The following is a 69,425-nucleotide window of genomic DNA, read 5'->3' as shown; positions in this document are numbered from 1 at the left end:
GCGGCTGATGGAGTTGGTGATGCGGGGCTTGCAGTGGGAGCAATGCCTGATTTACCTGGATGATGTGATCGTGTTCAGTAGATCTCTGTCTGAGCACTGGTCCAGGTTACGGGAGGTGTTCCAGCGACTGCGAGCGGCTCATCTCAAGCTCAAGCCGCGTAAGTGTTACATCGCACAGCGCGAGGTGGGGTACATCGGACATCGCGTCAGCGAGGCGGGGGTGCGCACCGATCCGGACAAGGTACGCGCCATAGTGGATTGGCCACAGCCAAGAAACCTGACGGCGATAAGATCATTTTTGGGGCTCGCCACCTATTATCGTCGATTTGTAAAGGGATTCAGCGAGATTGCACGCCCCCTCACCCAACTCACTTCCCCCAAGAACCCCTATCAGTGGACGGAGGCCTGCCAGATGGCCTTCACCACCCTCAAAGACCACCTCACACACACCCCCACATTGGCTTTCCCCGATTTTACCACCGACTTTATTTTGGACACCGACGCCTGCAGCAGCGGGCTGGGTGCGGTGTTGTCGCAGGTGCAGGAAGGAATGGAACGGGTGATTGCGTACGCCAGCCGGACCCTGAGCGGGGCCGAGCTGAACTACTGTGTGACCCGTCAGGAATTGTACACGGTGATCTTCGTGTGTAAACAGTTTCGGCCGTATTTGTACGGCAGGAAATGTCGGGTGCGCACGGACCATTTTGCTCTGCAGTTCCTCCTCACCTTCAAGGAACCGCGGGGGCAGATGGCCCGATGGCTGGCGCAGCTGCAGGAGTACAACCTGCAAATCGAGTACCGGGCGGGGCGGACGCATGCAAACGCGGACGCATTATCACGGCGACCCGCGGTGTGTGCTGAGACGAGGGCGGAGGAGGCCTGCCCGTGCTTCACGGGGGGACGTTGCCGACAGGCAACGGACCCCCGGGAACCCGCTGAACCTAACCCTCCCCCGGCGAGAGAGAGTGCGGTATGCGCCACAGAGACCCCCACAGGTGGAGGCGCGGACCCAGTCGACCGCCCGGCGAGCGCAGGGCCCACGACTCGGGACCCAGCGGACCACCCCGCCCCGATCGGACGGATCCAGGAGGACGTCGGCTGCGCCTTTCCGGGCCTGAACGACGAGCAGCTGAGGCAGACCCAGCAGCGGGATCCGGAGCTGGCGGCGGTGGAAGCGGCCCTGCGGGAGGGGAAAAGCACCCTACCAGGGCCCTGGAGCGGTTTGTATGCCCGGTTGTGTGTGCAGAACGGGGTGGTACGGGAGTTAACCGAGGCCGGCCAGCCGGGGTGCATCTGTGTTCCCGCCCAGGTGCGACCCAAGCTGCTACAGCTGGTACACGACCACCCGCTCGGGGGCCATGACGGGGAACGGCGCACTCGGGAGACTCTGCGTCGCCAGTATCTCTGGCCCAAATTGACGCAAGATGTGGCCGCCTGGGTACAGGGCTGCCGCGCTTGTCAGCAGTGCGGACCGAAACCGGCACGATACCAGGTACCCCTAAGGCCGTTCCGCGTCAGTCGGACGAACCAGCTGGTCGGCATTGATCTCCAGAGGCCGTTCCCACGATCCCACCGGGGCAACCGCTATATCCTCGTAGCGGTGGAATACTTCACCCGCTACCCCGTGGCGGTGGCCATCCCCGATAAAACGGCCCTGGTAGTGGCCCGGGCGTTCGTGGAGCACTATGTACTTAAGCACGGGATCCCGGAGCGAGTCCTTACCGACCAGGGTAGCGAGTTCGAGGCCGAGTTGTTTCAGGCGCTGTGCTGGGAGTTCGGAATCCAGAAAGACCGAACCACGGCGTACCACCCCCAGGCGAACGGTATGGTTGAGCGTATGAATCAGACTCTGGCCGGAAAGCTCAAGCGTATGGCGGCCGCAAACCAACGGATTGGGACGAACACCTCCCCTACGCCCTGTTCGCCTACGCCACCACGGTGCACACATCGACGGGACAAACCCCGTTCCTAATGATGTTTGGTCGTGAGTCTCGTCTACCCGCAGACTTGCTGTTCGGCATTCCTCCACCCCAAACGGAGGAAGGGAGTCGCCCCGTGGAGCATCTGATGGAGACCCTACGAGGGGTCCAGGACCGGGCCTACCCGCAAGGGGAGGCCGCGCATCGGCGACAGGAGCAGCACCCGATCCCGCGTGGAGCCCCCCCTTTTCTTGACAGGCACCAAGGTGTGGCTATACATCCCTCGTGTCGGGGCCGGACAGGTGGGGAAGCTGACCACCTACTGGCGGGGACCCTGGACCGTGGTACGGCAGATCTCTCCCTGGACGGTATTAATCCAGGGTGGAGAGAGGGGCCGAGAAACGGTGGTTAACGTCCGCCGCTTAAAACCATGGAGGGCAGCCCCGGCGGGGGAGAACCTCGCCGCCCGAGTACCGCGAAATCCCGGTGCCCCTGCGCCACCCGTGCTCGGGGGCCTCGCGCACTACATGGGCCTCGCCGGGCCCCCAGCCCCGAGGCGTCCCGGCCCCGCCAGAGGACGGCGGGGACGCCGCCCCTTAAACCCCGCTGCCGCGTAGTTTGTCCCCCAGCCCCCAGGTGCCGAGGGACAGAAGGAGCCACTGGAGTGGAGAAGGAGACCGCCGCAGGAAACCCTGAGGACGGAGCCACCTCCCCCGAGGCCAGCCACGAGGTCCGGGCAGATCCCCCGGACCCCGCGGTGCTACCTCGTGGGCGCGGCCCAGGCGAGGTGCTCCAGTCAACCCGGGACGGGGACTGGCACCTCGGGGGGCTATGTGATGCCGCCGCCACGGAGCCGATCGGCGGGTGGCCCACCTGCGATCTCGCGCCCCGAGCGACGAGGCCGACATTGCTCCACCCCACCACCTCCCCACCCCCCCCACCGGAACACACAAGCACGCACTCCCCCCCCCCCCACCATTAGAGCGCGTGGGGAGACACCCTGGCCGACAGGTTTTCACCCAGAAGCTCTCGTAAAGGGATAATCTTCACGGTTTCCTGCTGCCAGGGAATTGGACGGTCTCCTCCGACGCTAACACACACCGTGGCGCCGTGACTTGAGTAGAAATGACATGTTCACGGCGGGGCTGCCCCGCCACCGCGGTTAGTACGCACCTCACGCACACGGGTCGGCAGGGCAGGTAGGGAGGAGGGCAGAGCCACGAGCGGCGGGAAAGCAGGGTCGCCCTCTGGCTGGATGGCCGCTGAGCAGGTAAATTTAGATGCGGACGTCGCTGAAAGCAACGGCCTGGGGGATGCTGGGATACAGATGGGCCTACCGATTGGCGGGTGATCCCAGCGAGCTGATTGGCCCGCGAGTCGGCACCAGGTAGCCCTTTTGATGTAGAAAGAATAAAGCAAGTGAGGGCGAAGGAAAAAGGGTCTCTGGCTACTCGAGTCAACCCCAGGCCCGCCAACTCCCGAGTCCAGCCGCGCGAACGTCCGTGGGACGTATCGACGCGCCGCGAGGACCAGCCGGCAGTGACGACGAACCGTGAGTAAGGGAGGGAGAGAAAGAGGGAGTTGGGACTTAGCTTAAAAAGAAAACCGGAGAGGGTAAAGGGGAGAAGGACAGGTAGAGTATAGTGCCGACTATCGAGAGATAGATTGGTCCTGCCCCGCCGATCCCGACTGACTCGGTTAAATAAGGGCTCGCCGACCCGGTGGAATAAATCGTCGGCGATTACATAACGGACTGGTGTGGTTTTTGCGAGGGTGTGGAAAGAGAGTGTAAGCGTGGGTGCGCTCGCTGTTCGCGGTGGTCGCCGCGTGTGTGGAGCGGCGCCGCGTGGGGTGTGGGCGCTACAAACCGTCGGCGGCGGACTCCCCCGTTGCGAGCGGATACCCAGCTCGCACGCATGCCCATCGCATAGCCCTTTAAACCCGTTTAACCCACTCCCCCCAATCGCCGGAGTGGGTACGAACGACGTCGCTTACCCTCCGACCTCTAACCCCCGGTTACCCGCGTGTGATTGGTGCGTGGGACTGCGCGGGCGGGGAGCGTCGCGTTCGGGTGCCGGTGAAGCGCTAACGGGCCCCAGGGCGGTCGAGGGCGATGCCTCACCGGCAGGAAACCCGGACTCGGAGGGGGACAGCACAGGGGGGGGAACAGGAGCGCGGTGACCTTTCCCCGCCCGGTGAGGAGTGCAGCGGCGGCAGGTCCCACACTAGTGGGGAGTCTGGGAGCGTCGGTCCTTCGCAGAGAGGGTCGCAGGCGGGAGAGATCCCGGGGGCCGGCGACCCTAACAGTTGGAGACGAAGCTTGGAACAAAGACGAAGTAGTTAGTGGTGGAGAGAGCGTAGCGATAGCGAAGCTGAACAAAGAAGAAGTAGTTAGCGGTAGAGAGAGTGTATCGATAGCGGAGCTGAACAAAGACGAAGTAGTTAGCGGTGGAGAGAGCGTAGTGATACCGAAGCTGAACAAAGATGAAGTAGTTAGCGGTGGAGAGAATGGAGCGATAGCGGAGCTGAAGACGAGAATAGCCCGCGGTGGAGACAGCGTAGCGATAGTGGAGCTGAGACGAGAATAGCCAGCAGTGGAGAGAGCATAGCGATAGCGGAGCTGAAGACGAGAACAGCCAGCAGTGGAGTGAGCATAGTGACGGTGATAGCGCTGAACAGGGATGAAGTAGTAGCAGTGGAGTGAGCATGGTGACTGTGATAGCGGTGGAGAGAACATAGCGACGGTGATAGCGGAGAGCGGAGACGAAGAAGTTAGCGGCGGAGTAAGCGAAGTAATCGTGGGAAGTAAGTGAAGTTATCGTGGGGTGTGGAGAGACAAAGGTGGCGAGCGAGTCGAGTGAAGCACGGCGGGCGAGCCGTGGCGACCAGGATACTGTGGAATGTGGAGGACATGCTGAGAGTTGTAAATAAAGCGGTGTTCGGAGAAAGACAGAAGTTGTCCGAGTTAAATCGAACATTACATATGTATAAATTACATTTGACTTAAGAAAAGTGAGTTAAACAGAAGAAAACATCGTAGTAAATGTATTGCTCTTGTTACAAAATTATATTTAATATAAACGATCATGCAATTTAGGCATAATATGCAGTTTCTGATTTGAAGTTGAAACAACACGTTTCCGTTTCTCTGCCATTACATAGCTTAGAAAATTTAAACTCAAGCTGGTTTCTGCCGGGGATGTCGTAGCTGTAACAGCCGCTGTTCCTTGGAGTGACGTTGGACAGGAGCCTGACGTAGTGTTCTCGCCTAGATAAGACTTGCTAAGTTACCCTCGTCAAACTGCTGGCCTGGCTGGCTCAACGTGCGGTGCCGGTGCCCGGTCACTACAAATGGCGGGCCTGTCTCTAGTGGAATACTGTGCACCCGTATGGACTCGATTAGCTCACCCTAAATTGGTGGACATTAAGATAAATGTCACCGTGAGAACCATCTCAGGAGCAATGAGGACAACCCCACGACCATGGCTGCCTGTGCTGTGCAACATTCACCCCGACAAAAATTCGCGGCCAAGATGCTAGACAAACTACACGTGGCACTAGCATTATCCCTTCACGTCGACATTTTCAAGCGACCAACCGTGTGCATGAAGTCCCGACACCCAGTGTCGGCAATACCACAGTCCGAAGTGTGGAGTATGTGGGATACCCGCACTGTCTGGAGTGACGAATGGAGAGCCGTGAAAGTGCCGAACAAAAACCTCAAGTGGTCCATCCGTCCAGATGCCTGGTTTCGACCTCTTACGGCAGCAATGGGTGGAGTTAAACCGCTTGCGGTGTGACCAGGGTGTTTGTGCCGCTTCCGAAATTCGATGGGGCCAACGTGACAGGTCACCGTGTGAATGCGGGGAGCAGGACACCATGGCGCACATTATTTTCGGCTGTGAAGTGCGTCAGTGCAGAGTGGTTGCCCCACACGTGCTAGAGGAGGCGGAGGCTGCAGAGTGGCTTTGTGGCAATGTGGGCTGACGTCCACTCAATATAATGAGAGCAAGAGGCACCAGAAAAAGTTAGGTACAGATGTAAGTAAAGTTTATTTTCATCTCAGTGCCAAACACACACGTGAATCGAATAAAGACTGTAAACATGCGGGAGCAAGATGCGCCAGACAACTGTTAGGTTCAAGTGCAAGGGTAGTGACATCGGGGATGTCACTGTAAGGCACGTGGCGTGCGATGTCCCTACATCGTGGACATCACCGGGTCGGTTGCTGTGTGAGGCCGGCTCTCGCACAGCACGGCGTGCGATGCACTGTCATCACGTACACCCCTTATGCGGGTGTAGTACCAGGCATAGCGGGGCTTGGTGAGCGCTGGGATAGCGCAGACACCACGCATAGCGTGTAGTGTGGGCTCCCACAAGGGGGAGTGGGAGAGTGTCAGCCCAGGGGCAGGGTTGCCCCGGGCCATGGCACTCTGGTTGACCCCGTGGATACATGATCCGAAGTGTCCACAGAGAGGGCCCCAGGTGGGGGGACTAGGCGGTGATCACGTGTCAGGGGAGAGCTCTCGAGAGGGATCGGGAGGGAGCTAGAAAGCTCGAGAAGGCGGGCGGGGCCAAGGGCAGAGCGGCCCCGACCCGGGAGGATATAAGGTGGGTCCCTGAGAGGGAAAAGGGTCACTGCATTCTTCAAGCTGGAGCTCCACGTCTACAAGCTGGAAGCTCTACCTCCTACGAGGCATAAACACGCGGTCGGGAACCTGAATGGGGGTCTGACCCTTCATCGCTGTAACTCCTACGTATAGAGTAGTTCGCTGGGTGGTCAGCAGCCTAGGCTGTATCTGATGAAGGGGCAGTTACCCCTTTGTGTTAACGGGTTGATGTTACAATAAAAGTGTTGCCTCTAAAGAACAACGTCTGCGAATCAGTTGGGCTCACCACAAAAGTAAGCCCTGTATTTTAGTTTAATAGGAAGATAAAGAGGGAGATTGAAGGAATAAGTGGCAAGGATATTCCAGTAAAGTAAAAAAACTATTTACCAAACAAAATTTTAGCAAATGCAATGTTAAGTAAGAATAAAGAGGGCAGTTCTAGGGCTATGGATGGGAGTCGGAGGAAGGGAGTGTTACTTTCCGAAACTGGTGGATTTGCTTGAGAGGACATTCAAGATGAAGACTGCCCAGTGATGGTCTCTCTAGATATTAAGGGAGGACAGATTTAAGTTAATGTACAGAGTTATATGGTAGGCGGTGTATGATGTCACAATAATGAAATTTGGGCAGGATTGTTGCTACAACTAGAAATTAAGGCGATGCCGAGGTGTAATACAGCGTCTGTTTCGGTTTAAGAAAACATTATTTTGTTATTATCTTGTTGGCCATGCGGTCCATGTGTGTCCTAAAAGACAGTCTTAAGTGACGAATAATGCCGAGATATAAAAGTTGTTAACCTCCTCTATAACTTGTCAGTCCAGAAGAACAATATGCATAGGTGGCGAGACAAGTTTGGGGCAGCCGGAGAATTACGTAATTTTTTGGCATTAACTCCTGCTGTAGATGCTGCTTTAACTCCTCCATGGAATTGTCTGGGGCCATCAAGGGCTTTAGAGTATTTAGCCAATTCCAGTAATATGTGCTGGAAACATGGGAGGAAACTTTCGTACTCTGAGAAAACCCAAAAAACGAGAGGACATTGATGAGGACTCCAAAAATATAGATTCAACCAAAAGGCAGTCCTAATAAATGAAAAACTGTTTATATGAGCTGAGTCCATTGCTAGACCCAACGCAGAAGAAACCGCACAACATATAGTGACGTAATGCCCGATCCACAAATACAATGGATACGTCACAGCGTTACACTCCGCTATTCTTGACGCCGTTAACTGGCTTGATCACCTGAATGTGAGATTGTAGTTGTTGCTCTGCATGTTCATCAGCCACATGAAAGAAGAAGATTGCTGTTTTGCTATATCCCAACTACTCGGCAATCTGTGGCCTGATGCACTGACGGTCAATCATCCAAACACAAACCAAGTTCAGCCCTGCCGAGCTGGCAAGATGCGGCAAGATTGGACACATGTAAATACGTTTAATCATCTGTTTGATGGAGTATAATCATTCACGCATACAATTTCAACACATTCATTAAAAGTAATAAAAGTGATTAAACAACGCATATTATTATAATCTAATCAAATAACCTAATTACTATGACCTTGCAGGCTGTTCTCATCCACCTCAATACAAGCTATTGTACGCTCCTTCATTGACGAGAAATGCGTGCATACTAGACTCATGTAATTGCATTGCAATCGAAACACAATAAGTGGCTCGAAAGTTAATTGAACAGCGTGCCACTGCGACCAATCAGAGGGAACGCTTAGCGATTATAAATGGCTGACCAAGACACCCTCTCAGGTTATCTCGCGTGAGCATTAAGATGGCGGTTTTTCTTCGTTGGGTCGTGGTGCTCTGTGCTGTGGGTGTTTTGTCTGCGGATTCTGGGTTCGTGGGTGAGGATTTCGCACTGTGCTCACTGCATAGTCCCTCACTTGGAAAAAAAAATCGTTGAGGGTTCGACAGAACTCCATGGGGAAACGCGTTTGCAGTGCAGGATTGAATTGTTTTTGTTTTTAACTGGTCATTACGTTTTTTGGTGTAGTCACAAAAGCATCATTGGGAATCGCGTCTCCTTTTGCGCATTGACTGGCAAGCTTCACACTAGGATGGATTTCATGTGTGATCCCATTTGAGTAAAATTAAACGTCACTAATCGCAAATTTAACCACTTGTGAGTTTTCCGACGTATCCCCCTGCTATCTGCAGGGTTTTGGTGGACCTTTCTAGCATTAGAATGTTTGACCAATACCGATTGTATGTTAAGCTGAGTAATTACGAGCTTGGTGTGCTGTAAGGTAGGGGTAAGCAACTCTCATTGCATCTGTATTCCTTTGAACTACCATCTGACTGTAGCGTGAACTGACGTGTTTTTATTTTAATTCTAAAGCTTTCAGTTACGTTTCTTGGTTAGCAAAATGGGAAAGGTTTGGTCTTGACCTAGTGTGCCTAACCATGGTCAAACAAGCTTCATGACTAAATGGAAGATACGCTGTTGCACAAGTATACGGGATGTTGTACTCGTATTTTGATGCAACATTAACTCCACCTTTGTTCTGTCGATTTTCTCAAGGACATCGAGCTGCCAATCGTGGCTTGAGGGCGATCGATGATGAGGAATTGCCCCCATCTACGGTCCCAGCAGGTATAAGCAATGCTTTACACGTTAACATGACTGCCACTAGGGTCATCACACTTCCGATGCCTTGGACTATATCTGCGCCATAGGGTTTGTTGCGGCGTTTATTGTGTTCAATTGTGCAACTGCTGAAGTTTTCCAAAGGTGGTGACGAAATTATGTGCTTGGAGGTGCAGGTGACGAGCAGGTGTGTATATTGGTAATATTACTGGTAGGAAATGTAGTGGACTGGAAGACCAACCGGGATTATTGCACAGGAGGCAGGAGATTAATTGTGGATGTCTGTCCACGTGGGGTGGGGAGGGGTGGGGAGGGGTGGGGCTGGGAGCGATGGGGCTGGGTAGGGAGGTGCTGGTCACCCCGTGGTGCCCTTGTATGGACTGGAAGCACAACTAGGATTAATTCACAGGAGGCAGGGGATTAATTGTGGATGTCTGTCCACGTGAATCTGGGTGTATATAAAAACATCGCCACCTATCGCCCATTTGTACTGGTGGCACTGGTACGAAGCGTAGTGAACTGGAAGCGCAACCGGGATTAATTCTTGTGGATGTCTGTCCACGTTTATCCGGACATTCGAATATATAAAAATGGGAGGAGAGGGACTAGGTGTAGAGGGGAGAGGCTTGGTGGGGAGGGGATAGTCACCCCGTGGTGCCCTTATAAAAGTCAACGTGTAACCTACTCACGCCGGCTTGTGTCTGCCCTCAGTTGGGCATATTTGCGGAATGCTCCACGCCGCCGTTGACCCTGGCCGCTGACCGAGCAACCAACGTTCCTACCAGCCCCTTCCGCAGGAATATGTTCATTGCAGTAACTACTTCAGGGCGCGGTCATGAAAGAATGTGCTGCTCTAATGTAGATATAGCTATATTCTTAGCTCTTTCAGTAAAGTCACGTTGAATGGAAACATTAAAATAATATATATAAAACCATAGATATAGCTGTAGGTGGTTGAACCTATGATATGTTTATCGGGTGCAGTATTTCGTGTACGGAACCTGCTCTGCTTAATGTCGTGCACCAACTCAGGAATGGACTAGTCCTTGAAACCGCAGCACCAACCAGTTGGGAAAAAAATAACCAATTTTCAATGCACTAGCATTGGCTCTAATTATTTTGGCCTGCGCTATTGTTTGAGTCTCATTTCAGAAACATGTTAAAATGCTCTGCTTTGTTCTTCCTAATGAGTATTTTGCGATCTATTAGACCCACTTTATATCCATGTGCTGCGAAATTCTGTGAAGATGTCCTGGGTCTCCTAATGGACTGGTGTACAGGTGTCACCTACGAGGTGCAGTGCGTCAATGAGAGGATGTCTGCCAAGATCGCGAAAAGCGTCCTGCTGGGCTACGGCGCTTCTGATCTCGTCATGAACTCTGCAACTCCTGCATGCAAACTGTCGGAAACTGGACCGTACATTACGTTCAACATCTCGCTCGGAGAATGCGGCACCTTCTTTGAGGTCTCTAATATCAAACTTTTTCCCAAGTGCTTTATCTTAAGAGCCTGCTTTTGTAAAACAAATCTAATGTGCCATGTATCTTCCCCCCTACAGGAAACGAGCACAGACCTCGTCTTCTCTCAAACGATTTCTCTGCCCAGCACCACGTTTGGCATCATCACCTACGACTTCGTGTACATCATGGTCAATGCAATGTATGTAACCAAAAGCCATGCTTGACACGTACGGTCTCGCAGTCTTCTAAACTGCGTTCTTGCCATTCCACGTAATGGCGTGACCAAGCCTGCCGTGACGACCCTTCCGTTCATTTCATGGATATTGTCCTGATTGGCATGCCTCCAAATTAAAGATCTAATCCAAAAGCTAAATTTGTCATTCGTTTCACAACTTGCTGCCGAACTGAAAAACATTATTATTGGTACTTATTCACGTAATCCATTTGGTCACGTGAACAAGTACTTGATGTGCCATAATTTGAACTGAAATCTACTATTGTAATGATAGGATTTAATGTGTTCAGACCTAAACACTGATGCTCTTCCCTTTATCCCCTTTTTATAATAGCTGCAAGATTCCGAGGACGAAGCTCTTGTCTTCTTCGGCACTCCAGCCCAATAGCACAAAGGTTGTGCTCAACCAGACCGTCTATGCTGAACTGGAACTTAAGATGGATTTCTACAAAAGCTTTACGTTCCTGGCGCCATTCCTGCCCACCGACTACCCCCTAGTGGTGCAGCTGCGTCAAACCCTCTATCTCCAGATGTCCCTCAAGACCGGCCTCGGCCTTACCCTGTTCACCATCGACCTCTATGCAACTCCCACCAGTGACCCCCTTGATCCGCGGAAATACTATCTCGTGAAAGAGGGGTGCGTAGCTTTTCTGTTTTCTAGTGCTTGACTATGGCTTGAATGTACTCGAGCCTACCACCTGTTTAATCTGTGGCCCTTCTCTCTCCAGCTGTCTGCGTGACAGCACCGTGAACGTCACCATCACCGCCACTGCCCGCCGCTTCACCTTCCCAGCCTTCGCCTTCACTGCTCAAGATACTAAATACGTGAGCTCGACGTCCCACCATGCTAAAAGCGATCACGAGTTTTGGGTGGCAGGGTCTAGCCTTGGCGACACTTAGCCTTGCAACTTGCTCGCATTTGCGCCAAATTTAGGACTTGTGTTCTGGAATGGGTTTTTCCTCTTTAATCTACAATTGTATTAACGTCCACTGGCCAAACGGGTCCTCTTGGTGAAACATTGCTTACTGATGATTGAATTGCCCATGGTTAAACCTGGCAGGAATCTTTGTCTCTGGGGCATTCCCATCCCCTTCAATTGCAAATGCCTTTTTTAAAAAACCTCCCTATTTTCATTATGCTCTGCAGGTGTACGTCCACGCTGCAATGATAGCTTGCAAGGCTTCTTTGACTGCCTCGCGCTGCCAGCAAGGATGTCTCGCCAGGAAGAGGAGGAGCAGCTTGGAAACCGTGGATACCCCGGTCTACATCTTCACCAGAGGACCCTTTGTCTACAGCGAGGATGCCGCCCTATCCCGATGTGCGTTGTCCTATCATTAGCGTCGTGCTGGTTTGCAAAGCAACATGATGATAATTTGCTTTTGATTTTGGCCAGGTCTATTTCAATACTCTAGGCCCTCTAGCGGTGGAGTCAATCCAGCAAGCTACAATTGAGTACTTCCATATTTCTTAAATGATTTCCCAGTTTTAAGTGCATCCTGGTGTGTTCTAATTGTTAAGTGTATTTCTATGACGTCCAATTAACCCACTTTCCCCGTCTATTCCCCCTTTTACAGCGGAGATCCTAAACTACCCTGGTGTCGTGGCCGTTGCAGTGGTTGCTTCCATCATCCTCTTGGGCTTGGGTTTTGCTTCGAAGAGAATGCTGGCTAAGAAGTGATGCAAATGATTAACATGTACCCACGTCATGGAATAAAGCAAGGATTCAAACGTTTTTTGGCTTGATTGCTTATTGCATAACGTCTACACCTCGTTGCCTTGCCTGCTTATCTCCTGGGTAGAAACTAAAATAAACATTGCCTTGAAAGATCCAGTTTGGGTTGATCTTAATGCAAGCAGCTCCAATATAAGCTGACGTGTTAATCTTTAAAATGTAGCTGCCACAACCACGAGGTGTCTCCCCTGGAGAAAGAAAGCATTGCAATTGACAACATTTTGCTTCTAATGGATCGAGCGAGCATATCTTGGTACAAGTCTCTCCAAATATAACGCAACATTAGGACTGGAAAGGTCAATTGGAATAAACTGATACCCTGAATCATAAAGAACATTGGCAATAAATGCTGTGACGTCTATTTTCTCAAACCCACGTGATCGCCACAGCTGACCCTTATCTGCCCCACGCCTAACGTGTTCCCGGTCCCCAACTCCAGTTTCCCATCAATATACTAATTGTGTATTCCACGCCTTTGCCACCACCATTTTACATCCTATCCACTCTTCTCGTTTCCTCTTGCTTACCCATCTTGTGCCATATGGGGCCTTAAGATGTGTAAGATATGATCAAAAGTATGCCACTGAATCTTTGTAAAACCTCAGTCCTATATACAGATACTTTCCATTCTTGGCACGAATGACCGATAACCAAAACATGGATTTTGTGGATCCATTCCAAAAACAACTAATACGGGTGTAATGGCGATTGGACATGCATCTTAGGAAGGCACTTTATTGAGGACCCGTTCACGGTACCCGACTGCAATGGCCCTAATTCTTGCTTGTAACTCAACCATTCCATTCACAACTGATACTCCTGTCATTACCTCCAGTGGCCACTAGTGTACTTTGTGCATATAGCTCTATTGCCATTACATATGTGGAGTAGAAAGGTGCATATTGCGTGGAAACAGACAGTGCGGGTCATGTTGGGTCGGCCTGTAACGAAGGCAAATACAATGCGGGTTTATGTTTGGGCAATTAAGCTGGGAGAGCCAAGGACAGCTGTGATTGGTTGGTACTATTGCCGGGGCCGGAGAGGCGTCGGGAAGTCTGGAGAGAAGCAGGTGTGTGATCACGCGGAGTGCCGTTGAGACGTGGACTGATTAATTGGGGCGTAATGAGAGCAGGGATAAATTGGGGGGTCGGCAATTGGAGCGGGAAGTTGGAGTTTGGAGACAACAGGGGGAATTGAAGTGTGGAGCGTTTGGGAGACAGAGTTTGGAAGACAGTGGAAGGGAGATGGAGTTGTGATGCCGCCGCCACGGAGCCAATCGGCGGGTGGCCCACCTGCGATCTCGCGCCCCGAGCGACGAGGCCGACATTGCTCCACCCCACCACCTCCCCACCCCCCCCACCGGAACACACAAGCACGCACTCCCCCCACCATTAGAGCGCGTGGGGAGACACCCTGGCCGACAGGTTTTCACCCAGAAGCTCTCGTAAAGGGATAATCTTCACGGTTTCCTGCGGCCAGGGAATTGGACGGTCTCCTCCGACGCTAACACACACCGTGGCGCCGTGACTTGAGTAGAAATGACATGTTCACGGCGGGGCTGCCCCGCCACCGCGGTTAGTACGCACCTCACGCAAACTGGTCGGCAGGGCAGGTAGGGAGGAGGGCAGAGCCACGAGCGGCGGGAAAGCAGGGTCGCCCTCTGGCTGGATGGCCGCTGAGCAGGTAAATTTAGATGCGGACGTCGCTGAAAGCAACGGCCCGGGGGATGCTGGGATACAGATGGGCCTACCGATTGGCGGGTGATCCCAGCGAGCTGATTGGCCCGCGAGTCGGCACCAGGTAGCCCTTTTGATGTTGAAAGAATAAAGCGAGTGAGGGCGAAGGAAAAAGGGTCTCTGGCTACTCGAGTCAACCCCAGGCCCGCCAACTCCCGAGTCCAGCCGCGCGAACGTCCGTGGGACGTATCGAGGCGCCGCGAGGACCAGCCGGCAGTGACGACGAACCGTGAGTAAGGGAGGGAGAGAAAGAGGGAGTTGGGACTTAGCTTAAAAAGAAAACCGGAGAGGGTAAAGGGGAGAAGGACAGGTAGAGTATAGTGCCGACTATCGAGAGATAGATTGGTCCTGCCCCGCCGATCCCGACTGACTCGGTTAAATAAGGGCTCGCCGACCCGGTGGAATAAATCGTCGGCGATTACATAACGGACTGGTGTGGTTTTTGCGAGGGTGTGGAAAGAGAGTGGAAGCGTGGGTGCGCTCGCTATTCGCGGTGGTCGCCGCGTGTGTGGAGCGGCGCCGCGTGGGGTGTGGGTGCTACAAACCGTCGGCGGCGGACTCCCCCGTTGTGAGCGGATACCCAGCTCGCACGCATGCCCATCGCATAGCCCTTTAAACCCGTTTAACCCAATCCCCCAAATCGCCGGAGTGGGTACGAACGACGTCGCTTACCCTCCGACCTCTAACCCCCGGTTACCCGCGTGTGATTGGTGCGTGGGACTGCGCGGGCGGGGAGCGTCGCGTTCGGGTGCCGGCGAAGCACTAGCGGGCCCCAGGGCGGTCGAGGGCGATGCTTCACCGGCAGGAAACCCAGACTCGGGGGGGGGCAGCACAGGGGGGGGAACAGGAGTGCGGTGACCTTTCCCCGCCCGGTGAGGAGTGCAGCGGCGGCAGCTCCCACACTAGTGGGGAGTCTGGGAGCGTCGGTCCTTCGCGGACAGGGTCGCAGGCGGGAGAGATCCCGGGGGCCGGCGACCCTTACAATTTGGCGTCAGAAGCGGTACGAACCCCCGCGTTACCCCACGCGAAAATAAGGCATATATTCACTGGCCGGGGTACACCTTCGTGGAAAGCATTTGCCCGCAACGTCCTAGGGGCTAAGGAAATTAATGGGTGGACGGACACGCAGACGCTACGTCAACTTAATATGAATCTGGATGGACGCGCAGCCGATTTTGTGGAAGCCCTACTTGCAAGCGCACAGACACAGCTAGAGGAGCTGATGCGCCGACTTGATCTGCGCTTCGGTACGCGCGATGAGGAGGAGGCAAAAGCGGCCTTAGAGGCACGCCGTCGCCAACCCGGCGAGGACCTGCGCGATTATGCCGAGGATGTGCGTGAGCTAACAAAGATCGCACGCCCGAGGTACACCACGGAAGCGATTGAGGAGCTGGCCGCAGAGAAAATCCAGCGATACTTAGCGCGCACGGCGTGGTGGCAGCCAGACGTGAACTGTACGCGCCTCCCCTTTGATGCCCTTGTCGAGCGCGCGCGCAAATGTGAAATAATTTCTAGCGAACGCGCACAGCTCCGAGGACTGGGACGGGAGCGCACCATCGCAAGTCTGTCCACCGAGGAGGAAGAGGAGGAACAGGAGCTCGCCAGGACGGTAGGGGGTCGGGAAAGGGGGCCTCCGGTATCCCGCGAGACCACCCCAGGATGGGTAGCGGAGATACAGGCGGGCATCGGGGGGATCGACAACAAGGTAACCCAAGTGGGTGAGAGAGTAACCCAAGTGGACAACAAGGTAACCCAAGTACGGGCACATATGACTACGCTGCAGACTACGGTGGAGACGGTTCAGACCGAGTTGGGAGGGCTGGCCGGGAGGGTAGCCCGACTAGAGGCGGAGTCTGGGCAACGGCGTACGGGAGGGGAAAGAGGGAGCGGGCGGGGAGGCTCCTACGGGGCCGCCGCCCTTCCCCGAGCATGCTACCTGTGCGACCAGCGAGGGCACCTGGTGAGGGACTGTCCCCAGATCGCCCGCGCTAGAAAGGCGCCGGGGTTAAAACGCCAACGCCCCCTAGAGGGTGGACCACCTAGGGGTGCAATCAACGAGGTCCCGAAACAAAACGACGATAATAATAATGGTAAGCGAGTGACACCCACACAGGTCACGGCCACAACACCCAAGGACGCGGTGAGGACGGGCGACTGGCTACGGGAGCTGGTGGCAGGAATCACGGGGGCCACGTCACTGGTGGAAGGACAGGTGAACGGGCAGCGCACCCGGATCCTACTGGACACGGGGGCCGTAGCCTCACTCGTGAGCGCCGCGCACTGCAGCGTGCTCGGGGTTGACGTGAGCCACCTGCAGGCCCCGGATTGCGCGCTGCACACCGCGAGCGCAGCCGGGATGGGGTTGCTGGGAAGGATCTCCCTCGAGGTCCGTCTCGGAAACCAGGTGTGCACTCAGGAGTTCTACGTCTCGAGTGTGCTGTGCCACGAGTGTATCGCAGGTACCGACCTCCTGGAAAAGCTGGGGCTCAACGTGCAGCCCCGACAGCGGTGCGCCACCGTGGAAGGCAGCGGGGAACGGATTCCATTCCTGGGACAGGAGCCAAATCGCCCCCGCTTCACACCTGTGGCCGCTACCCTGACGACGGCCGTCACCATCGGGCCGCTCGCCGAGATGCTGGTGCCTGTGGCGACACCCTCGACCGACCCCGCACACCGACCATCGGGGGAGGTAATGCTAACTCCTCACCCGGAGTTGGCAAAACGATACGGGGTTGTGGTGTGGGGTCAGCCACGTTGGTAAACGCCGATGGGGGCCGATTGTTTATGCGTGTGTTTAACCCCCACGGCACCCCAGCAATACTACGACGGCACACCACAGTAGCCACCGTGCATCCCCTACACGCGCGCCACTCCAGCGACTCGGTATTTGCACTCTGGGCGGAGGACCCCGGTCGCCCCGAGGACCACCAGGACCTGGCCTGGCGAGTCGGCCCGACTCCCCACGCCCAGGTCATCCCCCTTCTTGATGCGGTACACGTACCTTGGGCAGATTTCCCCAAGAGAGAGGCCGATCAGCTACGCGGGTTACTGCGGGAGTACGCCGACGTGTTCAGTGAACACGATTCAGACGTGGGTCGCACAGATCTCGTTAAGCACCAAATCGACACCGGGGCCGCCCGACCCATAAAGCTCCCCGCGTACCGCGTGGGCGCACCCGAACGCGCCCAGATCAAAGAGGCGGTCAGGGACATGCTCCGCGATAACATAATTCATCCCTCGGCGAGCCCCTGGTCTGCCCCGGTGGTACTAGTAACGAAAAAGGACGGGTCAACCCGTTTTTGCGTCGATTACCGCAAACTAAACGCAGTCACCCTCGGCGACGCCTTTCCCATACCGCGTATCGACGACACCTTTGACAGCCTCGCCAGAGCGCGGTATTTTTCCACCCTCGATCTCGCGTCCGGGTACTGGCAGGTGGAGATGACGGAGGAGGATCGGCCAAAAACCGCATTCACCACCCCGATGGGACTATTCGAGTTTCGAGTACTCCCGTTCGGGCTCACCAACGCGCCCGCGACGTTCCAGCGGCTGATGGAGTTGGTGATGCGGGGCTTGCAGTGGGAGCAATGCCTGATTTACCTGGATGATGTGATCGTGTTCAGTAGATCTCTGTCTGAGCACTGGTCCAGGTTATGGGAGGTGTTCCAGCGACTGCGAGCGACTCATCTCAAGCTCAAGCCGCGTAAGTGTTACATCGCACAGCGCGAGGTGGGGTACCTCGGACACCGCGTCAGCGAGGCGGGGGTGCGCACTGATCCGGACAAGGTACGCGCCGTAGTGGATTGGCCACAGCCAAGAAACCTGACGGCGATAAGATCATTTTTGGGGCTCGCCACCTATTATCGTCGATTTGTAAAGGGATTCAGCGAGATTGCACGCCCCCTCACCCAACTCACTTCCCCCAAGAACCCCTATCAGTGGACGGAGGCCTGCCAGACGGCCTTCACCACCCTCAAAGACCACCTCACACACACCCCCACACTGGCTTTCCCCGATTTTACCACCGACTTTATTTTGGACACCGACGCCTGCAGCAGCGGGCTGGGTGCGGTGTTGTCGCAGGTGCAGGAAGGAATGGAGCGGGTGATTGCGTACGCCAGCTGGACCCTGAGCGGGGCCGAGCTGAACTACTGTGTGACCCGTCAGGAATTGTACACGGTGATCTTCGCGTGTAAACAGTTTCGGCCGTATTTGTACGGCAGGAAATGTCGGGTGCGCACGGACCATTATGCTCTGCAGTTCCTCCTCACCTTCAAGGAACCGCGGGGGCAGATGGCCCGATGGCTGGCGCAGCTGCAGGAGTACAACCTGCAAATCGAGTACCGGGCGGGGCGGACGCATGCAAACGCGGACGCATTATCACGGCGACCCGCGGTGTGTGCTGAGACGAGGGCGGAGGAGGCCTGCCCGTGCTTCACGGGGGGACGTTGCCGACAGGCAACGGACCTCCGGGAACCCGCTGAACCTAACCCCCCCCCCGGCGAGAGAGAGTGCGGTATGCACCACAGAGACCCCCACAGGTGGAGGTGCGGAACCAGTCGACCGCCCGGCGAGCGCAGGGCCCACAACTCGGGACCCAGCGGACCACCCCACCCCGATCGGACGGATCCAGGAGGACGTCGGCTGCGCCTTTCCGGGCCTGAACGACGAGCAGCTGAGGCAGACCCAGCAGCGGGATCCGGAGCTGGCGGCGGTGGAAGCGGCCCTGCGGGAGGGGAAAAGCACCCTACCAGGGCCCTGGAGCGGTTTGTATGCCCGGTTATGTGTGCAGAACGGGTTGGTACGGGAGTTAACCGAGGCCGGCCAGCCGGGGTGCATCTGTGTTGCCGCCCAGGTGCGACCCAAGCTGCTACAGCTGGTACACGACCACCCGCTCGGGGGCCATGACGGGGAACGGCGCACTCGGGAGACTCTGCGTCGCCAGTATCTCTGGCCCAAATTGACGCAAGATGTGGCCGCCTGGGTACAGGGCTGCCGCGCTTGTCAGCAGTGCGGACCGAAACCGGCACGATACCAGGTACCCCTAAGGCCGTTCCGCGTCAGTCGGAAGAACCAGCTGGTCGGCATTGATCTCCAGAGGCCGTTCCCACGATCCCACCGGGGCAACCGCTATATCCTCGTAGCGGTGGAATACTTCACCCGCTACCCCGTGGCGGTGGCCATCCCCGATAAAACGGCCCTGGTAGTGGCCCGGGCGTTCGTGGAGCACTATGTACTTAAGCACGGGATCCCGGAGCGAGTCCTTACCGACCAGGGTAGCGAGTTCGAGGCCGAGTTGTTTCAGGCGCTGTGCTGGGAGTTCGGAATCCAGAAAGACCGAACCACGGCGTACCACCCCCAGGCGAACGGTATGGTTGAGCGTATGAATCAGACTCTGGCCGGAAAGCTCAAGCGTATGGCGGCCGCAAACCAACGGGATTGGGACGAACACCTCCCCTACGCCCTGTTCGCCTACGCCACCACGGTGCACACATCGACGGGACAAACCCCGTTCCTAATGATGTTTGGTCGTGAGTCTCGTCTACCCGCAGACTTGCTGTTCGGCATTCCTCCACCCCAAACGGAGGAAGGGAGTCGCCCCGTGGAGCATCTGATGGAGACCCTACGAGGGGTCCAGGACCGGGCCTACCCGCAAGAGGAGGCCGCGCATCGGCGACAGGAGCAGAGCACCCGATCCCGCGTGGAGCCCCCCCTTTTCTTGACAGGCACCAAGGTGTGGCTATACATCCCTCGTGTCGGGGCCGGACAGGTGGGGAAGCTGACCACCTACTGGCGGGGACCCTGGACCGTGGTACGGCAGATCTCTCCCTGGACGGTATTAATCCAGGGTGGAGAGAGGGGCCGAGAAACGGTGGTTAACGTCCGCCGCTTAAAACCATGGAGGGCAGCCCCGGCGGGGGAGAACCTCGCCGCCCGAGTACCGCGAAATCCCGGTGCCCCTGCGCCACCCGTGCTCGGGGGCCTCGCGCACTACATGGGCCCCGCCGGGCCCCCAGCCCCGAGGCGTCCCGGCCCCGCCAGAGGACGGCGGGGACGCCGCCCCTTAAACCCCGCTGCCGCGTAGTTTGTCCCCCAGCCCCCAGGTGCCGAGGGACAGAAGGAGCCACTGGAGTGGAGAAGGAGACCGCCGCAGGAAACCCCGAGGACGGAGCCACCTCCCCCGAGGCCAGCCACGAGGTCCGGGCGGATCCCCCAGACCCCGCGGTGCTACCTCGTGGGCGCGGCCCAGGCGAGGTGCTCCAGTCAACCCGGGACGGGGACTGGCACCTCGGGGGGCTATGTGATGCCGCCGCCACGGAGCCGATCGGCGGGCGGCCCACCTGCGATCTCGCGCCCCGAGCGACGAGGCCGACATTGCTCCACCCCACCACCTCCCCACCCCCCCCACCGGAACACACATGCACGCACTCCCCCCACCATTAGAGCGCGTGGGGAGACACCCTGGCCGACAGGTTTTCACCCAGAAGCTCTCGTAAAGGGATAATCTTCACGGTTTCCTGCGGCCAGGGAATTGGACGGTCTCCTCCGACGCTAACACACACCGTGGCGCTGTGACTTGAGTAGAAATGACATGTTCACGGCGGGGCTGCCCCGCCACCGCGGTTAGTATGCACCTCACGCACACGGGTCGGCAGGGCAGGTAGGGAGGAGGGCAGAGCCACGAGCGGCGGGAAAGCAGGGTCGCCCTCTGGCTGGATGGCCGCTGAGCAGATAAATTTAGATGCGGACGTCGCTGAAAGCAACGGCCTGGGGGATGCTGGGATACAGATGGGCCTACCGATTGGCGGGTGATCCCAGCGAGCTGATTGGCCCGCGAGTCGGCACCAGGTAGCCCTTTTGATGTAGAAAGAATAAAGCGAGTGAGGGCGAAGGAAAAAGGGTCTCTGGCTACTCGAGTCAACCCCAGGCCCGCCAACTCCCGAGTCCAGCCGCGTGAACGTCCGTGGGACGTATCGACGCGCCGCGAGGACCAGCCGGCAGTGACGACGAACCGTGAGTAAGGGAGGGAGAGAAAGAGGGAGTTGGGACTTAGCTTGAAAAGAAAACCGGAGAGGGTAAAGGGGAGAAGGACAGGTAGAGTATAGTGCCGACTATCGAGAGATAGATTGGTCCTGCCCCGCCGATCCCGACTGACTCGGTTAAATAAGGGCTCGCCGACCCGGTGGAATAAATCGTCGGCGATTACATAACAGACTGGTGTGGTTTTTGCGAGGGTGTGGAAAGAGAGTGGAAGCGTGGGTGCGCTCGCTGTTCGCGGTGGTCGCCGCGTGTGTGGAGCGGCGCCGCGTGGGTGTGGGCGCTACAAACCGTCGGCGGCGGACTCCCCCGTTGCGAGCGGATACCCAGCTCGCACGCATGCCCATCGCATAGCCCTTTAAAACCGTTTAACCCACTCCCCCCAATCGCCGGAGTGGGTACGAACGACGTCGCTTACCCTCCGACCTCTAACCCCCGGTTACCCGCGTGTGATTGGTGCGTGGGACTGTGCGGGCGGGGAGCGTCGCGTTCGGGTGCCGGTGAAGCGCTAGCGGGCCCCAGGGCAGTCGAGGGCGATGCCTCACCGGCAGGAAACCCAGACTCGGAGGGGGACAGCACAGGGGGGGGAACAGGAGCGCGGTGACCTTTCCCCGCCCGGTGAGGAGTGCAGCGGCGGCAGGTCCCACACTAGTGGGGAGTCTGGGAGCGTCGGTCCTTCGCGGACAGGGTCGCAGGCGGGAGAGATCCCGGGGGCCGGCGACCCTAACAGTTGGAGACGAAGCTTGGAACAAAGACGAAGTAGTTAGTGGTGGAGAGAGCGTAGCGATAGCGAAGCTGAACAAAGAAGAAGTAGTTAGCGGTAGAGAGAGTGTAGCGATAGCGGAGCTGAACAAAGACGAAGTAGTTAGCGGTGGAGAGAGCGTAGTGATACCGAAGCTGAACAAAGATGAAGTAGTTAGCGGTGGAGAGAATGGAGCGATAGCGGAGCTGAAGACGAGAATAGCCCGCGGTGGAGACAGCGTAGCGATAGTGGAGCTGAGACGAGAATAGCCAGCAGTGGAGAGAGCGTAGCGATAGCGGAGCTGAAGACGAGAACAGCCAGCAGTGGAGTGAGCATAGTGACGGTGATAGCGCTGAACAGGGATGAAGTAGTAGCAGTGGAGTGAGCATGGTGACTGTGATAGCGCTGGAGAGAACATAGCGACGGTGATAGCGGAGAGCGGAGACGAAGAAGTTAGCGGCAGAGTAAGCGAAGTAATCGTGGGAAGTAAGTGAAGTTATCGTGTGGTGTAGAGAGACAAAGGTGGCGAGCGAGTCGACTGAAGCACGGCGGGCGAGCCGTGGCGACCAGGATACTGTGGAATGTGGAGGACATGCTGAGAGTTGTAAATAAAGCGGTGTTCGGAGAAAGACAGAAGTTGTCCGAGTTAAATCGAACATTACATATGTATAAATTACGTTTGACTTAAGAAAAGTGAGTTAAACAGAAGAAAACATCGTAGTAAATGTATTGCTCTTGTTACAAAATTATATTTAATATAAACGATCATGCAATTTAGGCATAATATGCAGTTTCTGATTTGAAGTTGAAACAACACGTTTCCGTTTCTCTGCCATTACATAGCTTAGAAAATTTAAACTCAAGCTGGTTTCTGCCGGGGCTGTCGTAGCTGTAACAGCCGCTGTTCCTTGGAGTGACGTTGGACAGGAGCCTGACGTAGTGTTCTCACCTAGATAAGACTTGCTAAGTTACCCTCGTCAAACTGCTGGCCTGGCTGGCTCAACGTGCGGTGCCGGTGCCCGGTCACTACAAATGGCGGGCCTGTCTCTAGTGGAATACTGTGCACCCGTATGGACTCGATTAGCTCACCCTAAATTGGTGGACATTAAGATAAATGTCACCGTGAGAACCATCTCAGGAGCAATGAGGACAACCCCACGACCATGGCTGCCTGTGCTGTGCAACATTCACCCCGACAAAAATTCGCGGCCAAGATGCTAGACAAACTACACATGGCACTAGCATTATCCCTTCACGTCGACATTTTCAAGCGACCAACCGTGTGCATGAAGTCCCGACACCCAGTATCGGCAATACCACAGTCCGAAGTGTGGAGTATGTGGGATACCCGCACTGTCTGGAGTGACGAATGGAGAGCCGTGAAAGTGCCGAACAAAAACCTCAAGTGGTCCATCCGTCCAGATGCCTGGTTTCGACCTCTTACGGCACCAATGGGTGGAGTTAAACCGCTTGCGGTGTGACCAGGGTGTTTGTGCCGCTTCCGAAATTCGATGGGGCCAACGTGACAGGTCACCGTGTGAATGCGGGGAGCAGGACACCATGGTGCACATTATTTTCGGCTGTGAAGTGCGTCAGTGCAGAGTGGTTGCCCCACACGTGCTAGAGGAGGCGGAGGCGGAGGCTGCAGAGTGGCTTTGTGGCAATGTGGGCTGACGTCCACTCAATATAATGAGAGCAAGAGGCACCAGAAAAAGTTAGGTACAGATGTAAGTAAAGTTTATTTTCATCTCAGTGCCAAACACACACGTGAATCGAATAAAGACTGTAAACATGCGGGAGCAAGATGCGCCAGACAACTGTTAGGTTCAAGTGCAAGGGTAGTGACATCGGGGATGTCACTGTAAGGCACGTGGCGTGCGATGTCCCTACATCGTGGACATCACCGGGTCGGTTGCTGTGTGAGGCCGGCTCTCGCACAGCACGGCGTGCGATGCACTGTCATTACGTACACCCCTTATGCGGGTGTAGTACCAGGCATAGCGGGGCTTGGTGAGCGCTGGGATAGCGCAGACACCACGCATAGCGTGTAGTGTGGGCTCCCACAAGGGGGAGTGGGAGAGTGTCAGCCCAGGGGCAGGGTTGCCCCGGGCCATGGCACTCTGGTTGACCCCGTGGATACATGATCCGAAGTGTCCACAGAGAGGGCCCCAGGTGGGGGGACCAGGCGGTGATCACGTGTCAGGGGAGAGCTCTCGAGAGGGATCGGGAGGGAGCTAGAAAGCTCGAGAAGGCGGGCGGGGCCAAGGGCAGAGCGGCCCCGACCCGGGAGGATATAAGGTGGGTCCCTGAGAGGGAAAAGGGTCACTGCATTCTTCAAGCTGGAGCTCCACGTCTACAAGCTGGAAGCTCTACCTCCTACGAGGCATAAACACGCGGTCGGGAACCTGAGTGGGGGTCTGACCCTTCATCGCTGTAACTCCTACGTATAGAGTAGTTCGCTGGGTGGTCAGCAGCCTAGGCTGTATCTGATGAAGGGGCAGTTACCCCTTTGTGTTAACGGGTTGATGTTACAATAAAAGTGTTGCCTCTAAAGAACAACGTCTGCGAATCAGTTGGGCTCACCACAAAAGTAAGCCCTGTATTTTAGTTTAATAGGAAGATAAAGAGGGAGATTGAAGGAAGGAAACCAAGCTACACATAAGTGGCAAGGATATTCCAGTAAAGTGAAAAAACTATTTACCAAACAAAATTTTAGCAAATGCAATGTTAAGTAAGAATAAAGAGGGCAGTTCTAGGGCTATGGGTGGGAGTCGGAGGAAGGGAGTGTTACTTTCCGAAACTGGTGGATTTGCTTGAGAGGACATTTAAGATGAAGACTGCCCAGTGATGGTCTCTCTAGATATTAAGGGAGGACAGATTTAAGTTAATGTACAGAGTTATATGGTAGGCGGTGTATGATGTCACAATAATGAAATTTGGGCAGGATTGTTGCTACAACTAGAAATTAAGGAGATGTCGAGGTGTAATACAGCGTCTGTTTCGGTATAAGTAAACATTATTTTGTTATTATCTTGTTGGCCATGCGGTCCATGTGTGTCCTAAAAGACAGTCTTAAGTGACGAATAATGCCGAGATATAAAGTTGTTAACCTCCTCTATAACTTGTCAGTCCAGAAGAACAATATGCATAGGTGGCGAGACAAGTTTGGGGCAGCCGGAGAATTACGTAATTTTTTGGCATTAACTCCTGCTGTAGATGCTGCTTTAACTCCTCCATGGAATTGTCTGGGGCCATCAAGGGCTTTAGAGTATTTAGCCAATTCCAGTAATATGTGCTGGAAACATGGGAGGAAACTTTCGTACTCTGAGAAAACCCAAAAAACGAGAGGACATTGATGAGGACTCCAAAAATATAGATTCAACCCAAAAGGCAGTTCTACTAAATGAAAAACTGTTGATATGAGCTGAGTCCATTGCTAGACCCAACGCAGAAGAAACCGCACAGCATATATCGATGTAATGCCCGATCCACAAATACGATGGATACGTCACAGCGTTACACTCCGCTATTCTTGACGCCGTTAACTGGCTTGATTACCTGAATGTGAAATTGTAGTTGTTGCTCTGCATGTACATCAGCCACACGAAAGAAGAAGATTGCTGTTTTGCTATATCCCAGCTACTCCGCAATCTGTGGCCTGATGCACTGACGGTCAATCATCCAAACACAAACCAAGTTCAGCCCTGCCGAGCTTGCAAGATGCGTCAAGATTGGACACATAAATACGTTTAATTATATGTTTGGTGGAGTATAATCATTCACGCATACAATTTCAACACATTCATTAAAAGTAATAAGAGTGATTCCACAGCGCATATTATTATAATCTAATCAAATAACCTAATTACTATGACCTTGCAGGCTGTTCTCATCCACCTCAATACAAGCTATTGTACGCTCCTTCATTGACGAGAAATGCGTGCATACTAGACTCATGTAATTGCATTGCAATCGAAACACAATAAGTGGCTCGAAAGTTAATTGAACAGCGTGCCACTGCGACCAATCAGAGGGAACGCTTAGCGATTATAAATGGCCGAACAAGACACCCATTGAGGTTATCTCGCGTGAGCATTAAGATGGCGGTTTTTCTTCGTTGGGTCGTGGTGCTCTGTGCTGTGGGTGTTTTGTCTGCGGATTCTGGGTTCGTGGGTGAGGATTTCGCACTGTGCTCACTGCAGAGTCTCTCACTTGGAAAAAAAATCGTTGAAGGTTCCACAGAACTCCGTGGGGTAACTTGTATGCATTGCCGGATTGAATTGTTTTTGTTTTTACTGGTCATTACGCTTTTTGTTTAGTCACAAGCATCATTGAGAATCGCGTCACATTTTTGCGTATTGACTGGCAATCTTCACACTAGGATGGATTTCGTGTGTGAACGCATTTGAGTAAAATTAAACGTCACCCATCGTAAATTTAACCATTTGTGAGTTTTCCGACGTAACCTCCTGCTATCGGCAGTTTTTTGGTGGACCTTTTTAGCGTTAGAATGTTTAACCAATACCGATTTGTATGTTGAGCAGAACAATTTCGAGCTTGGTGTGCTGTAAGGTAGGGGTAAGCAACTCTCATTCCCTCTGTATTCCTTTGAACTTCCATCTGACTTTAGAATTAACTTAGTTTTTTTATTTAAATTAAATAACTTTCAGTTACATTTCTTGGTTAGCAAAATGGGAGAAGTTTGGTCGTGACCTAGTGTGTCAAGCAAGCGTAATGACTAAACCGAAGATGCGCTGTTGCACGAGTGTACGAGCTGTTTCTAATCTTATTTTGACGTGACATTAACTTCCCTTTGTGTCGTTCTTCTCTTAAAGGACATCGAGCTGCCAATCGTGGCATGAGGGCGATCGATGATGAGGAATTGCCCCCATCTACGGTCCCAGCAGGTATATTCAATGCTTTGCACGTAAACATGACTGCCACTAGAGTCATCACACTTCTGATGCCTTGGACCATATCTGCACCGTAGGGTTTGTTGCGTCGTTTATTGCGTTCAGTTGTGCAACTGCTGAAGTTTTCCAAAGGTGGTGTTGAAATGATGTGCTTGGAGGGTGCAGGCGACAAGCAGGTGTGTGTATTGGTAATATTCATTGCAGTCTAATTAACCACTTCAGGGCGCGGTCATAAAAATATTGGCTGCGCTAATGTAGTTAAAGCTGTAGGTGGTTGAACCCATGCAATGTTTATCGGGTGCAGTATTTCGTGTACGAGACCTGCTCTGCTTAATGTAATGCACCAGCTCAAGAACGGACTAGTCCTTGAAACCACAGCACCAACCAGTTGGAAAAAATAACCAACATTCAATGCACTGGCATTGGCTCGAATTATTTCGGCCTGCGCTAATGGTTATGGGTCTCATTTCAGAAATGTTTAAATGCCGCGCTTTGTTCTTCCTAATGAGTATTTTGCGATCTATTAGACCCACTTTGTATGTCCATATGTGCTGCGAACTTTTGTGAAGCTGATGTCCTGAGTTTCCTAATGGACTGATGTACAGGTGTCACCTATGAGGTGCAGTGCGTCAATGAGAGGATGTCTGCCAAGATCGCGAAAAGCGTCCTGCTGGGCTACGGCGCTTCTGATCTCGTCATGAACTCTGCAACTCCTGCATGCAAATTGTCGGAAACTGGACCGTACATCACGTTCAACATCTCGCTCGGAGAATGTGGCACCTTCTTTGAGGTCTCTAATATCAAACTTTTTCCTAAGTGCTTTTTCTTAACTGCCTGCTTTTTAAAAACAAATCTAATGTGCCTTAAATTTCGATTTAAAGCTTTCGTGACTGCAATGATTCATCTTCTTTGGTTCTTTCGGTAAAGTCACGCAGAATGAGAATAAAATAATAAATTGATAAAATAAAATAACACAATAATATTCTCACGACGTTTCGGCCACAACACAAGCGGCCTTCATCAGGTGAAGGGGACGAGACTGTCTGGTAGGACAGCGCTGGAGTGAGAGAGCTAAATTCTATGCTAATTCCTTTTAACAATGGGTGCCTCTGCGGATGTGTATGCTTTAACTTTTAACATAGCTATTTCTGTGACCAGTCACAAGCTAATCATTCAGCCATTTCAATGCTAAATTTTATGCTAATTCCTTTGTCAAGGCTCTTTGTTCCTCTCACACAGCTTAAAAGCCGTGATCTGAACGTGGCTCTCTCACTCCAGCGCTGTTCTACCAGACAGTCTCGCCCCCTTCACCTGATGAAGGCCGCTTGTGTTGTGGCCGAAACGTCGTGAGAATATTATTGTGTTATTTTATTTTATCAATTTATTATTTTATTCTCATTCTACGTGACTTTACCGAAAGAACCAAAGAAGACTAATGTGCCTTGTATCTTACCCCCCCTACAGGAAACGAGCACAGACCTCGTCTTCTCTCAAACGATTTCTCTGCCCAGCACCACGTTTGGCATCATCACCTACGACTTCGTGTACATCATGGTCAATGCAATGTATGTAACCAAAAGCCATGCTTGACACGTACGGTCTCGCAGTCTTCTAAACTGCGTTCTTGCCATTCCACGTAATGGCGTGACCAAGCCTGCCGTGACGACCCTTCCGTTCATTTCCTGGATATTGTCCTGATTGGCATGCCTTCAAATTAAAGATCTAATCCAAAAGCTAAATTTGTCATTCGTTTCACAACTTGCTGCCGAACTGAAAAACATTATTATTGGTACTTATTCACTTAATCCATTTGGTCACGTGAACAAGTACTTGATGTGCCATAATTTGAACTGAAATCTACTATTGTAATGATAGGATTTAATGTCTTCAGACCTAAACACTGATGCTCTTCCCTTTATCCCCTTTTTATAATAGCTGCAAGATTCCGAGGACGAAGCTCTTGTCGTCTTCGGCACTCCAGCCCAACAGCACAAAGGTTGTGCTCAACCAGACCGTCTATGCTGAACTGGAACTGAAGATGGATTTCTACAAAAGCTTTACGTTCCTGGCGCCATTCCTGCCCACCGACTACCCCCTAGTGGTGCAGCTGCGTCAAACCCTCTATCTCCAGATGTCCCTCAAGACTGGCCTCGGCCTTACCCTGTTCACCATCGACCTCTATGCAACTCCCACCAGTGACCCCCTTGATCCGCGGAAATACTATCTCGTGAAAGAGGGGTGCGTAGCTTTTCTGTTCTCTAGTGCCTGACTCTGGCTTGAATGTACTCGAGCCTACCACCTGTTTAATCTGTGGCCCTTCTCTCTCCAGCTGTCTGCGTGACAGCACCGTGAACGTCACCGTCACCGCCACTGCCCGCCGCTTCACCTTCCCAGCCTTTGCCTTCACTGCTCAAGATACTAAATACGTGAGCTCAACGTCCCACCATGCTCAAAGCGATCACGAGTTTTGCGTGGCAGGGTCTAGCCTTGGCGACACTTAGCCTTGCAACTTGCTCGCATTTGCGCCAAATTTAGGACTTGTGTTCTGGAATGGGTTTTTCCTCTTTAATCTACAATTGTATTAACGTTCACTGGCCAAACGGGTCCTCGTGGTGAAACATTGCTTACTGATGATTGAATTGCCCATGGTTAAACCTGGCAGGAATCTTTGTCTCTGGGGCATTCCCATCCCCTTCAATTGCAAATGCCTTTTTTTTTTTTAAAACCTCCCTATTTTCATTATGCTCTGCAGGTGTACGTCCACGCTGCAATGATAGCTTGCAAGGCTTCTTTGACTGCCTCGCGCTGCCAGCAAGGATGTCTGGCCAGGAAGAGGAGGAGCAGCTTGGAAACCGTGGATACCCCGGTCTACATCTTCACCAGAGGACCCTTTGTCTACAGCGAGGATGCCGCCCTATCCCGCTGTGCGTTGTCCTATCATTAGCGTTGTGCTGGTTTGCAAAGCAACATGATGATAATTTACTTTTGATTTTGGCCAGGTCTCTATTTCAATACTCTAGGCCATTTTTAGCGGTGGCGTCAATCCGTCAAGCTACAATTGAGTACTTGCATATTTCTTAAATGATTTCCCAGTTTTAAGTGCATCCTGGTGTGTTCTAATTGTTAAGTGTATCTATGACGTCCAATTAACCCACTTTCCCCGTCTTTTCTCCCTTTTACAGCGGAGATCCTAAACTACCCTGGTGTCGTGGCCGTTGCAGTGGTTGCTTCCATCATCCTCTTGGGCTTGGGTTTTGCTTCGAAGAGAATGCTGGCTAAGAAGTGATGCAGATGATTAACATGTACCCACGGCATGGAATAAAGCAAGGATTCAAACGTATCTCCTGGTTAGGAACTAAAATAAACTGCCTTGAAAGATACAGTTTTGGTTCATCTTAATGCAAGCAGCTCCAATAAAAGCTGACGTGTTAATCTTTAAAATGTAGCTGCCACAACCACGAGGTGTCTCCCCTGGAGAAAGAAAGCATTGCAATTGACAACATTTTGCTTCTAATGGATCGAGCGCGCATATCTTGGTACAAGACTCTCAAAATATAAAGCAACATTAGGACTGGAAAGGTCAATTGGAATAAACTGATCCCCTGAATCAAAGAACATTGGCAATAAATGCTGCCTGACATCTGTGCTTTCTCCGAAAACCCACTTGATCGCCACAGCTGACCCTTATCTGCCCCACGCCTAACGTGTTCCCGGTCCCCAACTCCAGTTTCCCATCAATATACTCATTTAATCGTGTATTCCACGCCTTTGCCACCACAATTTTACATCCTATCCACTCTTCTTGTTTCCTCTAGCTTACCCATCTTATGCCATATGGGGCCTTAAGATGTGTAAGATATGACCAAAAGTATGCCACTGAATCTTTGTAAAACCTCGGTCCTATATACAGATACTTTCCATTCTTGGCACGAATGACGGTTAACCAAAACATGGCTTTTGTGGATCCATTCCAAAAACAACTAATACGGGTGTAATGGCGATTGGACATGCATCTTAGGAAGGCACTTTATTGAGGACCCGTTCACGGTACCCGACTGCAATGGCCCTAATTCTTGCTTGTAACTCAACCAGTCCATTCACAACTGATACTCCTGTCATTACCTCCAGTGGCCACTAGTGCACTTTGTGCATATAGCTCTATTGCCATTACATATGTGGAGTAGAAAGGTGCATATTGCGTGGAAACAGACAGTGCGGTTCATGTTGGGTCGGCCTGTAACGAAGGCAAATACAATGCGGGTTATGTTTGGGCAATTAAGCTGGGAGAGCCAAGGACGGCTGTAATTGGTTGGTACTATTGCCGGGCCGGAGAGGCGTCAGGAAGTCTGGCAAGAAGCAGGTGTGCGATCACGCGGAGTGCCGTTGAGACGGACTGATTAATTGGGGCGTAATGAGAGCAGGGATAAATTGGGGGGTCGGCAATTGGAGTGGGAAGTTGGAGTTTGGAGACGACAGGGGGAATTGAAGTGTGGAGCGTTTGGGAGACAGAGTTTGGAAGACAGTGTAAGGGAGATGGAGTTGGAGACGGAGCTTGGAACAAAGACGAAGTAGTTAGTGGTGGAGAGAGCGTAGTGATAGCGAAGCTGAACAAAGATGAAGTAGTAGCGGTGGAGAGAATGGAGCGATAGCGGAGCTGAAGACGAGATTAGCCCACGGTGGAGACAGCGTAGCGATAGTGGAGCTGAGACGAGACTAGCCAGCAGTGGAAAGAGCGTAGCGATAGCGGAGCTGAAGACGTGAACAGCCAGCAGTGGAGTGAGCATAGTGACGGTGATAGTGCTGAACAGGGATGAAGTAGTAGCAGTGGAGTGAGCATGGTGACGGTGAAAGCAGTGGAGAGAACATAGCGACGGTGATAGCGGAGAGCGGAGACGAAGAAGTTAGCGGCGGAGTAAGTGAAGTAATCGTGGGAAGTAAGTGAAGTTATCATGGGGAGTGGAAAGACAAAGGTGGAGAGCGAGTCGAGTGAAGCACGGCGGGCGAGCCGTGGCGACCAGGATACTGTGGAATGTGGAGGACATGCTGAGAGTTGTAAATAAAGCGGTGTTCGGAGAAAGACAGAAGTTGTCCGAGTTAAATCGAACATTACATATGTATAAATGACGTTTGACTTAAGAAAAGTGAGTTAAACAGAAGAAAACATCGTAGTAAATGTATTGCTCTTGTTACAAAATTATATTTAATATAAACGATTATGCAATTTAGGCATAATATGCAGTTTCTGATTTGAAGTTGAAACAACACATTTCCGTTTCTCTGCCATTACATAGCTTAGAAAATTTAAACTCAAGCTGGTTTCTGCCGGGGCTGTCGTAGCTGTAACAGCCGCTGTTCCTTGGAGTGAGGTTGGACAGGAGCCTGACGTAGTGTTCTCGCCTAGATAAGACTTGCTAAGTTACCCTAGTCAAACTGCTGGCCTGGCTGGCTGGCTAAACGTGCGGTGCCGGTGCCCGGTCACTACAAATGGCAGGCCTGTCTCTAGTGGAATACTGTGCACCCGTATGGACTCGATTAGCTCACCCCAAATTGGTGGACATTAAGATAAATGTCACGGTGAGAACTATCTCAAGAGCAATGGGGACTGTAAGAGCCATACGACAGAAATTGAGTGTATCATTTCTGTATACAGATTTGAAGTACATTTGTTGATGGACTGGTTATAAATTGATTTGGAATATCCCAACTGTGTAGAAACCCCCCTGTGGTTAGACGCTCCGTTGGTTGAACCCATGACATCACTTCCGGTTTTAACAGTATAAACGGGGAGCTACGAGAAGAGCTAATGGGGAGCGAGTGGATAGACTTTTGACCGTGCGACAGGGTCACACAGTACGTGCGACAGGGTGACATAGTACGTTCGACAGGGTGACACAGTACATGCGACAGGGTGATGCAGTATGTGAACAGGTGTAGATATAACTTTAGAAAACGCTCGTTTTTGTGCAACTAAGAAATAAAGAAACAGTTTGATTTAAGACAACTCAAACACGCGTCAGACTTATTGCTCCCACAGCTTAAGGGCGTAGCTTATTTTCTGGTACAAGAAAGCTGTGCCTATTAGGACAACCCTACGACCATGGCTGCCTGTGCTGTGCAACATCCCCCCCTGCCAAAAATTCGCGGCCAAGATGCTAGACAAACTACACGTGGCACTAGCGTTACACTTTCACGTCGACATTTTCAAGCGACCAACCGTGTGCATGAAGTCCCGACACCCAGTGTCGGCAATACCACAGTCCGAAGAGTGGAGTATGTGCGATACCCACACTGTCTGGAGTGACCAATGGAGAGCCGTGAAAGTGCCGAACAAAAACCTTAAGTGTTCCATCCGTCCAGATGCCTGGTTTCGACCTCTCAAGGCACCAATGGGTGGAGTTAAACCGCTTGTGGTGTGACCTGGGAGTATGTGCCGCTTCCGATATTCGATGGGGCCTACGTGACAGGTCACCGTGTGAATGCTGGGAGCAGGACACCGTTGCGCACATTATTTTCGGCTGTGAAGTGGGTCAGTGCAGAGTGGTTGCCCCACACGTGCTGGAGGAGGAGGAGGCTGCAGATTGGCTTTGTGGCAATGTGGGCTGACGTCCACTCAATATAATGAGAGCAAGAGGCATTAGAAAAAGTTAGGTACATATGTAAGTCAAGTTTATTTTCATCTCCGTGCCAAACACATGTGAATTGAAAAAGTCTGTAAACATGTGGGAGCAAGATGCGCCAGACAACTGTTAGGTTCAGGTGCAAGTGTAGTGGCATCAGGGATGTCACTGTATGGTGCCGGCCCAAGAGGGCCGTGGCATGCAAAGTCCCTACATCGCTGACATCACCTGGTGGGTTGGTGTGTGATGCCGGCTCTAGCACAGCACGGCGTGCGATGCACTGTCATCGCGTACACCCCACATGTGGGTGTAGTACCAGGCATAGCGGGGCTTGGTGAGCGCTGGGATAGTGCAGACACCACGCATAGCGTGTAGTGTGGGCTCCCACAAGAGGGAATGGGGGATAGTCAGCCCAGGGGCAGGGTTGCCTCAGGCCATGGCATTCTGGTTGACCCCGTAAATCTGTGATCCGGAGTGTCCACAGAGAGGACCCCAGGTGGGGGGGCTAGAGGGTGATCACGTGTCCGGGGAGAGCTCTCGAGAGGGAACGGGAGGGAGCTAGAATGTGCGAGAAGTCGGGCGGGGCCAAGGGCAGATTGGCCCCGACCCGGGAGGATATAAGGTGGGTCCCTGCGAGGGACCAGGGTCGCTGCATTCTTCAAGCTGGAGCTCCACGTCTACAAGCTGGAAGCTCTACGTCCTACGAGGCATCAACACGCGGTCGGGGACCTGAGTGAGGGTCTGACCCTTCATCGCTGTAACTCCTACGTATAGAGTAGTTAGCTGGGTGGTCACCAGCCTAGGCTGCATCTGATGAAGGGGCAGTTACCCCTTTGTGTTAAGGGGTTGATGTTACAAGAAAAGTGTTTCCTCTAAAGAACAACGTCTGCGACTCAGTTGGACTCACCACACAAGTAAGCCATGTGTTTTAGTTTAATAGGAAAATAAAGAGGGAGATTGAAGGAAGGAAACCAAGCTACAGATAAGTGGCAAGGATATTCCAGTAAAATGAAAAAACGATTTACCAAACAAAATTTTAGCAAATGCAATGTTAAGTAGGAATAAAGAGGGCAGTTCTAAGGCTATGGGTGGGAGTCGGAGGAACGAAGTGTTACTTTCCGAAACTGGTGGATTTGTTTGAGAGGACGTTTAAGATGAAGACTGCCCAGTGATGGTCTCTCTGGATATTAAGGGAGGATAGATTTGAATTAATGTACAGAGTTCTATGGTAGGCGGTAGATGATGTCACAAAAATGAAATGTGGGCAGGATTGTGGCTACAACTAGAAATTAAGGCGATGTCGAGGTGTAATACAGCGTCTGTTTAGGTATAAGTAAACATTATTTTGTTATTATCTTGTTGGCCATGCGGTCCATGTGTGTCCTAAAAGACAGTCTTAAGTGACGAATAATGCCGAGATATATAAAGCTGTTAACCTTCTCAATAACTTGTCAGTGCAGAAGAACAATATGCATAGGTGGCGAGACAAGTTTGGGGCAGCCGGAGAATTACGTAATTTTTTGGCATTAACTCCTGCTGTAGATGCTGCTTCAACTCCTCCATGGAATTGTCTGGGGCCATCAAGGGCTGCAGAGTATTTAGCCAATTCCAGTAATATGTGCTGGAAACATGGGAGGAAACTTTCATACTCTGAGAAAACGCAAAAAACGAGAGGACATTGATGAGGGCTCCAAAAAAATAGATTCAACCCAAAGGCAGTCCTAATAAATGAAAAACTGTTGATATGAGCTGAGTCCATTGCTAGACCCAACGCAGAACAAACCGCACAGCATATATCGACGTAATGCCCGATCTACAAATACGATGGATACGTCACAGCGTTACACTCCGCTATTCCTGACGCCGTTAACTGGCTTGATCACCTGAATGTGAAATTGTAGTTGTTGCTCTGCATGTACATCAGCCACACGAAAGAAGAAGATTGCTGTTCTGCTATATCCCAGCTGCTCTGCAATCTGTGGCCTGATCCACTGACGGTCAATCATCCAAACACAAACCAAGTTCAGCCCTGCCGAGCTTGCAAGATGCGGCAAGATTGGACACATGTAAATACGTTTAATTATCTGTTTGATGGAGTATAATCATTCACGCATACAATTTCAACACATTCATTAAAAGTAATAAAAGTGATTCCACAGCTCATTATTGTAATCTAATCAAATAACCTAATCACTATGACCTTGCAGGCTGTTCTCATCCACCTCAATACAAGCTCTTGTACGCTCCTTCATTGACGAGAAATGCGTGCATACTAGACTCATGTAATTGCATTGCAATCGAAACACAATAAGTGGCTCGAAAGTTAATTGAACAGCGTGCCACTGCGACCAATCAGAGGGAACGCTTAGCGATTATAAATGGCCGAACAAGACACCCATTGAGGTTATCTCGCGTGAGCATTAAGATGGCGGTTTTTCTTCGTTGGGTCGTGGTGCTCTGTGCTGTGGGTGTTTTGTCTGCGGATTCTGGGTTCGTGGGTGAGGATTTCGCACTGTGCTCACTGCATAGTCTCTCACTTGGAAAAAAAAATCGTTGAAGGTTCCACAGAACTCCATGGGGAAACTTGTATGCAGTGCCGGATTGAATTGTTTTTGTTTTTAACTGGTAATTATGATTTTAGTCACAAAAGCATCATTGAGAATCGCGTCGCCTTTTTGCGTATTGACTGGCAATCTTCACACTAGGATGGATTTCGTGTGTGAACCCATTTGAGTAAAATTAAACGTCACCCATCGTAAATTTAACCATTTGTGAGTTTTCCGACGTAACCTCCTGCTATCGGCAGTTTTTTGGTGGACCTTTTTAGCGTTAGAATGTTTAACCAATACCGATTTGTATGTTGAGCAGAACAATTTCGAGCTTGGTGTGCTGTAAGGTAGGGGGTAAGCAACTCTCATTCCCTCTGTATTCCTTTGAACTTCCATCTGACTTTAGAATGAACTTAGTCTTTTATTTAAATTAAATAACTTTCAGTTACATTTCTTGGTTAGCAAAATGGGAGAAGATTGGTCTTGACCTAGTGTGTCAAGCAAGCGTCATGACTAAACCGAAGATGTGCTGTTGATGAGTGTACGAGCTGTTTTTAATCCTATTTTGATGGGAAATTAACTTCCCTTTGTGTCGTTCTTCTCTTAAAGGACATCGAGCTGCTAATCGTGGCATGAGGGCGATCGATGATGAGGAATTGCCCCCATCTACGATCCCAGCTGGTATATTCAATGCTTTGCACGTAAACATGACTGCCACTAGAGTCATCACGCTTCTGATGTCTTTGACCATATCTGCACCGTAGGGTTTGTTGCGTCGTTTATTGCGTTCAATTGTGCAACTGCTGAAGTTTTCCAAAGGTGGTGTTGAAATGATGTGCTTGGAGGGTGCAGGCGACAAGCAGGTGTGTGTGTATATTGGTAATATTCATTGCAGTCTAATTAACCACTTCAGGGCGCGGTCATAAAAGTATTGGCTGCTCTAATGTAGTTAAAGCTGAAGGTGGTTGAACCCATGCAATGTTTATCGGGTGCAGTATTTCGTGTACGAGACCTGCTCTGCTTAATGTAATGCACCAGCTCAAGAACGGACTAGTCCTTGAAACCACAGCACCAACCAGTTGGAAAAAATAACCAACATTCAATGCACTGGCATTGAATCTAATTATTTTGGCCTGCGCTAATGGTTATGGGTCTCATTTCAGAAATGTTTAAATGCCGCGCTTTGTTCTTCCTAATGAGTATTTTGCGATCTATTAGACCCACTTTATATCCATATGTGCTGAGAACTTTTGTGAAGATGATGTACTGGGTCTCCTAATGGACTGGTGTACAGGTGTCACCTATGAGGTGCAGTGCGTCAATGAGAGGATGTCTGCCAAGATCGCGAAAAGCGTCCTGCTGGGCTACGGCGCTTCTGATCTCGTCATGAACTCTGCAACGCCTGCATGCAAATTGGCGGAAACTGGACCGTACATCACGTTCAACATCTCGCTCGGAGAATGCGGCACCTTCTTTGAGGTCTCTAATATCAAACTTTTTCCTAAGTGCTTTTTCTTAACTGCCTGCTTTTTAAAAACAAATCTAATGTGCTTTGTATCTTCCCCCTACAGGAAACGAGCACAGACCTCGTCTTCTCTCAAACGATTTCTCTGCCCAGTACCACGTTTGGCATCATCACCTACGACTTCGTGTACATCATGGTCAATGCAATGTATGTAACCAAAAGCCATGCTTGACACGTACGTTCTCGCCGTCTTCTATACTGCGTTTTTGCCATTCCACGTAATGGCGTGACCAAGCCTGCCGTGACGACCCTTCCGTTCATTTCCTGGATATTGTCCTGATTGGCATGCCTTCAAATTAAAGATCTAATCCAAAAGCTAAATTTGTCATTCGTTTCACAACTTGCTGCCGAACTGAAAAACATTGTTATTGGTACTTGTTCACGTGACCAAATGGATTACGTGAATAAGTACTTGATGTGCCATAGTTTGAACTGAAATCTACTATTGTAATGATAGGATTTAATGTCTTCAGACCTAAACACTGATGCTCTTCCCTTTATCCCCTTTTTATAATAGCTGCAAGATTCCGAGGACGAAGCTCTTGTCTTCTTTGGCACTCCAGCCCAACAGCACAAAGGTTGTGCTCAACCAAACCGTGTATGCTGAACTGGAACTGAAGATGGATTTCTACAAAAGCTTTACGTTCCTGGCGCCATACCTGCCCACCGACTACCCCCTAGTGGTGCAGCTGCGTCAAACCCTCTATCTCCAGATGTCCCTCAAGACTGGCCTCGGCCTTACCCTGTTCACCATCGACCTCTATGCAACTCCCACCAGTGACCCCCTTGATCCGCGGAAATACTATCTCGTGAAAGAGGGGTGCGTAGCTTTTCTGTCCTCTGGTGCTTGACTCTGCCTTAAATGTACTCGAGCCTACCACCTGCTTAATCTGTGGCCCTTCTCTCTCTAGCTGTCTGCGTGACAGCACCGTGAACGTCACCGTCACCGCCACTGCCCGCCGCTTCACCTTCCCAGCCTTCGCCTTCACTGCTCAAGATACTAAATACGTGAGCTCAACGTCCCACCATGCTAAAAGCGATCACGAGTTTTGGGTGGCAGGGTCTAGCCTTGGCGACACTTAGCCTTGCAACTTGCTCGCATTTGCGCCAAATTTAGGACTTGTGTTCTGGAATGGGTTTTTCCTCTTTAATCTAGAATTGTATTAACGTCCACTGGCCAAACGGGTCCTCTTGGTGAAACATTGCTTACTGATGATTGAATTGCCCATGGTTAAACCTGGCAGGAATCTTTGTCTCTGGGGCATTCACATCCCCTTCAATTGCAAATGCCTTTTTTTAAAAACCTCCCTATTTTCATTATGCTCTGCAGGTGTACGTCCACGCTGCAATGATAGCTTGCAAGGCTTCTTTGACTGCCTCTCGCTGCCAGCAAGGATGTCTGGCCAGGAAGAGGAGGAGCAGCTTGGAAACCGTGGATACCCCGGTCTACATCTTCACCAGAGGACCCTTTGTCTACAGCGAGGATGCCGCCTTATCCCGCTGTGCGTTGTCCTATCATTAGCGTCGTGCTGGTTTGCAAAGCAACATGATGATAATTTGCTTTTGATTTTGGCCATGTCTCTATTTCAATACTCTAGGCCCTTTTTAGCGGTGGAGTCAATCCAGCAAGCTACAATTGAGTACTTGCATATTTCTTAAATGATTTCCCAGTTTTAAGTGCATCTTGATGTGTTCTAATTGTTAAGTGTTTCTATGACGTCCAATTAACCCACTTTCCCCGTCTATTCCCCCTTTTTTACAGCGGAGATCCTAAACTACCCTGGTGTCGTGGCCGTTGCAGTGGTTGCTTCCATCATCCTCTTGGGCTTGGGTTTTGCTTCGAAGAGAATGCTGGCTAAGAAGTGATGCAGATGATTAACATGCACCCACGGCATGGAATAAAGCAAGGATGCAAACGTTTTTTTGGCTTGATTTGTGCTTATTGCATAACGTCTACACCTCGTTGCCTTGCCTGCTTATCTCCTGGGTAGAAACTAAAATAAACATTGCCTTGAAAGATCCAGTTTGGGTTGATCTTAATGCAAGCAGCTCCAATATAAGCTGACGTGTTAATCTTTAAAATGTAGCTGCCACAACCACGGTGTCTCCCCTGGAGAAGGAAAGCAATGCAATTGACAACATTTTGCTTCTAATGGATCGAGCGAGCATATCTTGGTACAAGACTCTCAAAATATAACGCAACATTAGGACTGGAAAGGTCAATTGGAATAAACTGATCCCCTGAATCAAAGAACATTGGCAATAAATGCTGTGACGTCTGTCTCCGAAAACCCACGTGATCGCCACAGCTGACCCTTATCTGCCCCACGCCTAACGTGTTCCCGGTCCCCAACTCCAGTTTCCCATCAATACACTAATTTAATCGTGTATTCCATGCCTTTGCCACCACAATTTTACATCCTATCACATCCTATCCACTCTTCTTGTTTCCTCTTGCTTACCCATCTTGTGCCATATGGGGCTTTAAGATGTGTAAGATATGATCAAAAGTATGCCACTGAATCTTTGTAAAACCTCAGTCCTATATACAGATACTTTCCATTCTTGGCACGAATGACAGTTAACCAAAACATGGATTTTGTGGATCCATTCCAAAAACAACTAATACGGGTGTAATGGCGATTGGACATGTATCTTATGAAGGCACTTTATTGAGGACCCGTTCACGGTACCCGACTGCAATGGCCCTAATTCTTGCTTGTAACTCAACCATTCCATTCACAACTGATACTCCTGTCATTACCTCCAGTGGCCACTAGTGCACTTTGTGCATATAGCTCCATTGCCATTACATATGTGGAGTACAAAGGTGCATATTGCGTGGAAACAGACAGTACGGGTCATGTTGGGTCGGCCTGTAACGAAGGCAAATACAATGCGGGTTTATGTTTGGGCAATTAAGCTGGGAGAGCCAAGGACGGCTGTGATTGGTTGGTACTATTGCCGGGGCCGGAGAGGCGTCGGGAAGTCTGGAGAGAAGCAGGTGTGTGATCACGCGGAGTGCCGTTGAGACGTGGACTGATTAATTGGGGCGTAATGAGAGCAGGGATAAATTGGGGGGTCGGCAATTGGAGCGGGAAGTTGGAGTTTGGAGACAACAGGGGGAATTGAAGTGTGGAGCGTTTGGGAGACAGAGTTTGGAAGACAGTGGAAGGGAGATGGAGTTGTGTGATGCCGCCGCCACGGAGCCGATCGGCGGGTGGCCCACCTGCGATCTCGCGCCCCGAGCGACGAGGCCGACATTGCTCCACCCCACCACCTCCCCACCCCCCCCACCGGAACACACACGCACGCACTCCCCCCACCATTAGAGCGCGTGGGGAGACACCCTGGCCGACAGGTTTTCACCCAGAAGCTCTCGTAAAGGGATAATCTTCACGGTTTCCTGCGGCCAGGGAATTGGACGGTCTCCTCCGACGCTAACACACACCGTGGCGCCGTGACTTGAGTAGAAATGACATGTTCACGGCGGGGCTGCCCCGCCACCGCGGTTAGTACGCACCTCACGCACACGGGTCGTCAGGGCAGGTAGGGAGGAGGGCAGAGCCACGAGCGGCGGGAAAGCAGGGTCGCCCTCTGGCTGGATGGCCGCTGAGCAGGTAAATTTAGATGCGGACGTCGCTGAAAGCAACGGCCCGGGGGATGCTGGGATACAGATGGGCCTACCGATTGGCGGGTGATCCCAGCGAGCTGATTGGCCCGCGAGTCGGCACCAGGTAGCCCTTTTGATGTTGAAAGAATAAAGCGAGTGAGGGCGAAGGAAAAAGGGTCTCTGGCTACTCGAGTCAACCCCAGGCCCGCCAACTCCCGAGTCCAGCCGCGCGAACGTCCGTGGGACGTATCGAGGCGCCGCGAAGACCAGCCGGCAGTGACGACGAACCGTGAGTAAGGGAGGGAGAGAAAGAGGGAGTTGGGACTTAGCTTAAAAAGAAAACCGGAGAGGGTAAAGGGGAGAAGGACAGGTAGAGTATAGTGCCGACTATCGAGAGATAGATTGGTCCTGCCCCGCCGATCCCGACTGACTCGGTTAAATAAGGGCTCGCCGACCCGGTGGAATAAATCGTCGGCGATTACATAACGCACTGGTGTGGTTTTTGCGAGGGTGTGGAAAGAGAGTGGAAGCGTGGGTGCGCTCGCTATTCGCGGTGGTCGCCGCGTGTGTGGAGCGGCGCCGCGTGGGGTGTGGGCGCTACAAACCGTCGGCGGCGGACTCCCCCGTTGTGAGCGGATACCCAGCTCGCACGCATGCCCATCGCATAGCCCTTTAAACCCGTTTAACCCAATCCCCCAAATCGCCGGAGTGGGTACGAACGACGTCGCTTACCCTCCGACCTCTAACCCCCGGTTACCCGCGTGTGATTGGTGCGTGGGACTGCGCGGGCGGGGAGCGTCGCGTTCGGGTGCCGGCGAAGCACTAGCGGGCCCCAGGGCGGTCGAGGGCGATGCTTCACCGGCAGGAAACCCAGACTCGGGGGGGGACAGCACAGGGGGGGAACAGGAGTGCGGTGACCTTTCCCCGCCCGGTGAGGAGTGCAGCGGCGGCAGCTCCCACACTAGTGGGGAGTCTGGGAGCGTCGGTCCTTCGCGGACAGGGTCGCAGGCGGGAGAGATCCCGGGGGCCGGCGACCCTTACAATTTGGCGTCAGAAGCGGTACGAACCCCCGCGTTACCCCACGCGAAAATAAGGCATATATTCACTGGCCGGGGTACACCTTCGTGGAAAGCATTTGCCCGCAACGTCCTAGGGGCTAAGGAAATTAATGGGTGGACGGACACGCAGACGCTACGTCAACTTAATATGAATCTGGATGGGCGGGCAGCCGATTTTGTGGAAGCCCTACTTGCAAGCGCGCAGACACAGCTAGAGGAGCTGATGCGCCGACTTGATCTGCGCTTCGGTACGCGCGATGAGGAGGAGGCAAAAGCGGCCTTAGAGGCACGCCGTCGCCAACTCGGCGAGGACCTGCGCGATTATGCCGAGGATGTGCGTGAGCTAACAAAGATCGCACGCCCGAGGTACACCACGGAAGCGATTGAGGAGCTGGCCGCAGAGAAAATCCAGCGATACTTAGCGCGCACGGCGTGGTGGCAGCCAGACGTGAACTGTACGCGCCTCCCCTTTGATGCCCTTGTCGAGCGCGCGCGCAAATGTGAAATAATTTCTAGCGAACGCGCACAGCTCCGAGGACTGGGACGGGAGCGCACCATCGCAAGTCTGTCCACCGAGGAGGAAGAGGAGGAACAGGAGCTCGCCAGGACGGTAGGGGGTCGGGAAAGGGGGCCTCCGGTATCCCGCGAGACCACCCCAGGATGGGTAGCGGAGATACAGGCGGGCATCGGGGGGATCGACAACAAGGTAACCCAAGTGGGTGAGAGAGTAACCCAAGTGGACAACAAGGTAACCCAAGCACGGGCACATATGACTACGCTGCAGACTACGGTGGAGACGGTTCAGACCGAGTTGGGAGGGCTGGCCGGGAGGGTAGCCCGACTAGAGGCGGAGTCTGGGCAACGGCGTACGGGAGGGGAAAGAGGGAGCGGGCGGGGAGGCTCCTACGGGGCCGCCGCCCTTCCCCGAGCATGCTACCTGTGCGACCAGCGAGGGCACCTGGTGAGGGACTGTCCCCAGATCGCCCGCGCTAGAAAGGCGCCGGGGTTAAAACGCCAACGCCCCCTAGAGGGTGGACCACCTAGGGGTGCAATCAACGAGGTCCCGAAACAAAACGACGATAATAATAATGGTAAGCGAGTGACACCCACACAGGTCACGGCCACAACACCCAAGGACGCGGTGAGGACGGGCGACTGGCTACGGGAGCTGGTGGCAGGAATCACGGGGGCCACGTCACTGGTGGAAGGACAGGTGAACGGGCAGCGCACCCGGATCCTACTGGACACGGGGGCCGTAGCCTCACTTGTGAGCGCCGCGCACTGCAGCGTGCTCGGAGTTGACGTGAGCCACCTGCAGGCCCCGGATTGCGCGCTGCACACCGCGAGCGCAGCCGGGATGGGGTTGCTGGGAAGGATCTCCCTCGAGGTCCGTCTCGGAAACCAGGTGTGCACTCAGGAGTTCTACGTCTCGAGTGTGCTGTGCCACGAGTGTATCGCAGGTACCGACCTCCTGGAAAAGCTGGGGCTCAACGTGCAGCCCCGACAGCGGTGCGCCACCGTGGAAGGCAGCGGGGAACGGATTCCATTCCTGGGACGGGAGCCAAATCGCCCCCGCTTCACACCTGTGGCCGCTACCCTGACGACGGCCGTCACCATCGGGCCGCTCGCCGAGATGCTGGTGCCTGTGGCGACACCCTCGACCGACCCCGCGCACCGACCATCGGGGGAGGTAATGCTAACTCCTCACCCGGAGTTGGAAAAACGATACGGGGTTGTGGGGTCAGCCACGTTGGTAAACGCCGATGGGGGCCGATTGTTTATGCGTGTGTTTAACCCCCACGGCACCCCAGCAATACTACGACGGCGCACCACAGTAGCCACCGTGCACCCCCTACACGCGCGCCACTCCAGCGACTCGGTATTCGCACTCTGGGCGGAGGACCCCGGTCGCCCCGAGGACCACCAGGACCTGGCCTGGCGAGTCGGCCCGACTCCCCACGCCGAGGTCGTCCCCCTTCTTGACGCGGTACACGTACCTTGGGCAGATTTCCCCAAGGGAGAGGCCGATCAGCTACGCGGGTTACTGCGGGAGTACGCCGACGTGTTCAGCGAACACGATTCAGACGTGGGTCGCACAGATCTCGTTAAGCACCAAATCGACACCGGGGCCGCCCGACCCATAAAGCTCCCCGCGTACCGCGTGGGCGCACCCGAACGCGCCCAGATCAAAGAGGCGGTCAGGGACATGCTCCGCGATAACATAATTCAGCCCTCGGCGAGCCCCTGGTCTGCCCCGGTGGTACTAGTAACGAAAAAGGACAGGTCAACCCGTTTTTGCGTCGATTACCGCAAACTAAACGCAGTCACCCTCGGCGACGCCTTTCCCATACCGCGTATCGACGACACCTTTGACAGCCTCGCCGGAGCGCGGTATTTTTCCACCCTCGATCTCGCGTCCGGGTACTGGCAGGTGGAGATGACGGAGGAGGATCGGCCAAAAACCGCATTCACCACCCCGATGGGACTATTCGAGTTTCGAGTACTCCCGTTCGGGCTCACCAACGCGCCCGCGACGTTCCAGCGGCTGATGGAGTTGGTGATGCGGGGCTTGCAGTGGGAGCAATGCCTGATTTACCTGGATGATGTGATCGTGTTCAGTAGATCTCTGTATGAGCACTGGTCCAGGTTACGGGAGGTGTTCCAGCGACTGCGAGCGGCTCATCTCAAGCTCAAGCCGCGTAAGTGTTACATCGCACAGCGCGAGGTGGGGTACATCGGACATCGCGTCAGCGAGGCGGGGGTGCGCACCGATCCGGACAAGGTACGCGCCATAGTGGATTGGCCACAGCCAAGAAACCTGACGGCGATAAGATCATTTTTTGGGCTCGCCACCTATTATCGTCGATTTGTAAAGGGATTCAGCGAGATTGCACGCCCCCTCACCCAACTCACTTCCCCCAAGAACCCCTATCAGTGGACGGAGGCCTGCCAGACGGCCTTCACCACCCTCAAAGACCACCTCACACACACCCCCACACTGGCTTTCCCCGATTTTACCACCGACTTTATTTTGGACACCGACGCCTGCAGCAGCGGGCTGGGTGCGGTGTTGTCGCAGGTGCAGGAAGGAATGGAACGGGTGATTGCGTACGCCAGCCGGACCCTGAGCGGGGCCGAGCTGAACTACTGTGTGACCCGTCAGGAATTGTACACGGTGATCTTCGCGTGTAAACAGTTTCGGCTGTATTTGTACGGCAGGAAATGTCGGGTGCGCACGGACCATTATGCTCTGCAGTTCCTCCTCACCTTCAAGGAACCGCGGGGGCAGATGGCCCGATGGCTGGCGCAGCTGCAGGAGTACAACCTGCAAATCGAGTACCGGGCGGGGCGGACGCATGCAAACGCGGACGCATTATCACGGCGACCCGCGGTGTGTGCTGAGACGAGGGCGGAGGAGGCCTGCCCGTGCTTCACGGGGGGACGTTGCCGACAGGCAACGGACCCCCGGGAACCCGCTGAACCAAACCCCCCCCCTGCGAGAGAGAGTGCGGTATGCGCCACAGAGACCCCCACAGGTGGAGGCGCGGACCCAGTCGACCGCCCGGCGAGCGCAGGGCCCACGACTCGGGACCCAGCGGACCACCCCGCCCCGATCGGACGGATCCAGGAGGACGTCGGCTGCGCCTTTCCGGGCCTGAACGACGAGCAGCTGAGGCAGACCCAGCAGCGGGATCCGGAGCTGGCGGCGGTGGAAGCGGCCCTGCGGGAGGGGAAAAGCACCCTACCAGGGCCCTGGAGCGGTTTGTATGCCCGGTTGTGTGTGCAGAACGGGGTGGTACGGGAGTTAACCGAGGCCGGCCAGCCGGGGTGCATCTGTGTTCCCGCCCAGGTGCGACCCAAGCTGCTACAGCTGGTACACGACCACCCGCTCGGGGGCCATGACGGGGAACGGCGCACTCGGGAGACTCTGCGTCGCCAGTATCTCTGGCCCAAATTGACGCAAGATGTGGCCGCCTGGGTACAGGGCTGCCGCGCTTGTCAGCAGTGCGGACCGAAACCGGCACGATACCAGGTACCCCTAAGGCCGTTCCGCGTCAGTCGGACGAACCAGCTGGTCGGCATTGATCTCCAGAGGCCGTTCCCACGATCCCACCGGGGCAACCCTATATCCTCGTAGCGGTGGAATACTTCACCCGCTACCCCGTGGCGGTGGCCATCCCCGATAAAACGGCCCTGGTAGTGGCCCGGGCGTTCGTGGAGCACTATGTACTTAAGCACGGGATCCCGGAGCGAGTCCTTACCGACCAGGGTAGCGAGTTCGAGGCCGAGTTGTTTCAGGCGCTGTGCTGGGAGTTCGGAATCCAGAAAGACCGAACCACGGCGTACCACCCCCAGGCGAACGGTATGGTTGAGCGTATGAATCAGACTCTGGCCGGAAAGCTCAAGCGTATGGCGGCCGCAAACCAACGGGATTGGGACGAACACCTCCCCTACGCCCTGTTCGCCTACGCCACCACGGTGCACACATCGACGGGACAAACCCCGTTCCTAATGATGTTTGGTCGTGAGTCTCGTCTACCCGCAGACTTGCTGTTCGGCATTCCTCCACCCCAAACGGAGGAAGGGAGTCGCCCCGTGGAGCATCTGATGGAGACCCTACGAGGGGTCCAGGACCGGGCCTACCCGCAAGGGGAGGCCGCGCATCGGCGAGAGGAGCAGAGCACCCGATCCCGCGTGGAGCCCCCCCTTTTCTTGACAGGCACCAAGGTGTGGCTACACATCCCTCGTGTCGGGGCCGGACAGGAGGGGAAGCTGACCACCTACTGGCGGGGACCCTGGACCGTGGTACGGCAGATCTCTCCCTGGACGGTATTAATCCAGGGTGGAGAGAGGGGCCGAGAAACGGTGGTTAACGTCCGCCGCTTAAAACCATGGAGGGCAGCCCCGGCGGGGGAGAACCTCGCCGCCCGAGTACCGCGAAATCCCGGTGCCCCTGCGCCACCCGTGCTCGGGGGCCTCGCGCACTACATGGGCCCCGCCGGGCCCCCAGCCCCGAGGCGTCCCGGCCCCGCCAGAGGACGGCGGGGACGCCGCCCCTTAAACCCCGCTGCCGCGTAGTTTGTCCCCCAGCCCCCAGGTGCCGAGGGACAGAAGGAGCCACTGGAGTGGAGAAGGAGACCGCCGCAGGAAACCCTGAGGACGGAGCCACCTCCCCCGAGGCCAGCCACGAGGTCCGGGCGGATCCCCCGGACCCCGCGGTGCTACCTCGTGGGCGCGGCCCAGGCGAGGTGCTCCAGTCAACCCGGGACGGGGACTGGCACCTCGGGGGGCTATGTGATGCCGCCACCACGGAGCCGATCGGCGGGCGGCCCACCTGCGATCTCGCGCCCCGAGCGACGAGGCCGACATTGCTCCACCCCACCACCTCCCCACCCCCCCCACCGGAACACACAAGCACGCACTCCCCCCACCATTAGAGCGCGTGGGGAGACACCCTGGCCGACAGGTTTTCACCCAGAAGCTCTCGTAAAGGGATAATCTTCACGGTTTCCTGCGGCCAGGGAATTGGACGGTCTCCTCCGACGCTAACACACACCGTGGCGCCGTGACTTGAGTAGAAATGACATGTTCACGGCGGGGCTGCCCCGCCACCGCGGTTAGTACGCACCTCACGCACACGGGTCGGCAGGGCAGGTAGGGAGGAGGGCAGAGCCACGAGCGGCGGGAAAGCAGGGTCGCCCTCTGGCTGGATGGCCGCTGAGCAGGTAAATTTAGATGCGGACGTCGCTGAAAGCAACGGCCTGGGGGATGCTGGGATACAGATGGGCCTACCGATTGGCGGGTGATCCCAGCGAGCTGATTGGCCCGCGAGTCGGCACCAGGTAGCCCTTTTGATGTAGAAAGAATAAAGCGAGTGAGGGCGAAGGAAAAAGGGTCTCTGGCTACTCGAGTCAACCCCAGGCCCGCCAACTCCCGAGTCCAGCCGCGCGAACGTCCGTGGGACGTATCGACGCGCCGCGAGGACCAGCCGGCAGTGACGACGAACTGTGAGTAAGGGAGGGAGAGAAAGAGGGAGTTGGGACTTAGCTTAAAAAGAAAACCGGAGAGGGTAAAGGGGAGAAGGACAGGTAGAGTATAGTGCCGACTATCGAGAGATAGATTGGTCCTGCCCCGCCGATCCCGACTGACTCGGTTAAATAAGGGCTCGCCGACCCGGTGGAATAAATCGTCGGCGATTACATAACGGACTGGTGTGGTTTTTGCGAGGGTGTGGAAAGAGAGTGTAAGCGTGGGTGCGCTCGCTGTTCGCGGTGGTCGCCGCGTGTGTGGAGCGGCGCCGCGTGGGGTGTGGGCGCTACAAACCGTCGGCGGCGGACTCCCCCGTTGTGACCGGATACCCAGCTAGCATGCATGCCCATCGCATAGCCCTTTAAAACCGTTTAACCCACTCCCCACAATCGCCGGAGTGGGTACGAACGACGTCGCTTACCCTCTGACCTCTAACCCCCGGTTACCCGCGTGTGATTGGTGCGTGGGACTGCGCGGGCGGGGAGCGTCGCGTTCGGGTGCCGGTGAAGCGCTAGCGGGCCCCAGGGCGGTCGAGGGCGATGCCTCACCGGCAGGAAACCCGGACTCGGAGGGGGACAGCACAGGGGGGGGAACAGGAGCGCGGTGACCTTTCCCCGCCCGGTGAGGAGTGCAGCGGCGGCAGGTCCCACACTAGTGGGGAGTCTGGGAGCGTCGGTCCTTCGCGGACAGGGTCGCAGGCGGGAGAGATCCCGGGGGCCGGCGACCCTAACAGTTGGAGACGAAGCTTGGAACAAAGACGAAGTAGTTAGTGGTGGAGAGAGCGTAGCGATAGCGAAGCTGAACAAAGAAGAAGTAGTTAGCGGTAGAGAGAGTGTAGCGATAGCGGAGCTGAACAAAGACGAAGTAGTTAGCGGTGGAGAGAGTGTAGTGATACCGAAGCTGAACAAAGACGAAGTAGTTAGCGGTGGAGAGAGCGTAGTGATACCGAAGCTGAACAAAGATGAAGTAGTTAGCGGTGGAGAGAATGGAGCGATAGCGGAGCTGAAGACGAGAATAGCCCGCGGTGGAGACAGCGTAGCGATAGTGGAGCTGAGACGAGAATAGCCAGCAGTGGAGAGAGCGTAGCGATAGCGGAGCTGAAGACGAGAACAGCCAGCAGTGGAGTGAGCATAGTGACGGTGATAGCGCTGAACAGGGATGAAGTAGTAGCAGTGGAGTGAGCATGGTGACTGTGATAGCGGTGGAGAGAACATAGCGACGGTGATAGCGGAGAGTGGAGACGAAGAAGTTAGCGGCGGAGTAAGCGAAGTAATCGTGGGAAGTAAGTGAAGTTATCGTGGGGTGTGGAGAGACAAAGGTGGCGAGCGAGTCGAGTGAAGCACGGCGGGCGAGCCGTGGCGACCAGGATACTGTGGAATGTGGAGGACATGCTGAGAGTTGTAAATAAAGCGGTGTTCGGAGAAAGACAGAAGTTGTCCGAGTTAAATCGAACATTACATATGTATATATTACGTTTGACTTAAGAAAAGTGAGTTAAACAGAAGAAAACATCGTAGTAAATGTATTGCTCTTGTTACAAAATTATATTTAATATAAACGATCATGCAATTTAGGCATAATATGCAGTTTCTGATTTGAAGTTGAAACAACACGTTTCCGTTTCTCTGCCATTACATAGCTTAGAAAATTTAAACTCAAGCTGGTTTCTGCCGGGGCTGTCGTAGCTGTAACAGCCGCTGTTCCTTGGAGTGACGTTGGACAGGAGCCTGACGTAGTGTTCTCGCCTAGATAAGACTTGCTAAGTTACCCTCGTCAAACTGCTGGCCTGGCTGGCTCAACGTGCGGTGCCGGTGCCCGGTCACTACAAATGGCGGGCCTGTCTCTAGTGGAATACTGTGCACCCGTATGGACTCGATTAGCTCACCCTAAATTGGTGGACATTAAGATAAATGTCACCGTGAGAACCATCTCAGGAGCAATGAGGACAACCCCACGACCATGGCTGCCTGTGCTGTGCAACATTCACCCCGACAAAAATTCGCGGCCAAGATGCTAGACAAACTACACATGGCACTAGCATTATCCCTTCACGTCGACATTTTCAAGCGACCAACCGTGTGCATGAAGTCCCGACACCCAGTGTCGGCAATACCACAGTCCGAAGTGTGAAGTATGTGGGATACCCGCACTGTCTGGAGTGACGAATGGAGAGCCGTGAAAGTGCCGAACAAAAACCTCAAGTGGTCCATCCGTCCAGATGCCTGGTTTCGACCTCTTACGGCACCAATGGGTGGAGTTAAACCGCTTGCGGTGTGACCAGGGTGTTTGTGCCGCTTCCGAAATTCGATGGGGCCAACGTGACAGGTCACCGTGTGAATGCGGGGAGCAGGACACCATGGCGCACATTATTTTCGGCTGTGAAGTGCGTCAGTGCAGAGTGGTTGCCCCACACGTGCTAGAGGAGGCGGAGGCTGCAGAGTGGCTTTGTGGCAATGTGGGCTGACGTCCACTCAATATAATGAGAGCAAGAGGCACCAGAAAAAGTTAGGTACAGATGTAAGTAAAGTTTATTTTCATCTCAGTGTCAAACACACACGTGAATCGAATAAAGACTGTAAACATGCGGGAGCAAGATGCGCCAGACAACTGTTAGGTTCAAGTGCAAGGGTAGTGACATCGGGGATGTCACTGTAAGGCACGTGGCGTGCGATGTCCCTACATCGTGGACATCACCGGGTCGGTTGCTGTGTGAGGCCGGCTCTCGCACAGCACGGCGTGCGATGCACTGTCATTACGTACACCCCTTATGGGGTGTAGTACCAGGCATAGCGGGGCTTGGTGAGCGATGGGATAGCGCAGACACCACGCATAGCGTGTAGTGTGGGCTCCCACAAGGGGGAGTGGGAGAGTGTCAGCCCAGGGGCAGGGTTGCCCCGGGCCATGGCACTCTGGTTGACCCCGTGGATACATGATCCGAAGTGTCCACAGAGAGGGCCCCAGGTGGGGGGACTAGGCGGTGATCACGTGTCAAGGGAGAGCTCTCGAGAGGGATCGGGAGGGAGCTAGAAAGCTCGAGAAGGCGGGCGGGGCCAAGGGCAGAGCGGCCCCGACCCGGGAGGATATAAGGTGGGTCCCTGAGAGGGAAAAGGGTCGCTGCATTCTTCAAGCTGGAGCTCCACGTCTACAAGCTGGAAGCTCTACCTCCTACGAGGCATAAACACGCGGTCGGGAACCTGAGTGGGGGTCTGACCCTTCATCGCTGTAACTCCTACGTATAGAGTAGTTCGCTGGGTGGTCAGCAGCCTAGGCTGTATCTGATGAAGGGGCAGTTACCCCTTTGTGTTAACGGGTTGATGTTTAAATAAAAGTGTTGCCTCTAAAGAACAACGTCTGCGAATCAGTTGGGCTCACCACAAAAGTAAGCCCTGTATTTTAGTTTAATAGGAAGATAAAGAGGGAGATTGAAGGAAGGAAACCAAGCTACACATAAGTGGCAAGGATATTCCAGTAAAGTGAAAAAACTATTTACCAAACAAAATTTTAGCAAATGCAATGTTAAGTAAGAATAAAGAGGGCAGTTCTAGGGCTATGGGTGGGAGTCGGAGGAAGGGAGTGTTACTTTCCGAAACTGGTGGATTTGCTTGAGAGGACATTTAAGATGAAGACTGCCCAGTGATGGTCTCTCTAGATATTAAGGGAGGACAGATTTAAGTTAATGTACAGAGTTATATGGTAGGCGGTGTATGATGTCACAATAATGAAATTTGGGCAGGATTGTTGCTACAACTAAAAATTAAGGCGATGACGAGGTGTAATACAGCGTCTGTTTCGGTTTAAGAAAACATTATTTTGTTATTATCTTGTTGGCCATGCGGTCCATGTGTGTCCTAAAAGACAGTCTTAAGTGACGAATAATGCCGAGATATAAAGTTGTTAACCTCCTCTATAACTTGTCAGTCCAGAAGAACAATATGCATAGGTGGCGAGACAAGTTTGGGGCAGCCGGAGAATTACGTAATTTTTTGGCATTAACTCCTGCTGTAGATGCTGCTTTAACTCCTCCATGGAATTGTCTGGGGCCATCAAGGGCTTTAGAGTATTTAGCCAATTCCAGTAATATGTGCTGGAAACATGGGAGGAAACTTTCGTACTTTGAGAAAACCCAAAAAACGAGAGGACATTGATGAGGACTCCAAAAATATAGATTCAACCCAAAAAGCAGTTCTACTAAATGAAAAACTGTTGATATGAGCTGAGTCCATTGCTAGACCCAACGCAGAAGAAACCGCACAGCATATATCGATGTAATGCCCGATCCACAAATACGATGGATACGTCACAGCGTTACACTCCGCTATTCTTGACGCCGTTAACTGGCTTGATTACCTGAATGTGAAATTGTAGTTGTTGCTCTGCATGTACATCAGCCACACGAAAGAAGAAGATTGCTGTTTTGCTATATCCCAGCTACTCCGCAATCTGTGGCCTGATGCACTGACGTCAATCATCCAAACACAAACCAAGTTCAGCCCTGCCGAGCTTGCAAGATGCGTCAAGATTGGACACATAAATACGTTTAATTATATGTTTGGTGGAGTATAATCATTCACGCATACAATTTCAACACATTCATTAAAAGTAATAAAAGTGATTCCACAGCGCATATTATTATAATCTAATCAAATAACCTAATTACTATGACCTTGCAGGCTGTTCTCATCCACCTCAATACAAGCTATTGTACGCTCCTTCATTGACGAGAAATGCGTGCATACTAGACTCATGTAATTGCATTGCAATCGAAACACAATAAGTGGCTCAAAAGTTAATTGAACAGCGTGCCACTGCGACCAATCAGAGGGAACGCTTAGCGATTATAAATGGCCGAACAAGACACCCATTGAGGTTATCTCGCGTGAGCATTAAGATGGCGGTTTTTCTTCGTTGGGTCGTGGTGCTCTGTGCTGTGGGTGTTTTGTCTGCGGATTCTGGGTTCGTGGGTGAGGATTTCGCACTGTGCTCACTGCAGAGTCTCTCACTTGGGAAAAAAATCGTTGAAGGTTCCACAGAACTCCGTGGGGTAACTTGTTTGCATTGCCGGATTGAATTGTTTTTGTTTTTACTGGTCATTACGCTTTTTGTTTAGTCACAAGCATCATTGAGAATCGCGTCGCATTTTTGCGTATTGACTGGCAATCTTCACACTAGGATGGATTTCGTGTGTGAACGCATTTGAGTAAAATTAAACGTCACCCATCGTAAATTTAACCATTTGTGAGTTTTCCGACGTAACCTCCTGCTATCGGCAGTTTTTTGGTGGACCTTTTTAGCGTTAGAATGTTTAACCAATACCGATTTGTATGTTGAGCAGAACAATTTCGAGCTTGGTGTGCTGTAAGGTAGGGGTAAGCAACTCTCATTCCCTCTGTATTCCTTTGAACTTCCATCTGACTTTAGAATGAACTTAGTTTTTTATTTAAATTAAATAACTTTCAGTTACATTTCTTGGTTAGCAAAATGGGAGAAGTTTGGTCGTGACCTAGTGTGTCAAGCAAGCGTAATGACTAAACCGAAGATGCGCTGTTGCACGAGTGTACGAGCTGTTTCTAATCTTATTTTGACGTGACATTAACTTCCGTTTGTGTCGTTCTTCTCTTAAAGGACATCGAGCTGCTAATCGTGGCATGAGGGCGATCGATGATGAGGAATTGCCCCCATCTACGGTCCCAGCAGGTATATTCAATGCTTTGCACGTAAACATGACTGCCACTAGAGTCATCACACTTCTGATGCCTTGGACCATATCTGCACCGTAGGGTTTGTTGCGTCGTTTATTGCGTTCAGTTGTGCAACTGCTGAAGTTTTCCAAAGGTGGTGTTGAAATGATGTGCTTGGAGGGTGCAGGCAACAAGCAGGTGTGTGTATTGGTAATATTCATTGCAGTCTAATTAACCACTTCAGGGCGCGGTCATAAAAATATTGGCTGCGCTAATGTAGTTAAAGCTGTAGGTGGTTGAACCCATGCAATGTTTATCGGGTGCAGTATTTCGTGTACGAGACCTGCTCTGCTTAATGTAATGCACCAGCTCAAGAACGGACTAGTCCTTGAAACCACAGCACCAACCAGTTGAAAAAATAACCAACATTCAATGCACTGGCATTGGCTCGAATTATTTCGGCCTGCGCTAATGGTTATGGGTCTCATTTCAGAAATGTTTAAATGCCGCGCTTTGTTCTTCCTAATGAGTATTTTGCGATCTATTAGACCCACTTTGTATGTCCATATGTGCTGCGAACTTTTGTGAAGCTGATGTCCTGAGTTTCCTAATGGACTGATGTACAGGTGTCACCTATGAGGTGCAGTGCGTCAATGAGAGGATGTCTGCCAAGATCGCGAAAAGCGTCCTGCTGGGCTACGGCGCTTCTGATCTCGTCATGAACTCTGCAACTCCTGCATGCAAATTGTCGGAAACTGGACCGTACATCACGTTCAACATCTCGCTCGGAGAATGCGGCACCTTCTTTGAGGTCTCTAATATCAAACTTTTTCCTAAGTGCTTTTTCTTAACTGCCTGCTTTTTAAAAACAAATCTAATGTGCCTTGTATCTTCCCCCCTACAGGAAACGAGCACAGACCTCGTCTTCTCTCAAACGATTTCTCTGCCCAGTACCACGTTTGGCATCATCACCTACGACTTCGTGTACATCATGGTCAATGCAATGTATGTAACCAAAAGCCATGCTTGACACGTACGGTCTCGCAGTCTTCTAAACTGCGTTCTTGCCATTCCACGTAATGGCGTGACCAAGCCTGCCGTGACGACCCTTCCGTTCATTTCCTGGATATTGTCCTGATTGGCATGCCTCCAAATTAAAGATCTAATCCAAAAGCTAAATTTGTCATTCGTTTCACAACTTGCTGCCGAACTGAAAAACATTATTATTGGTACTTATTCACGTAATCCATTTGGTCACGTGAACAAGTACTTGATGTGCCATAATTTGAACTGAAATCTACTATTGTAATGATAGGATTTAATGTCTTCAGACCTAAACACTGATGCTCTTCCCTTTATCCCCTTTTTATAATAGCTGCAAGATTCCGAGGACGAAGCTCTTGTCTTCTTCGGCACTCCAGCCCAACAGCACAAAGGTTGTGCTCAACCAGACCGTCTATGCTGAACTGGAACTGAAGATGGATTTCTACAAAAGCTTTACGTTCCTGGCGCCATTCCTGCCCACCGACTACCCCCTAGTGGTGCAGCTGCGTCAAACCCTCTATCTCCAGATGTCCCTCAAGACTGGCCTCGGCCTTACCCTGTTCACCATCGACCTCTATGCAACTCCCACCAGTGACCCCCTTGATCCGCGGAAATACTATCTCGTGAAAGAGGGGTGCGTAGCTTTTCTGTTTTCTAGTGCTTGACTATGGCTTGAATGTACTCGAGCCTACCACCTGTTTAATCTGTGGCCCTTCTCTCTCCAGCTGTCTGCGTGACAGCACCGTGAACGTCACCATCACCGCCACTGCCGGCCGCTTCACCTTCCCAGCCTTCGCCTTCACTGCTCAAGATACTAAATACGTGAGCTCGACGTCCCACCATGCTAAAAGCGATCGTGAACTTCGAGTGGTAGGATCTAGCCTTGGCTACGCTTTGCATTGCATCAAGAATGTCCTGGAGAAAATGTACAACTTGCAAACATTTGTCTAATTTAGGACTTCGGTTCGGGAATGAGTTCCTCATTTTATCAACACTTGTTTCAACTTCGACTGGCCCAACAGTCCCTATGGTGAAACAGTGCTTGCTAATTAGATTGTACACACAAACCTGGCAGAACTCTTGGGTGTCTCCTGGGGCGTTCCCATCACCTTATTGCAAGGGCTTTTTATAGAAACCTCCCTATTTTCATTATGCTCTGCAGGTGTACGTCCACGCTGCAATGATAGCTTGCAAGGCTTCTTTGACTGCCTCTCGCTGCCAGCAAGGATGTCTGGCCAGGAGAAGGAGGAGCAGCTTGGAAACGGTGGATACCCCGGTCTACATCTTCACCAGAGGACCCTTTGTCTACAGCGAGGATGCCGCCCTATCCCGCTGTGCGTTGCCCTATCATTAGCGCCGTGCTGGTTTACAAAGCAACATGATAATGATTTGCACTTGCTTAAGGCCAGGTCTCTATTTCAATACTCTAGGCCCTCTAACCAAAGTGTAAATCCAGCTAGCTAGAATTAATTCCTCTTGCATATTTCTTCAATAATTTCCCAATTTTAAATGCATCCTGGTGTGTTGTAATTGTAAAATGTATTTCTGACATCGCCTTACCTGCTGCCCCATCTATTGCCCCCTTTACAGCGGAGATCCTGAACTACCCTGGTGTGGTGGCCATTGCAGCAGTTGCTTCCATCATCCTCGTGGGCTTGGGCTGTGCTGCGAAGAGGATGCTGGCTAAGAAGTGATGCAGATGCTTAACATGTACTCGTGTCATTGAATAAAGCAAAGATTCAAATTAATATTTTGGCATGAATGGTGCTTGTTGCACAACGGCTCCACCTGGTCGCCTTGCATGCTTGTCTCCTGGTTAAAAACTGAAATAAACACTGCCTTGAAAGATCCAGTTTGGGTTGAAGATCTTAATGCAAGCAGCGAGTGTCAAGTAACGGAGCGTGTTCAGTTCATGTTTAAAATGAAGCTGCTGCCCCCTTCCCAAGACGAGCGTCTCCCTGGAAAATAAAAGGCAATGCAATTTACAGCATTTTGCCACTAATGGATCGAGCATATCTTGGTACAAGACTCGATATAACGCAACATTAGGGCTGGAAAGGTTAATTGGGCTAGACTGTTCTTCTGACAATCCTTTTAAAGAACACTGGACAGAAGCGAGTATAGGTAGGGGGCATTATAGCAAACGCTGTCCGACATCCGAGCTTCCTCCTAAACCCCACTTATTCTCATAGCTGAACCTTTTGCTCCCCACTCCCATTGTGTTCCCGGTCCCCACCTTTACATGGTCGCCCATCAATCTATTAATTTAATTTCCATCGTGTATTCTATGCCTTTGCCACCACCACATTTTACATTCCCATCCTCCCTTCTCGTTTCTTGCTTACCCATCTGATACCATATAGTAACCTCGTAAAGGTGATGTATCAGTGTAGGATAAGATGTCAAGTGCGCAACTACGATAGTCTTTTTAGAACCAAACTCTCCATTGTCTGCGCTAATGACGGTTGATAACCAAAAAAGTATGGATTTTTTTGGATCTATTCCCTAAATAACTTGTACAGGTGTAATGACGATTTCCACGTGTCTCTTGATGGCACTACATTGAAGATCCGTTCACTTGACCTGCTTGCAAGTGCCCAAATTCTCCAGGGCATCTCCCTTGTAGACCAACTGAGGCCACACCCCTTCACGATCCTTCTTGCTGACTGGATGCTTGCTCCACCTGTAGACTACCGTCCTCGATAATTCCTGTATCCACCAGTCCGTTCACTCTCAACTGAAACCCCTGGCATGACCTTCTGTGGCCACTATTGCATTCGGCGCATGTAGACGCTATTTTCATTAAATAAGTATAAATTACGTTCCACTTAAGAAAAGTGAGTTAAACAACAAATTCGTAATGAAGGTATTGATCTTACGAAATTCTATTGAATAAAAACTAAGCAATTTATGTATAATATCCAGTTTCTGATTTGAAGTTAAAACAACACATTTCTGTTTATTTGCCTTTGCATAGCTGAGACAATTTAAACTCAAGCTGGTTTCTGCCGGGGCTGTCGTACCTGTAACAGCCGGTGTTCCTTGGAGTGACGTTGTACAGGAGCCTGACGTAGTGTTCTCACCTAGATAAGACTTGCTAAGTTACCCTCGTCAAACTGCTTACCTGGCTAGCTGGCTCAACGTGCGGTGCCGGTGCCCGGTCACTACAAATGGCGGGTCCTGTCTCTAGTGGAATACTGTGCACCCGTATGGACTCGATTAGCTCACCCCAAATTGGTGGACATTAAGATAAATGTCACGGTGAGAACTATCTCAGGAGCAATGGGGACTGTAAGAGCCATAAGACAAAGTGAGTGTAGCATTTCTGTATATAGATTTGAAGTACATTTGTTGACGGACTGGTTATAAATTGATTTGGAATTTCCCAACTGTGTAGAAACCCCCCTGTGGTTAGACGCTCGGTTGGTTGAACCCATGACATCACTTCCGGTTTATACAGTATAAATGGGGAGCTACGAGAAGAGCTAATGGGGAGCGAGTGGATAGTCTTTTGACCGTGCGACAGGTGCGACAGGGTGACACAGTACGTGCGACAGGGTGACACAGTATGTGCGACGAAGGGATGCAGTTTGTGAACAGGTGAAGATATAACTTTAGAAAACGCTCGTTTTTGTGCAACGAAGAACTAAAGACACAGTTTGATTTAAGACAACTCAAACACGTGTCAGACTTATTGCTCCCACAGTTTAAGGGCGTAGCTTATTTTCTGGTACAAGAAAGCTGCGCCTACAAGGACAACCCCACGACCATGGCTGCCTGTGCTGTGCAACATCCCCCCCGCCAAATATTCGCGGCCAAGATGCTAGACAAACTACACGTGGCACAAGCGTTACCCTTTCATGTCGACATTTTCAAGCGACCAACCGTGTGCATGAAGTCCCGACACCCAGTATCGGCAATACCACAGTCCGAAGAGTGGAGTGTGTGCGATACCCGCACTGTCTGGAGTGACGAATAGAGAGCCGTGAAAGTGCCGAACAAAAACCTCAAATGGTCCATCCGTCCAGATGCCTGGTTTCGACCTCTTAAGGCACCAATGGGTGGAGTTAAACCGCTTGCGGTGTGACCAGGGAGTTTGTGCCGCTTCCAAAATTCGATGGGGCCTACGTGACAGGTCACCGTGTGAATGCAGGGAGCAGGACACCATTGCGCACATTATTTTCGGCTGTGAAGTGCGTCAGTGCAGAGTGGTTGCCCCACACGTGCTAGAGGAGGAGGAGGCTGCAAAGTGGCTGTGTGGCAATGGGGGCTCACGTCTACTCAATATAATGAGAGCAAAAAGCACCAGAAAGTTAGGTACATATGTAAGTCAAGTTTATTTTCATCTCAGTGCCAAACACATGTGAATTGAAAAAGTCTGTAAACATGTGGGAGCAAGATGCGCCAGACAACTGTTAGGTTCAGGTGCAAGTGTAGTGGCATCAGGGATGTCACTGTATGGTGCCGGCCCAAGAGGGCCGTGGCATGCAAAGTCCCTACATCGCTGACATCACCTGGTGGGTTGGTGTGTGATGCCGGCTCTAGCACAGCACGGCGTGCGATGCACTTTCATCGCGTACACCCCACATGTGGGTGTAGTACCAGGCATAGCGGGGCTTGGTGAGCGCTGGGATAGTGCAGACACCACGCATAGCGTGTAGTGTGGGCTCCCACCAGAGGGAATGGGGGATAGTCAGCCCAGGGGCAGGGTTGCCTCAGGCCATGGCATTCTGGTTGACCCCGTAAATCTGTGATCCGGAGTGTCCACAGAGAGGACCCCAGGTGGGGGGGCTAGAGGGTGATCACGTGTCCGGGGAGAGCTCTCGAGAGGGAACGGGAGGGAGCTAGAATGTGCGAGAAGTCGGGCGGGGCCAAGGGCAGATTGGCCCCGACCCGTGAGGATATAAGGTGGGTCCCTGCGAGGGACCAGGGTCGCTGCATTCTTCAAGCTGGAGCTCCACGTCTACAAGCTGGAAGCTCTACGTCCTACGAGGCATCAACACGCGGTCGGGGACCTGAGTGAGGGTCTGACCCTTCATCGCTGTAACTCCTACGTATAGAGTAGTTAGCTGGGTGGTCACCAGCCTAGGCTGCATCTGATGAAGGGGCAGTTACCCCTTTGTGTTAAGGGGTTGATGTTACAAGAAAAGTGTTTCCTCTAAAGAACAACGTCTGCGACTCAGTTGGACTCACCACACAAGTAAGCCATGTGTTTTAGTTTAATAGGAAAATAAAGAGGGAGATTGAAGGAAGGAAACCAAGCTACAGATAAGTGGCAAGGATATTCCAGTAAAGTGAAAAAACGATTTACCAAACAAAATTTTAGCAAATGCAATGTTAAGTAGGAATAAAGAGGGCAGTTCTAAGGCTATGGGTGGGAGTCGGAGGAACGAAGTGTTACTTTCCGAAACTGGTGGATTTGTTTGAAAGGACGTTTAAGATGAAGACTGCCCAGTGATGGTCTCTCTGGATATTAAGGGAGGATAGATTTGAATTAATGTACAGAGTTCTATGGTAGGCGGTAGATGATGTCACAAAAATGAAATGTGGGCAGGATTGTGGCTACAACTAGAAATTAAGGCGATGTCGAGGTGTAATACAGCGTCTGTTTCGGTATAAGTAAACATTTTGTTATTATCTTGTTGGCCATGCGGTCCATGTGTGTCCTAAAAGACAGTCTTAAGTGACGAATAATGCCGAGATATATAAAGCTGTTAACCTTCTCAATAACTTGTCAGTGCAGAAGAACAATATGCATAGGTGGCGAGACAAGTTTGGGGCAGCCGGAGAATTACGTAATTTTTTGGCATTAACTCCTGCTGTAGATGCTGCTTCAACTCCTCCATGGAATTGTCTGGGGCCATCAAGGGCTGCAGAGTATTTAGCCAATTCCAGTAATATGTGCTGGAAACATGGGAGGAAACTTTCATACTCTGAGAAAACCCAAAAAACGAGAGGACATTGATGAGGGCTCCAAAAAAATAGATTCAACCCAAAGGCATTCCTAATAAATGAAAAACTGTTGATATGAGCTGAGTCCATTGCTAGACCCAACGCAGAAGAAACCGCACAGCATATATCGACGTAATGCCCGATCTACAAATACGATGGATACGTCACAGCGTTACACTCCGATATTCCTGACGCCGTTAACTGGCTTGATCACCTGAATGTGAAATTGTAGTTGTTGCTCTGCATGTACATCAGCCACACGAAAGAAGAAGATTGCTGTTCTGCTATATCCCAGCTGCTCTGCAATCTGTGGCCTGATCCACTGACGGTCAATCATCCAAACACAAACCAAGTTCAGCCCTGCCGAGCTTGCAAGATGCGGCAAGATTGGACACATGTAAATACGTTTAATTATCTGTTTGATGGAGTATAATCATTCACGCATACAATTTCAACACATTCATTAAAAGTAATAAAAGTGATTCCACAGCTCATTATTGTAATCTAATCAAATAACCTAATCACTATGACCTTGCAGGCTGTTCTCATCCACCTCAATACAAGCTATTGTACGCTCCTTCATTGACGAGAAATGCATACTAGACTCATGTAATTGCATTGCAATCGAAACACAATAAGTGGCTCGAAAGTTAATTGAACAGCGTGCCACTGCGACCAATCAGAGGGAACGCTTAGCGATTATAAATGGCCGAACAAGACACCCATTGAGGTTATCTCGCGTGAGCATTAAGATGGCGGTTTTTCTTCGTTGGGTCGTGGTGCTCTGTGCTGTGGGTGTTTTGTCTGCGGATTCTGGGTTCGTGGGTGAGGATTTCGCACTGTGCTCACTGCATAGTCTCTCACTTGGAAAAAAAAATCGTTGAAGGTTCCACAGAACTCCATGGGGAAACTTGTATGCAGTGCCGGATTGAATTGTTTTTGTTTTTAACTGGTAATTATGATTTTAGTCACAAAAGCATCATTGAGAATCGCGTCGCCTTTTTGCGTATTGACTGGCAATCTTCACACTAGGATGGATTTCGTGTGTGAACCCATTTTGAGTAAAATTAAACGTCACCCATCGTAAATTTAACCATTTGTGAGTTTTCCGACGTAACCTCCTGCTATCGGCAGTTTTTTGGTGGACCTTTTTAGCGTTAGAATGTTTAACCAATACCGATTTGTATGTTGAGCAGAACAATTTCGAGCTTGCTGTGCTGTAAGGTAGGGGGTAAGCGACTCTCATTCCCTCTGTATTCCTTTGAACTTCCATCTGACTTTAGAATGAACTTAGTCTTTTATTTAAATTAAATAACTTTCAGTTACATTTCTTGGTTAGCAAAATGGGAGAAGATTGGTCTTGACCTAGTGTGTTAAGCAAGCGTCATGACTAAACCGAAGATGTGCTGTTGATGAGTGTACGAGCTGTTTTTAATCTTATTTTGATGGGACATTAACTTCCCTTTGTGTCGTTCTTCTCTTAAAGGACATCGAGCTGCTAATCGTGGCATGAGGGCGATCGATGATGAGGAATTGCCCCCATCTACGATCCCAGCTGGTATATTCAATGCTTTGCACGTAAACATGACTGCCACTAGAGTCATCACACTTCTGATGCCTTTGACCATATCTGCACCGTAGGGTTTGTTGCGTCGTTTATTGCGTTCAATTGTGCAACTGCTGAAGTTTTCCAAAGGTGGTGTTGAAATGATGTGCTTGGAGGGTGCAGGCGACAAGCAGGTGTGTGTATATTGGTAATATTCATTGCAGTCTAATTAACCACTTCAGGGCGCGGTCATAAAAGTATTGGCTGCTCTAATGTAGTTAAAGCTGAAGGTGGTTGAACCCATGCAATGTTTATCGGGTGCAGTATTTCGTGTACGAGACCTGCTCTGCTTAATGTAATGCACCAGCTCAAGAACGGACTAGTCCTTGAAACCACAGCACCAACCAGTTGGAAAAAATAACCAACATTCAATGCACTGGCATTGGCTCTAATTATTTCGGCCTGCGCTAATGGTTATGGGTCTCATTTCAGAAATGTTTAAATGCCTTGCTTTGTTCTTCCTAATGAGTATTTTGCGATCTCTTAGACCCACTTTGTATATCCATATGTGCTGCGAACTTTTGTTAATGTCCTGGGTATCCTAATGGACTGATGTACAGGTGTCACCTATGAGGTGCAGTGCGTCAATGAGAGGATGTCTGCCAAGATCGCGAAAAGCGTCCTGCTGGGCTACGGCGCTTCTGATCTCGTCATGAACGCTGCAACGCCTGCATGCAAATTGTCGGAAACTGGACCGTACATCACGTTCAACATCTCGCTCGGAGAATGCGGCACCTTCTTTGAGGTCTCTAATATCAAACTTTTTCCCAAGTGCTTTATCTGAAGAGCCTGCTTTTTTAAAACCCATCTAATGTGCCATGTATCTTCCCCCCTACAGGAAACGAGCACAGACCTCGTCTTCTCTCAAACGATTTCTCTGCCCAGTACCACGTTTGGCATCATCACCTACGACTTCGTGTACATCATGGTCAATGCAATGTATGTAACCAAAAGCCATGCTTGACACGTACGGTCTCGCAATCTTCTAAACTGCGTTCTTGCCATTCCACGTAATGGCGTGACCAAGCCTGTCGTAATGACCCTTGTGTTAATTTCCTCGATAGTGCCCTGATTGGCATGCCTTCAACTGCAAGGTCTTATCCAAAAGATGCATTGGTCATTCGTTTCACAACTTGCTGCTGAACTGAAAAACATGATTGGTACTTGTTCACGTAATCCATTTGGTCACGTGAACAAGTACTTGATGCGCCATAGTTTGAACTGAACTCTACTATTGTAATGATAGGGTTTCATTTGTTCAGACCTAGACACTGATGCTCTTCCATTTATTATTCCCTTCATTTTTATAATAGCTGCAAGATTCCGAGGACGAAGCTCTTGTCGTCTTCGGCACTCCAGCCCAACAGCACAAAGGTTGTGCTCAACCAGACCGTCTATGCTGAACTGGAACTGAAGATGGATTTCTACAAAAGCGTTACGTTCCTGGCGCCATACCTGCCCACCGACTACCCCCTAGTGGTGCAACTGCGTCAAACCCTTTACCTCCAGATGTCCCTCAAGACCGGCCTTGGCCTCACCCTGTTCACCGTCGACCTCTATGCGACTCCCACCAGTGACCCCCTTGATCCGCGGAAATACTATCTCGTGAAAGAGGGGTGCGTAGCTTTTCTGTTCTCTATTGCTTGACTCTGGCTTAAATGTACTCGAGCCTACCACCTGGTTTAATCTGTGGCCCTTCTCTCTCCAGCTGTCTACGTGACAGCACCGTGAACGTCACCATCACCGCCACTGCCCGCCGCTTCACCTTCCCAGCTTTCGCCTTCACTGCTCAAGATACTAAATATGTGAGCTCAATGTCCCACCATGCTACAAGCGATCATGATCTTTGCGTGGCAGGGTCTCGCCTTGGCTAAACTTTGCCTTGCAACTTGCTCACATTTGCGGCAAATTTTGGGCTTGTTTTCTGGAATGGGTTTTACCTTTTTAATCTACAATTGTATTAATTTCCACTGGCCAAACGGGTCCTCATGGTGAAACATTGCTTTCTGATGATTGGATTGAATTGCCCATGGTTAAACCTGGCAGGAATCTGTCTGTGGCATTCCCATCCCCTTCAATTGCAAATGCCTTTTTTTAAAAACCTCCCTATTTTCATTATGCTCTGCAGGTGTACGTCCACGCTGCAATGATAGCTTGCAAGGCTTCTTTGACTGCCTCTCGCTGCCAGCAAGGATGTCTGGCCAGGAGAAGGAGGAGCAGCTTGGAAACCGTGGATACCCCGGTCTACATCTTCACCAGAGGACCCTTTGTCTACAGCGAGGATGCCGCCCTATCCCGCTGTGCGTTGTCCTATCATTAGCGTCGTGCTGGTTTACAAAGCAACATGATAATGATTTGCACTTGCTTTAGGCCACGTCTCTTTCAATACTCTAGGCCCTCTAACCAAAGTAAATCCAGCAAGCTAGACTTAATTCCGCTTGCATATTTCTTCAATGATTTCCCAATTTTAAATGCATCCTGATGTTCTAATTGTAAAATGTATTTCTGACATCGCCTTACCTGCTGCCCCATCTATTGCCTCCCTTACAGCGGAGATCCTGAACTACCCTGGTGTGGTGGCCATTGCAGCAGTTGCTTCCATCATCCTCTTGGGCCTGGGCTTTGCTTCGAAGAGGATGCTGGCTAAGAAGTGATGCAGATGTTTAACATGTATTCGTGCCATTGAATAAAGCAAGGATTCAAATGAATATATTGCCATGAATGGTGCTTGTTGCACAACGGCTCCACCTGGTCGCCTTGCATGCTTGTCTCCTGGTTAAAAACTGAAATAAACACTGCCTTGAAAGATCCAGTTTGGGTTGAAGATCTTAATGCAAGCAGCTCCGTTACTTGCCGCTCGCACGTTCAGTTCGTGTTTAAAATGAAGCTGCTGCCCCCTTCCCACGACGATGGTCTCCCTGGAAAATAAAAGGCAATGTAATTTACAGCATTTTGCTACTAATGGATCGAGCATATCTTGGTACAAGACTCGATATAACGCAACATTAGGACTGGAAAGGTTAATTGGCCTAGACTGTTCTTCTGACAATCATTTTAAAGAACACTGGACAGAAGCGAGTATAGGTAGGGGCGTTATAACAAACGCTGTCTGACATCCGAGCTTCCTCAAACCCCACTTATTCTCATAGCTGAACCTTTTGCTCCCCACTCCTGTGTTCCCGGTCCCCACCTCCACATGGTCACCCAGCAATCTATTTATTTAATTTCCATCGTTTATTCTACGCCTTTGCCACCACCACATTTTACATTCCCATCCACCCTTCTCGTTTCTTGCTTACCCATCTTATACCATATAGTAACATCGTAAAGGTGATGTATCAGGGCAGGATAAGATGTCAAAAGTGCGCAAATACGATAGTCTTTATCTTCACCAGAGGACCCTTTGTTTACAGCGAGGATGCCGCCCTATCCCGCTGTGCGTTGTCCTATCATTAGCGTCGTGCTGGTTTCCAAAGCAACATGATAATTTACTTTTGATTTAGGCCAGGTCTCTATTTCAATACTCTAGGCCCTCTAGCGGTGGAGTCAATCCGGCAAGCTACAATTGAGTACTTGCATATTTCTTAAATGATTTCCTAGTTTTAAATGCATCCTGGTGTTCTAATTGTTGAAGTGTATTTCTATGACCTCCAATTAACCCACTTGCCCCGTCTATTCTCCCTTTCACAGCGGAGATCCTAAACTACCCTGGTGTCGTGGCCGTTGCAGTGGTTGCTTCCATCATCCGCTTGGGCTTGGGTTTTGCTTCGAAGAGGATGCTGGCTAAGAAGTGATGCAGATGTTTAACATGTATTCGTGCCATTGAATAAAGCAAGGATTCAAATGAATATATTGCCATGAATGGTGCTTGTTGCACAACGGCTCCACCTGGTCGCCTTGCATGCTTGTCTCCTGGTTAAAAACTGAAATAAACACTGCCTTGAAAGATCCAGTTTGGGTTGAAGATCTTAATGCAAGCAGCTCCGTTACTTGCCGCTCGCACGTTCAGTTCGTGTTTAAAATGAAGCTGCTGCCCCCTTCCCACGACGATGGTCTCCCTGGAAAATAAAAGGCAATGTAATTTACAGCATTTTGCTACTAATGGATCGAGCATATCTTGGTACAAGACTCGATATAACGCAACATTAGGACTGGAAAGGTTAATTGGACTAGACTGTTCTTCTGACAATCATTTTAAAGAACACTGGACAGAAGCGAGTATAGGTAGGGGGCGTTATAACAAACGCTGTCTGACATCCGAGCTTCCTCAAACCCCACTTATTCTCATAGCTGAACCTTTTGCTCCCCACTCCTGTGTTCCCGGTCCCCACCTCCACATGGTCACCCAGCAATCTATTTATTTAATTTCCATTGTTTATTCTACGCCTTTGCCACCACCACATTTTACATTCCCATCCACCCTTCTCGTTTCTTGCTTACCCATCTTATACCATATAGTAACATCGTAAAGGTGATGTATCAGGGCAGGATAAGATGTCAAAAGTGCGCAAATACGATAGTCTTTATCTTCACCAGAGGACCCTTTGTCTACAGCGAGGATGCCGCCCTATCCCGCTGTGCGTTGTCCTATCATTAGCGTCGTGCTGGTTTCCAAAGCAACATGATGATAATTTACTTTTGATTTAGGCCAGGTCTCTATTTCAATACTCTAGGCCCTCTAGCGGTGGAGTCAATCCGGCAAGCTACAATTGAGTACTTGCATATTTCTTAAATGATTTCCTAGTTTTAAATGCATCCTGGTGTTCTAATTGTTGAAGTGTATTTCTATGACCTCCAATTAACCCACTTGCCCCGTCTATTCTCCCTTTCACAGCGGAGATCCTAAACTACCCTGGTGTCGTGGCCGTTGCAGTGGTTGCTTCCATCATCCGCTTGGGCTTGGGTTTTGCTTCGAAGAGAATGCTGGCTAAGAAGTGATGCAGATGATTACCATGTACCCACGTCATTGAATAAAGCAAGGATTCAAACGTGTTTTGGCTTGAATGGTGCTTATTGCATAACGTCTACACCTCGTTGCCTTGCATGCTTTAACCCCTTGGGTAAAAAGCTCATAAGCATTGCCTTGAAAGGTCTGCATAAATTGAAGCTCTTAATGTTAGCAGTGCGACTGCTTGATATGGTTTGTGGGCCCATCAGACCAGAGTCTTGATGGGGTATTATGATAGCAGGATCTTTAACAAGGGAGCTTATGGAATGACAACCCTTAATTGGGTGTTCTGTTGTACAGGCATGGTTCCTACAGGTGTATGCACATATGTTGACGCTGTTCACACTGATGGATGCTCTTCCATAATTCTTCCAGATTTATTTTGTCTTCTGTGCACTAACGGCCCGTGTGGGAACTTTAGTTTACCAGGTATGGCCCACGGTACGTTCAGTCTTTTGCAAATCCCTGGGGTCCCTAACACCTTGCCTACAGCACCACTACCATGGTAAGCTTATTTGTTACACGTAGACAACTTTCATTGTCCTGTTTAAAAGGGGTGGAGATGTTTTCCCACCGTATTGTAGCAGTGAGGTGAAGCTATAGCGTGAGTCGGAATGAGGCCATGCTTTGTGGCTGTTTGCGCTGTTCATTAAACATTCCTGTGTCGAGCTGGTAGGAACGTTGGTTTGCTCGGTCAACGGCGGCGTGGTGTGTTTCACAAATATGCCCGACTGTGGGCGGGCACATGCCGGCGTGAGTAGGTTAAACGTTGACTTTAATAAGAGCACCACGGGGTGACCAGCCCCTCCCCACTCAGCCCCACCCCTCACATTTTTGGATGCACGACTAGGCCTTGGTAAGGTGGAAGGTAAAAAGCAACGAGCCTTCCTTTACCCTACCTTTTACCTTAGCACAATATAATCACTCTACCCTACCTTTTACCCTTACCCCATACAAATTACCCGATTACAGAGTAATTACTGGGGTACTACACATGGAAAAGGTTTATAACGGTAAATGCTAGGTAGAGCGCTTAACATAGAATACTCTCAATGATTCCAATTTTACACGCTTGTATCTTCAAATCTTGTAACTCAATTTTAACCCACTTCCCAATGTGGCATCGATTGCAAACTTGGTATACTTATGTCATACTGATGACTATATTCTATCATAAAAAAATATATATTTTCTAACGTTCTTTTTATGGTATGTTTTGGCTTGGCTCTAATTGTCCACGGTCAACTGACGTTGGCTGTAAATGTTCACGGCCTCTTACGTTATGGCAAGCTTTGGGGCCACTTCCTGGAGTCGTGGAGTTCTGCCATTACTCGTACATTTCATTAAAGCGTGTTTTTAAAATGTTACTTAAACATTACTTGTTAAATGGAAGCCACGGACTGCGCCACAGAGCTTTTAGCAGTAAACAAGGTACCGTATAAAACTGGGTAATACTTTGTGCTACCTTTACCCTACCCTTTACCTTACCCCTTGGCATGTTGACACCTTTACCTTTACCCTTTTACCCAGAAAAAAGGGTAAATCACCTTACCTTGCTGAGGCCTATGCACGACGGATGGACAATCCCCTGTGGGCTGGTGTAACCAGGAGGTTCCTACCAGCATAAATTGGTACTTAAAAGACCATCCTGAGTGCGACCATCTTTCAGTACACTAGTAAGAATGAGCATAAAGCCTGAAGAAAATTAAACAACAAACACCGCACTGTGCCTGTGTTCTGCTGCGACCAGCACGCCGACCCGTTTCGTCCACTAATCCGCGCCTGTGTAGTGGAGTAGGAAGGTGCGTAGTGGAA

General features: G+C 51.5%; 5 protein-coding genes across 5 annotated transcripts; all 5 read left to right on the top strand.

Moving 5' to 3' along the window:
* Positions 1-8,277: 8,277 nt before the first annotated feature.
* On the top strand, positions 8,278-12,561 carry LOC142906320 (CUB and zona pellucida-like domain-containing protein 1). Its single transcript, XM_076053889.1, has 8 exons — positions 8,278-8,390; positions 9,068-9,139; positions 10,414-10,598; positions 10,692-10,792; positions 11,163-11,465; positions 11,557-11,653; positions 11,976-12,147; positions 12,404-12,561. The coding sequence occupies exons 1-8, from the start codon at positions 8,318-8,320 to the stop codon at positions 12,505-12,507; spliced, it is 1,107 nt and encodes a 368-aa protein (XP_075910004.1). The 5' UTR covers positions 8,278-8,317; the 3' UTR covers positions 12,508-12,561.
* A 13,583-nt stretch (positions 12,562-26,144) lies between these two features.
* LOC142906319 (CUB and zona pellucida-like domain-containing protein 1) lies at positions 26,145-30,370 on the top strand. Its single transcript, XM_076053888.1, has 8 exons — positions 26,145-26,250; positions 26,913-26,984; positions 27,596-27,780; positions 28,455-28,555; positions 28,926-29,228; positions 29,320-29,416; positions 29,743-29,914; positions 30,173-30,370. Exons 1-8 carry the CDS (start codon positions 26,178-26,180, stop codon positions 30,274-30,276), a joined length of 1,107 nt encoding a protein of 368 aa, XP_075910003.1. The 5' UTR covers positions 26,145-26,177; the 3' UTR covers positions 30,277-30,370.
* A 5,622-nt stretch (positions 30,371-35,992) lies between these two features.
* On the top strand, positions 35,993-39,601 carry LOC142906318 (CUB and zona pellucida-like domain-containing protein 1). The gene is made up of 8 exons (XM_076053887.1): positions 35,993-36,105; positions 36,766-36,837; positions 37,451-37,635; positions 37,728-37,828; positions 38,199-38,501; positions 38,593-38,689; positions 39,012-39,183; positions 39,444-39,601. The coding sequence occupies exons 1-8, from the start codon at positions 36,033-36,035 to the stop codon at positions 39,545-39,547; spliced, it is 1,107 nt and encodes a 368-aa protein (XP_075910002.1). The 5' UTR covers positions 35,993-36,032; the 3' UTR covers positions 39,548-39,601.
* Positions 39,602-53,231: 13,630 nt separating this feature from the next.
* On the top strand, positions 53,232-56,956 carry LOC116956107 (CUB and zona pellucida-like domain-containing protein 1). The gene is made up of 8 exons (XM_076053886.1): positions 53,232-53,343; positions 54,005-54,076; positions 54,687-54,871; positions 54,965-55,065; positions 55,436-55,738; positions 55,830-55,926; positions 56,267-56,438; positions 56,695-56,956. The coding sequence occupies exons 1-8, from the start codon at positions 53,271-53,273 to the stop codon at positions 56,796-56,798; spliced, it is 1,107 nt and encodes a 368-aa protein (XP_075910001.1). The 5' UTR covers positions 53,232-53,270; the 3' UTR covers positions 56,799-56,956.
* Positions 56,957-61,767: 4,811 nt separating this feature from the next.
* Positions 61,768-66,614, top strand: LOC116956109 (CUB and zona pellucida-like domain-containing protein 1). Its single transcript, XM_076053885.1, has 9 exons — positions 61,768-61,881; positions 62,543-62,614; positions 63,223-63,407; positions 63,501-63,601; positions 63,976-64,278; positions 64,371-64,467; positions 64,791-64,962; positions 65,213-66,098; positions 66,353-66,614. Exons 1-8 carry the CDS (start codon positions 61,809-61,811, stop codon positions 65,314-65,316), a joined length of 1,107 nt encoding a protein of 368 aa, XP_075910000.1. The 5' UTR covers positions 61,768-61,808; the 3' UTR covers positions 65,317-66,098; positions 66,353-66,614.
* The last annotated feature ends 2,811 nt before the right edge of the window (positions 66,615-69,425 follow it).

The sequence above is a fragment of the Petromyzon marinus genome, chromosome 63, assembly GCF_048934315.1.
Source record: "Petromyzon marinus isolate PM22_M1 ecotype Great Lakes invasive population chromosome 63, UKy_Petmar_22M1.pri1.0, whole genome shotgun sequence".
Classification (NCBI taxonomy): Eukaryota; Metazoa; Chordata; class Hyperoartia; order Petromyzontiformes; family Petromyzontidae; genus Petromyzon; species Petromyzon marinus.
Note: the sequence above shows the minus strand (reverse complement) of the source record. Positions and strands in the feature narration are given on the sequence as shown.

Excerpts from the sequence above, each read along its gene's own strand:
- LOC142906320 (XM_076053889.1), top strand. The coding sequence starts at position 8,318 with ATGGCGGTTTTTCTTCGTTGGGTCGTGGTGCTCTGTGCTGTGGGTGTT. Across the intron at positions 9,140-10,413 it reads CCCATCTACGGTCCCAGCAG|GTGTCACCTACGAGGTGCAG; the intron begins GTATAAGCAATG and ends ACTGGTGTACAG. Across the intron at positions 10,599-10,691 it reads AATGCGGCACCTTCTTTGAG|GAAACGAGCACAGACCTCGT; the intron begins GTCTCTAATATC and ends TCCCCCCTACAG.
- LOC142906319 (XM_076053888.1), top strand. The coding sequence starts at position 26,178 with ATGGCGGTTTTTCTTCGTTGGGTCGTGGTGCTCTGTGCTGTGGGTGTT. Across the intron at positions 28,556-28,925 it reads TACATCATGGTCAATGCAAT|CTGCAAGATTCCGAGGACGA; the intron begins GTATGTAACCAA and ends TTTTTATAATAG. Across the intron at positions 29,915-30,172 it reads GGATGCCGCCCTATCCCGCT|CGGAGATCCTAAACTACCCT; the intron begins GTGCGTTGTCCT and ends TCCCTTTTACAG.
- LOC142906318 (XM_076053887.1), top strand. The coding sequence starts at position 36,033 with ATGGCGGTTTTTCTTCGTTGGGTCGTGGTGCTCTGTGCTGTGGGTGTT. Across the intron at positions 37,829-38,198 it reads TACATCATGGTCAATGCAAT|CTGCAAGATTCCGAGGACGA; the intron begins GTATGTAACCAA and ends TTTTTATAATAG. Across the intron at positions 38,502-38,592 it reads TACTATCTCGTGAAAGAGGG|CTGTCTGCGTGACAGCACCG; the intron begins GTGCGTAGCTTT and ends TTCTCTCTCTAG.
- LOC116956107 (XM_076053886.1), top strand. The coding sequence starts at position 53,271 with ATGGCGGTTTTTCTTCGTTGGGTCGTGGTGCTCTGTGCTGTGGGTGTT. Across the intron at positions 55,927-56,266 it reads CTGCTCAAGATACTAAATAC|GTGTACGTCCACGCTGCAAT; the intron begins GTGAGCTCGACG and ends TATGCTCTGCAG. Across the intron at positions 56,439-56,694 it reads GGATGCCGCCCTATCCCGCT|CGGAGATCCTGAACTACCCT; the intron begins GTGCGTTGCCCT and ends CCCCCTTTACAG.
- LOC116956109 (XM_076053885.1), top strand. The coding sequence starts at position 61,809 with ATGGCGGTTTTTCTTCGTTGGGTCGTGGTGCTCTGTGCTGTGGGTGTT. Across the intron at positions 63,602-63,975 it reads TACATCATGGTCAATGCAAT|CTGCAAGATTCCGAGGACGA; the intron begins GTATGTAACCAA and ends TTTTTATAATAG. Across the intron at positions 64,279-64,370 it reads TACTATCTCGTGAAAGAGGG|CTGTCTACGTGACAGCACCG; the intron begins GTGCGTAGCTTT and ends TTCTCTCTCCAG.